Genomic DNA, 72,089 nt, shown 5'->3' with positions numbered 1-72,089 from the left:
TAGATAATTTATTATTATGCACGTATTAGCTTAAGTTTTGAATTGATTATTTTTTATTCATTGCAAATGAGATGTATAGATATCTGAGAATAAAAAAGGAAACAGTAATTATATTTCTTAGTCGTTGTAGTACAAATGAAGTTTGTGAGTATCTTCTCTGTAAAACTCTCATGAGGCTATAACTCGTCCATTAGGGAATTCCTAGTGGTTTAACGCCTTATTGCATATGGTCAATGCAATCGCACTCGGCGAAACGAGATTAGTTAGAACTCCATTTTTTACTTAATTTAATTTCTCATCTTTGCTTGAGGACAAGCAAAATATTGTTTGGGGGTGGTTTGATAAGAGCCCAAAACTGTAGTTTTAACCCTTTAATAATATTACATATAGACCAATTATGTTTATAATAAATAAGAGTTAGCACTATTTACGTACTTTTGTGTATTCCAGGTCTTGGAGTCAATTATGTGAAGAAATATATCACTTTTGCAAGAGAAAGGAGCAAAGGTTGGTTGCTAAGAAGTTCTATGGTTAAAGCCCAAGTTTCAAGGAGAAAAAACCTTTTTAAAGCTCAGTCAAAGCTGAAAAGTCAAAGTCAACGCGGGCAGAAATAGAGCATAAAAGTCAACAGAACTTCTACAGGCTGTATCTTTGGACTCAGACCTCATAATTGGGCCTATTGTATGTCAAAACGACCGGCTCAGAAAGAGATTTCTAATGATCCAAACTATGATCCAATCAGAGGAGTAAAAGTAGATGAAAAGACTATTGCAGTAATTTCTAGCATAGAAACCCTTTTTGGACTTAAGTAATTTGGTTTTGGGCTTGATTTAGTGGCCCAAAACATAGCTCCAAAGCCCATGCACGAAATTATAAACCTAGCCCTCTCCTATATAAAGAGGACTAAGGCAAAACTCTAAAGATCTATCTCCCATTAATTAGAATAATTTAGAACACTCATATCTCTTAGCTTTTACTTTTTCTCTTTAGTTTAAACCTAATTTATGTTTTATTAGCCTAGCCACCATTAATACAATTCAAGTTATTTTTAATCAAGTGGTATTTCAATTATGTCTTCTTCTTCTTATTATTTATTCAATGATAGTCTAATTATCCATAGCTAAACCTCCATTAGAGGGGTTTGATTGAAGCTTTGATGAAGACTTAATGTGTTAGTATAAAATAGTTGTATTTAAGAGCTTCAAATCTAGAGAGTAGTTCATTCACCATGAGAATGGATTTCAACTTCCTCTCATGCTAATTATTAGTTGGTTAGAGATGCTATGAATAATTAGGGACAAAAAGACCTAACATTTATGTTGAACCTTGTGTGAAAATATAAAGATTAGGGTTGCAACAAACTCTATACTAGCATGTTAGGGATTAATCAAGGTGGATTTCAAATCTCCCTAATTCCTTCTTCATATTCACATCTTATTATTTAATTGCCATAGTTCAATTTTGAATACATTAAATCATAGTTTTCACAATATTAGGTATATTTAAAATCATTACTCTCGTATTGTTTAATTACTAATCATTAAGTAAATTAGTTATTTTCTAAGCAACTAGGAGTGGAACGAATTCTTACTCTAGTTTTATTACATGATAATTGAGAGTAGAAATTTTATATAAAATAGTATAAATTATCGTTTACTTTTTCCTAGCATAATTAGTTAAGTAGGACTACAAGTTTATTTTTCAATTATCAATGGTCATACATTAGTCAGAATTCATAACGTTCATTTTCATGGCCTCATTTTCCCAGGACATATGGTGATGGTCTAGCACGGATAGACGAAGCAGCACTTGGAAGATGACCAGAAACCACCATTCCCTTAGCAAGCATGACCATGAACGTGGGAACTGCGATGTTGTTTGTACTTCTAAACATCATTGGAGATTGACATTTTTCTACTGCCAATGGCATTACATGTGTAGTCTTCAATGCTCTTGCTCAAGGTCATACACTCTTTGATATCACAAACTGAGTTATCACTAATTTGAAAATATCTCAATTTTCGGCATGAATATTTACTTTTACCTATAACCGCATGCCTAATTATGAGGACACATTTCCCACAGTTTTCGGCCACTTTCAACAACTGGGTTAAAGTAGATTCTATGTGCCCTGCGAATAGGATAATTTGTTCATTAAGATTTCGGGCATGGCGGCAGTCGTCACGGTACCTGAGGTATGTCCGTTGTTTCCTTGACGACGAAAAGATGTTGACACATTTGAACAAATTAGGGGCACCACAATGGAGCACCATTTGGCAAACCATTATATATTGGCGCGATGCTAAGGAAATGCATTTCACTCGAGTGGATGCGAGGAAGCCAGTAGCTAATGGTTGGTAAAATTTGAGTAGTACAATGTGTATATATATGTAACTGTATATAGTTGGGGTTGCTGTGATATTGTTTTTCCTTTTTTGTATAATATATTTGTTATAAAACCTTTATGTTGCAGATGTCCAGTCCTAATTTTGCTCACGGTTCTCAGGTAATTTCTTTCTGCATCTCTTGATACTTCAAGGACTAAGCATCATTCTGTTTGGAGGTGGTTAGAACCTCTAGCAAAAATTAGGCAACTCATAGTCGCCCCACTGAACAATTATACCTGTATATTTTACCACTAGTCGCCCCACTGAACCTTTCATCAAACCTTTCACTTTCACCAAATATTCATTACCCATCTACCCTGAATAAAATAACTCACCTAAATAATGAGTATAAGAAATAGAATGAAATGTGGAAAAATAAAGGGAAAGACTTGTCCCAATTCAAAATCAGTTAATTGCTTCAGGAAAAATAATAAAAAAATTAAAAAAAATAGAAATATGTTTCTAAAAATTTGAAAGAAAAATCAAACTCCCAAAAATCAAATCAAAAGGAGTCCAAAAGCTTAACAGTTCCAAGTATATATGGAAACCCCTGTGAGAAGCAGGAAAAGAAAATAAGGATTTCTTTAGTGTAAATATCTTGAAGACCTTATTCTCTCATACTTGCCGTTTTTTATTTTCCATTCTATTTTCTTCTACACTACCACCTAAGCCACATAATACCTAATAAAGACCTCTAGCTCAATTAGGAGTAGGATGGTGTGATAATAAGTAGTAGATGTGATTGATCGACCTCGGCTCCTCTGACTGTCATTGAGTTGTGAAGATATGTGGTTCACTGCACACTGGAGTTAGCAAAACCTGAGTGGAAAAATTACTAGCGAATTTGTGTTTCGACACATACCTGTGAGAACCTATTTAGGGAAGGTTTCCAAAGGATCCAGAAACGGTCGTGCTTGTACATTTCAATGTAAAATTCACTATATGCATATTCATATGTAGATGTTTTAATTATTATATGCATATTAACTTGAGTTTTAAAGGAATTAATCTCCGTTCCCCGCTAATGAGATGTATAGATATCTGAGATTTATTATGGGAACAAGCCTTTGTTACTGAGTCGTTGTAGTATAAGTGAAGTTTGTAAGTACCTTCTCTGGAAAACTCCCACGAGGCTATAACTCGTCCACTAGGGAATTCCTAGTGGTTTAAGGCCTTGTTGCATACGGTCAATGCAACCGCTCTTTGCGAAACCAGAATTAGCTTAGGACTACACATTTTTGGCCACTTATCTGTTTTAATGTCTCTTCTTTGCTTGAGGACAAGCAAAGTGCTGTTTGCGGGTGGTGTGATAAGCACCCAAAAATATAATATAAAACCCCATAGTGACATAACATTTTGATTAATTATGTGTTTAATAATCATGAAATAATCGTATTTTCGTGCTTTTGCAGGTTGGAGCAATCAACGTACAAATGAGGATAAAAGCCAGTATTTAAGCACGGAATAGGGTGTCTACATGAAGTATTCTAATTTATCCCACACGAAGCCAAATGAAGCCCAACTAAAGCCCATGTAATCAAACAGGACCGTTCCAAGTCAGAACAAGATCAAAGTACTAAAAAAGCATCAAATTTATGAATCATATATCTGCTAGACCTGGACTCCAATAGCATCAATTAAACCATCAAAATGATCAATGCGTCGAGCTCTACACATAAGCGGAATTTTGTAAAAAGTCAACTTTTGGACCCACCACTGGTTGAGGCATGAGAGACCCACTATACAGACCCACGGAATTTGGTGACCAAGCTCACACGTAAAGCTTCCACACAATTCAAGTTGCATTGAAATGAATCAAAGACTTTTGTGCATAACTTGGCACAAAAGTCATCAAATGTAATGAGGTGGCTTGAAAGTCTTGTTAATTAGGGCACAAAGTCTGTGGCTTGATTAGGTGGAAAAGGATTAGGTGGCATGATTAGGTAAATACAAATCAAATTTTGGTGCAAATTCTTGACAGGTGGATACAAATTATGTGGGAAGAAAAAGAAAGTCTTGATTCCACATTTAATAGTGTAGTGGAGCGTTGGAATTTACGTGGATGCAAAGAAAAATAGCACTCTCATTTCCTATAAAAAGGAGGCTTGATGGGCAAGACATAACTTTTGCTCCGTAGTTAAATTTTAGTTTGGAGTTTAAAAGTTTCCACCTTTTTATTTTTGTTTTGGTTTTTGTTAAGTTAATTAAATAATATGTTTTCAAGTCTAAGTTATTAATAAAAGTTATTTCTAACTTGAGTATTGCAATATTAAGTAATTAGTAGAATTTTCTTTTCTTATGTTTCTTATGTTTAGTTTAATCAAAGTTGAGTAACTTGCAAATTAAGTCACTTTAGAAAATAGTTTTAAAATATTTGTAAAATCATACTCACAAAATCTCCTCTTAGAGAAATCTTCACTTGGTTGTTAATTAGACTTCTAGCCTTTTGGTTTGGAACGAAACCCTCACTCCAATTAAATTACAACGTGAACGTGAGTGAGGTCTTTGAAAAAATGTACTCGAGTGTGTATTGAGATTCAATTCTTAAAACGTACAAAAGTGCATCTGTCAATGCCAAACTAGTATAATATAATACATCCACAATCCAGTACCTATTAAATTCCAAAATCCAAAAGACTTTTAATACCAAAAACAAGTCAGACTATGTCAATCTATGACTCTATCATCCAAAGACTTATAATACCAAAAAAAAAGTCATACTATATCAATCTATGATCGAACATTGAGTCTTTGACAACTGCAACATCTTTCTTTGAATATGTGCACATTGATCTTTGTCTTTGCCTTCTAAGGTGTCGACATGTAAGCAAAACTCCAATCACTAGAACAAAAAAAAAAAAAAAATTGTACTATGTACATAAGGCTCCATCACCTTAACATAAATAAATAAGATGGTTGGTGCAACTGTGCAAAACCACTTCACAAACTTAACCCCCATCCATCATTTAAGATGATTGTGAGCAAAAAAATAATAAATGAACAAGTATAAATTGAAATAAATCAAATTGCTAACCTTAAATTGTTAGTTGTTTTGAGTTAAAGAGATAAGAGTTCAAGAGAAGATGAAAGAGAATAAGATGGAGCCATGGTGGCTGTTGGAGTGTTGGGTGTTAGGGTTTAAAGTGTTTAGTTGTTTAAATACATTGGGCAAATGGGCAAATGGGTACGGGATAATGGGTCACTGCTTCATGGGTTGTGGGATACTGGAATATGAATTATATACTAGGATACTAGGTAGGGATGGGACTATGGGCTTGTAACATGAGTAGCTCACGAGCTACTCAAGCTCGAGCTCGACTCGAGTAGCTCACGAGCTACTCGAGTTACTCGCCATTTAGAACGAGCTCTAAATTAAGCTCAAGCTTTACTCATACTTTTGTGCAAACAAGTTTGAGTCAAGCTTTGGACGAGCCAATCGAGCTAGAGTTACTCGCAAGCAGCTCATCTTGATGATCGACCAGCCCTACATGGGAACTACTCTGTGGTGGCAAGAGACTTCCGTGGGAACCTCTCTGTGGCGGAAACTTCATGATGTGGGAATCCATAAGCTTTGATGGGTGGAGGCAAAAGACTTCTGTGGGAATCCAGAAGCTTTGATGGTTACTTCAATACGTTGTGATATGTCGTGGGGAGTTCAAATCAACTCACCCAAACCATTAAAAAAATCAATCAATCAACCTACCCCACGGCAAGCAATTCCCGCTAAATGGTAATTATGGTGGCGCGACAACAAGTTCCCACGAAGTAGCATTAATCATGAGCACGGTTTTTTTTTAAAAAAAAAACTACTACGAGGCGTTAATACTATAATTTCCTTTAATTTTTTTAAATTTGGAAAGAGACCATTCCATTTTTTCTTTCTTTTTTTTTTCTCGATAATGAGTGTATTCCATTCTCCAAAGGAACCGAAATTTCAACAGAGTTTTCTATGTATTTTCAACATTAAATTATAAAACTTGTCATACATGTAAAATCAAATATTACATTTTCCATATCAAGAACAAATTTCAGCAAAGTTTCATCTGTATTTTTAACATTAAATCATAAAACCTGTCATACGTACAAACAAGTTTCACAAATATTTGAAGAGCCCAAGTTTTGTACACCATTACATATTCCAACACTCATCAAAACTATTTCTTTCTACTACCTTGACTTTGACTTCGACCTCTCCCTAGCCCTTTAGTTGAACCTAGACCTGGATCCGTAGTCTTTATTTTCTTCACATTCACAGGACGGCCATCATCCGAAACAACCGCAGCACAACCTTCATTCTCAAGACCACCAACTGTAGATGCAGAAGAACCATCAACCGGATCTTTAGATGCAGAAGACACAAAAGAACTATCAACCGGATCTTTGGATGCAGAAGACACAGAAGAATCATCAACCAAAAGTATTTAGTAAGCTTCAGTTATTTGCACAATAGCCCAAGCACTTCAATGGGCACTTCCCCCATCCATCACAGTCTTCAAAATGCTCTTTGCTTTTGATATACGAGAAATCTACAATTTCATCAATTCATATACTTTAGGAAAAAAAAATCACGACAAAAATTAGAACTAAAAGTCATGAGAAAAATCTGAAGACATGATCAATAAAAAAAAAGACACAAACTAAAAGTCTAGGCCAAGCATTTATTTCTCAAAACACAAAAAGGTAAAAGTTGTCCGTAAGCCAACTTCCAAAAAAAAGACATGAAACTTTATTTAAATTCAAATTTATCTCTATAACTCACAATTGCGTGGGGACAAATTATATTAGAATCTAGACTTGAAATATTACAGTTCCTATTTAGATTTCCAAAGTAGATTCCCACTCAAATAATCTTCATAACACAATTGACGACATAATCTAAAATTTTCTGGTCAACCACCCTGAATGAAAAATAGACATATCTTTCTCAATATAGCTTGGAAAGAGACAAATCCAATTGGGTCTGAAACTAGACTCACAGAACTACAACTTACATTAAGACCTTGAAAGTCAATGTTTATCCAGCAAACCACAAACGTTGACTGGACCTGCTAGGCAGTCAGGAAAAACACTACTTCACCACTCTGAACTAAAATAGTCATAACTTTCTCTCTGTAGCTTAAGATCAGAGCACACCAAAATGGATAAGAAACTACACTCGAAACTCTATAGCTTCTATTCAGACCAATACGGCAGATTCCGAAGAACAGATTCAGAGATGTCGACTAAACACAAAACATGGACAGGAAAATCCTAGTTAACATACATGTACTAAAACAGTTGCATTTTTTCCTATATATATTGGATTGAAACAAATCCAATTGGGTATTAAAGTTGAGTAAGAACTCTACAACTTCTATTTGAACCTCAAACCTGGTTCCTACTTATAAATCCACACAAGCCAATGCAACAGGCCACAGAATGAGAGACAAACAAAACTAACTCATTTTATTCATCATAACATCAACTCCTATATCATAACATCAAACTCTAGAAACCCAAGTTCCTAAATTTTTAAGAACTTTTTATTAACCCCTATTCAATTTTAGCAAATAAAACAAAAGAATCCACTCATCTGAATCGAGTTTCGTCAAAACCGATTTGGCAAGCAAGCAAGAATAATATATACCCAAACTAACATGGTCAATTACTACTTGATTGCATTCACTTGTTAAGCAAACACGAAAAAAAAAGTAACGAAAAAGAAATATGCTCCACCAGACATACCCCAAGCATAATCTTTCACTTTTTCCAAATTTAACAAAAACTTCATGTATGCCACAAATTTTTTATCACCAGACTTATTTGGGAAGAGTACACATCCAAGCAAATATAATAAATAACCCTTCACACAATTATCAACTATTTTGCTATCTTTACTATTTTCGTTTCCCACCAACCTAGAATGAATTAAGCCAATCTAATTCTTCATCTATCTCGACTTCTGTTACAGCTGGAGATAACCCTTACACTAGTAATTATTTAGCATCTGCCTTTTTAATATTGATTTTCCCATGCTAACATCTTCGTTGTGTGTTGGCGAGTTTTCAATATTCCGCGCTCCTACAAAACACGTATTTTCTCATTACAACGAACACAAACTAGTTATATATTATAAAACAAATACCTTAATATTGCATAAGTAACACACCTTTCCCAACCAAACAAGGAAAGATACATGCTTGTAATTCCACCTCAAAACAGAATCTCTACCATCTGTTGTTGTCGTTGGGGCTCTAAGGAATGAACCCTCCTTGGCTTTGTCCTTCTTTTTTTTCAAAGAAAGTATAAAAGCTTTGTCAGAGTATTCTTGACCCCCTTCTTGAGAGTCTATGGAATTGCTTTCTTCCAAAATTTCTTTCTCAGAAATAGAAACACTTAGACTTTCTTCTTCAATAACATTCTTACATACCCCACTTTCTTCGATTGTGGTATTTACGGAAAGAAGCAGTTTAAGGTTGTTTGTCGGCTCTTGACAATTTTGCAGCACTAAGTTGTACTTGTGAAACCGTTGCACCTCTAGTTTTAGGAGGCATCACTACAAAAATCATACAATTAATTATAGTTTATTCTTTAACAAATTTGAAATGATAAGCAGTATAAACAACACATCATCACAATTATTTAAAATGAAATAAAAAAAATTAAAACATTCAATATATATTTAGCAAAAAAATGAAACAACATCCATTTAGTTTCAATAAAACCAAACTAAAAAAAAAATACAAAAAATACATCATTTTAGGCATTTCATCAAACATCTAGCACACTTTATCCAACTTATATTTCATACAACCAAAACCAACTTCATTTCAATTCAAAATAATCAACAAATTCATCTACAGAATCTCTCAAAGTTCTCTTACGCATTTAATAAAAAAAAACAATGCACTTTACAATCATTTAAATCAACATTAAACCAAGAATAGCTAACATTTTAAAAATTCAAACCTCATTGTCAAATAACAATAGAAATTTTTATGAAATTGGTGATATTGTTGATAATGTAAATCTATAACTGAACTTTAAACTAAAAATAAACCATTAAAGTTTTTTCAAATATACAAGTTAGTCTTTTCAAATTTATCCAATTTAATTTACAATAAACCATAAGAACATGCAATTACCTAGCTTAATTTACATAACAAATTGCGAAGAATAAAAGTCGAAATTGAAAAAAAAAAATTGAATGAATGACAAGAGGAATATATTAATACCGAAATGTGTTAATTGAAATTAAAAGAGAAGTTGAAAGGTGCAAATTGAGAGGAGCGAGAGAGAGCGCTGATAAAAGGTAAAAACGATAGTTTTACCTACACATAAGCTACGAGACTCAAACGCAAGTAAAACTAAAGCTATTTTCTTGCTTATGTTATCAAAGTTTTCTACTCTCGATGTTATTGCAATATAGTTGAAATAGAAGATTTGTTCCACTCCTAGTTCTTTAGAATTATAAGTTAACTATGATTATCAATCTATCAAGGTCAATGAGAGTAACGGCAGAAATATACTACGATGGGAAACTACGAATCAATATGCGAATAACGAAATGACAGAATTCAAATACTAACTTGACAATAGAGAATGAATTAGGGGAATTCGATTCCACCTTGATTCGACTTAATCAACTAACAAAGAAATATCATAATCCAAATTTCAATGCTTTCACATAACAAACTGGTATTTCTAATCCCTAATTATTCATGTCAATCTCTACCAAATAATAACTAGCATGTGAAGCAATCAAACCCATTCTCATGGTGAACTAATTACTTTCTAGAATTGAATAGATTATCACGGCGATTTCTAAGCTAACAAAATCAAGTTTTCATCAAGGCTTCCTCAAACCCCTCTAATGGAGGTTTTAGCCTTGAGTCATTAAACTATCATTTCTATATGAATTTAAGTAAGACATGATATAAAGATTGTAAATTTACTATATTGATCTAATAAATAATTCAAAACTAAATTAACAACTAAGAAATGATTAATAACTAAATAATCAAAATTAGATCTAAGTGATTTAATAATTAAAACTAGATTATAAGTAACAAACTAACTTTATTGATCTAATGAAATAAAAGAGTATTGATTCAACAACTTAATTAAAAACAAGTAAATAAAACTAATTAATAGAGTCTAAGCTAATTTATTTTCTAATCTAGGTCTAGCTTCTTAGTCCCTCCTTTCCTCCTTTCAAGAAGAGAAAGAGATCCCCAATTTCGTGCATAGGCCTGGAGCTATGTTTTAGGCCGGAAAATCGAGCCCAAAACCCAATTTCTTCAGTCCACATAGGTCTTTTTAGCTGGATTTGACTTCAACAGACTTTTCGCCCACTTATGCTCCTCTGATTAGGTCAAGGTTTAGACCATTAGAAATCTCTTTCCAAGACGGTCATTTTGACATAAGGTAGGCCCAATTCCAAGGTCTGAGTCCAGAGATACGGTCTTCGAAAGTTCTACTAACTTTTGTGCGCTGTTTCTGCCCGCGTTGACTTTGACTTTGACTTTTTAGCTTTGACCAAGCTTTAAAAAGGCTTTTTCTCCTTGAATCTTGGACTTTAATCACAGAACTTCTTAGCAACCAACCCTTGCTCCTTTATCTGGCAAAAGTGATACATTTCTGCACATAATTGACTCCAATGCTTGAAATATATAAAAGCACATAATCAGCATTAACTCTTATTTATTACTCACATAATTGGTCTAAAAGTATTAAAACTACAATTTTGGGCTCTTATCAAGCGCCAAAGTTTTATTATTTGAAGAAGAAGTACCCGCAAGTTTCTTTTTTTTTAGTTCATTTTTTATTCGTTTTTGTTTTGTCTCGGGTCGATCAAAAGTTTCAAAAAATGGGGCGGAGTGTTTTGGATGGTGAAGTGTATGGAAAATGTCTCATTAAAAGGAGGGTGCCAGTACCACAGATTTAGACAAATGGGTGCTAACTCCATTTTCTGGGGTGGGTGTTTGAAAACTACGAGTGTCTGTGCACGTGTTCCCAACTTGGGTGACATTGCGCTTTAGTCCATCAGCTTCAGTTAGGCCCAATTTGGGTGCAATTGGGCTTCCGTCCGTTGGTTTTTATTGGGCCCAATTTCAGGCTTTAGAACTACAATTTCGCATCCCTGTCTTGTGAATTTCAGACTTTTTCGTATTTTGTGTTTTTGTAACCAGATGAGATGTTCTGTAACGACGTAGTCAAGTTAGGTTCATGTGCGGTTGTTTTTCTTTTGGTAGGTTGTGGTTGCAGTGAAGAGCGAATTTGTGGATCTTTTGGCAGGTTGTGGTTGCAGTGAAGAGCGAATTTGTGGATCTTTTGGCAGGTTGTGGTTGCAGTGGAAGCGAATTTGTGGACAGGCACCTAATTTCTATCCACAGAACGCCAGAGCTGATTGGTCCATCAGCAAACTTAACTAGTAGCCCTTTTTCTCGTTCACTATTTACAAAAAAAAAATTTATGTCCACCTAAAGCTAACTTGCGTATATACTTGTCTTAATTATTTGTAAAACTCGTTATAATTATTAATAAAAAAACTTTCTCATTATAATAAAAAAAAAATGCAAAAGAAAAGTTGAAAAAAGAGTATGAACACTATTGTTCATCTTCTTCGCATGCCTTCTTCATATCTACATACAAAAACGTTTTTCTAAAACGATAGAATCAAGTTACAAGATTAAGTTGTCAATTGAAAAGATTACAAAATTTGTTTTTATTTTTGTCAATTGGAAAAGATTAAAACTGAAATTTTGAAGGAGTTTTGAATGGGTTGTTGATTTACCATGAAAGAAGCTTTCTTGGATGATTAAATCTTGAAATGGGGTTGTCAAATTGTTCTTAATTTCTCCACGACTCAACCACCATAGTTCAATTCCTCTTCTCCGAATTAGTTTTGTGATTTGGTATCTTATGGAAAATGGAGTCTTTGCTTTCTATTTCTTTAAGTATCTTAATCTCCCACCAATAGAAGATCAAACTTGTGGATCTCGTAATACTCATTTTATGGCGGAAGATTATTGTTGTTGCTAGTTTGTGATAATTCTGGTCGAAAAAATAATGGAGAAGATGAACTGTGTATTATCTTTTTTAGTTTTTTATTTTTTCCTTTTCTATTTTTTCTTAATTATAAAATTTTAAAAGAAAATGGGCTGATGTGGTTAAGTTTGCTGATGTGGACCAATCAGCTCTTGCTGTCCTGTGCATGTCCACAAATTCGCTCTGGTTGCGATGTTGCCATCTTACATTCTTACAATCATAATAGTCCATTAAACGGAAATCTGATTTGCACAGGAGGTTATGGATTCAATAACCCAAGTTGCAGGGTTTTAGTCTTCGCAGGGTTTATTTATTTTTCCCATGGAACAAATGCACTCAACTCGAACAATTATCCAAGAGTACCAAGTGGTATTCCGTGGGATATCTCAGAGACTTTGTATTGTCTTGGCTCTGAGCTACGACATTTTTGAGCTACAAATAAGCCTCGTTAATATCATTCCCTATCAAATGGATGCTAGCTAACTATACTGGCGATTATGTTTGGGTTATCTCAATTAGTATAGTACATCATAATTAACATGGACATTTAAATTGGACCAGCCTTTTTCCTACCACTAAATACCCTTGATAAAATATTCAAACAAATTATTCAATGCCTTTAAGAAGGATTATTTCGTTATTTCAAAATGTACTACCATTTATACCCTTAAGATTACATAGTACCTTAAGGACGTATGTGTAAATTCAAGTCGGAAATCAACTACACGCCCACTATTCAATTGTTCGCGACTTAGCCTTCACATTAATTTCCAATTTATTACCATTTATACCGAATTTAATTGCTAGGAAACCAACGTCTTTCTCTCTGTCAAATCTCCCCGCATTCACTCTCAACATTTGCAACACCATTAAAACATTGAACCCTCTCTTCATTTGGTCAAGATCATTCTTTTCCAAGACTTTCTTTACTATTAGAATAAAATATCTCGCTAACAGTTGTGCTGCTTTGCCGAAAACTGAAAAGTCTCGAAATTAACCAACAAAGTTTTATTTCCATTTTTATCTCATCGTTGCAATCATCAGTTTTCTTCTTCTTTTCACAACATCTTAATACTGTTTCAACACCAACAACAACTATTCCTCCTGCTACGTACTGGCGTTCATGAATTGCTCGAGTGTTCTGTTTGTACCAATTCCATATTCATCAGGTTAGTGTTAATGACTTTTGAGTTTTTCACAAATTTGGTTTTTGCATATTTTGGTCAGTGGGTGTCTTCATTCTTCGAATTTGTTTAAGTATGTATGGGATTTTACTGAATTCCTTGATATCCAAAGGTTGGTTCGTTCTTTATGTGCACATTAATCGTATGATAGAGAATGAAATTTCTTTAACACCGAGAGAAATTCCTTAGAAGCTCTTTTACTTGGATTTGTGTAAAGCAATTGTGTTATGGAATACCAAGGGTAGTAACAATAATCAGTCCTTATCATATAGACACAAAAGTCCTTGATGTTCAGTCCTTTTTTCTTCATGGGAGGCACTCAAAATGCCCCAAAACCTGGATACCTTTCTGTACCAGAGGACATACCAAGGCCTCCTTATGTTGGCTCAAGTTTGTTGCAGAACTTGCTAGAGAACATCAATTTCATGATTCTGAGAGCATCATTCGCATGAAGGCTGCTTGTGAGCTTGTTGCTCGTGTCTTGGACTATGCAGGAACTTTAGTGAAGGTGAGAATAAATTATACTATTTTTGTACTTCTTCATTATATACTTCCCATGGGTCTGATCAGAAGAAACGCGTGTTTCAATTTTGTAACTTGAATCCTTTGATTTAGTTAATTGAATAATCTTTTATTTTAGTTATTAAGTTATCTTCATAAGGGCCGATGCTTTATAAATAACTATCCATATATTACTGTTTCAATTCAGCTATAACTATTACACATTTACACATTCACAAAAGTGAACTGCTCGATTATTTCAAGTATCTTATTGTTGGAGAAGAAATAGGTAGTCATTTTTCCTTTTGAGTTTACAATTATAAAATTACTGGCACTAATTGTTACAGATTTAAAGGGAAATCCATGCAATGCTCTTCCCAGATAGTAGGACGTAGGTTATAAGAAAACTGTTATAAGACTTTCACTCGGAAGTCCTATCCATATTAAAGGTTGAGTTCTGTCTATCCCAAAGTTCCCACTAAATTAACTAGAAAACTAGGAATTTCTTAGTTCGAAGAGTAATTGCTTAAACTTTTTTAAAATAGAACCGCCATAGAAAGTAGGCAAGCTAGCATCTAGGGAACCACATAAAGGAGTTGTATAAGCTGTTTCAGTCACAAACTGAGGAGGGGAGCGGCAATGGAATCTCTGACAGACAGGTTCATCTATTTTTTCGATGTATTTCTGATACACTTTGATATTGGTCCTAAATAGTTGTTCCTAATGCAATCAGGTAGGATAATTCCCAAGGTGGTTTCTACACGTAGTCATTTAACATAAGTCCATGTAAAGGTGGTTTAAATTACACTCCAAGTGGAATAAGTTCAGTCATATGTTTAAATTTGTCCGTTAATTTGATCACCCATAGATGTTTCATATTATCTATTATCATACAGAGTTCATTATAAATACTACTTTTATTACTTTATTTATCAATATCATAAGTAAATCTGCAATTTCCAGAAATCTCCATTATGTACATGTTTGTTGAACTTAGATTTTCATCTCATTCTAATGGTGAAATAGTGAAAGTATTATAGTAACGTCCATTGTGTTTGCTCTGTTTCTTCTTTGTATCAGCCATCCGTGACAACGGATGAAATTGATAAAGCAGTTCACAAAATGGTCATTGATGCTGGTGCGTATCCCTCACCTCTAGGTTATGGGGGATTTCCAAAAAGTGTATGCACTTCTATAAATGAATGCATGTGTCACGGAATACTGGCACAATTGACTGTGATCAATTTACTCATTTTTAACATTTTAGTCAGTTCCTACTTCCTAGGGCAGTCTCCTCTGTGAAGTTTGTGTGGGTAAACCGGTGTGACTAAGTGAATTGTACCTGCTAACAGAATTTTACGTACACATGTGAATCTGTGATTAAGGATATGCTTAGTGGAAACTTTTTTGTGAGCCAGATCATTTCTACGCTCAACCACTTTCCGAACCGCATCAAAAGCCACACGCTGTCCATTCCAACTTCCAAAGCAAAACCCTCTTGCAAGTCGAATTTTCAGGTCTTATCTCAATAACCCCCTATTAATTAACTAATTGTACTACTACTCTTTTATTAATGTTTTTAATGTGTTTTATTAGATGGGTCAGGTCACCGGTTGAGTTGAGTTGTGTTGTGAAAACATTGTTACCATTTCATACTGCTACTACTTCTACATTGTTGACTTCTATGCTTTTTGTTTCTCAACCTGATCTCGGTTGGCTTCCAGAAGGTACCTAAATGTAATGCTTTTCATAATCATTACTGTATCACAATTTAATTATGTGTATGTAAATCACGTTAGTCATACATAACATAATTAAATATACACCCCAAGTGCTCCACTTGCCCCCATTATGAAATATACAAGGACTTCTAGCTACTCACCTGGTGCAGTGTAGCTGGAACCAATGTTGTTAAAGGCGGAAGCGAGGTAGGCAAAAATATTTAGTGAAAAATAGTTGTAGGTCGTTGTCAAAGGCGTTGCCAAGGTGACCCAAGGTGTTAGTTGAGAAGCCTAACACGTTGCACCCTTTGCTGATAACATAGGCTAGAACTAAGATTGTGATGTTATACTTGATCTTTCTCATAAGTAATGAGGATGTCAGTGTTAGCTATGCTTATACAGTAACTGAATATTTATTGTATAGCATTAAATATTGCATATGAAAAGAAGTGAAGAACACTTACCTCTTGACCATGAGGAATGATCACTCCCAAATAATTTTCTTAGTTAAATATGTGGTAGTGTTGTGGATCCTTCTTCTATTCTCTCTATTTTGCAAGAATACGAAGACCTTACATCGTCAGAAGTCATCCTTGTAATGGAAAAGGAACCAAACAGTACTACTATAACACTATTCCTTTTTTTTTGTGCAAGTGTTGGACATAACAGAATCATAAACCATTAATCCTCACAAAGCCCAATTGTGAAACTTCCCCACAATTGATACCCTGTCTCCAAGTGTATATTAATGTGTAAGCGTATACTATTTCTCAGATATAGTTCATGTTTGAAATCCTATCAGGGTTGGATTAGCATGAGTTTTCCGTCTCCAGCCAGTGATTGAAGGAGAGCAAATGAGTTTTACTCATGGGTTTATAAGCATTGACTTGGTTTAAAACCGTTTTGATTCCAGAGCTCAAGTAATTGATGAAGACTTTGTTGTTTGTTATCTTTATTTTAGTTTTACCAAAGTGATTATGACTTTGGGAACCATTCACCGTTTGTCATTTTCTTTTATATGTTGATATCTACATTCGTTGGATTTCTATGGAGCAGGTTAGATTGTAGCTTTGATTATTCATATATTTGTTAAATCCTTATTTTCATATCTGTTTTGATCTCAATACTATGAGCCTTTTTATAAAAGTGTTTCATAAGATTGCATTGCATCTCAATGCCTTCCATTTACAGGGTCATATGAGTCTTCCAGAATAAATACTACTCCGTATATAGTGATCAAGGGATGGGTTAACGTTCGATGGTGTGATTTATTTGCAAGGCTGGCAAAAGCATTGTAGGTAAATGAAAGGCATATAATCTTCATATTTTTAAACACAAAACACTGTAAATGCACATGATATTCAATTAAGGACGTATGTGTAAATTCAAGTGGGAAATCAACTACATGACACTATTCAATTGTTCGTGACTTAGCCTTCACATTAATTCCCATATTATTACTATTTATACCGAAATTAAATGCAAGGAAACCAGTCGTCTCTCTCTTCTTCTTCTCTTCTTCTTATGCACCCATTTCTCTCTCCCAAATCTCCCCTAATTTGCTCTCTCTTAAAAAAACTAAAACTGAAAGCCAAAAAAAAAAAAAAAAAAAAAAAAAAACAATTATCCCTTATTGTCTCTCTACTGCCGATTATTATTAGAAGTGAAGCAAAAAAAAAAAAAAACAACAACTCGGTTTCAAAAGATAATATATTTCGTTGAGCACTCAAAGTATCTGCTCGATTCCATATTTTTCCTTTTTTTCCTCCATTTTTGTTTAAGTAGGTTGCAATTTTTTATTTTTATTTTTAATTTGGTTCAGACTCTTCAGCTGGAAGGCAACTAGCTGTCAAATAAAAGGTTTAATATGTTGCATATTTCCTACCACAAGGTATTACTTTTATACCGCCAACGATAATGAGCAAAATTAAATGAATGCTAAACCATATGCACAGGTTGTTGGAAGCCTAATGTATGCAATATTGTGTACTCACTACAACAGAAAAGACATTTAAAATCACTCCATAAGTGATATCAAAAATATACGACGTCACTTTTGCAAGTGATGTAACTGGTGGCGACGTGAAAAGTCAGGGTTTTCCACATCACTTTTTAAACGATGTCCACAAGTGATGTTACTTCACATCACTTTTTAATTGATGTCCACAAGTGATGTTATAACTTTGCATCACTTTTTAATCGATGTCCACAAGTGATGTTATAACGTTACATCACTTTTTAATAGATGTCCACAAGTGATGTTATAACGTTTAACATCACTTTTTAAGTGAAATCAATAAGGCCGATTAACATCACTTAGGAAGTGACGTCTCATTCAGATTCTAAATTACTTGTAAAGTGATGTAAAATAACTCTATACATCACTTTAAAAGTGATGTCTCATTTATCAAAATAATTAAAAAATAATAATTAAAATAAAATAAAATTGCCAATATCATCCCAATATAATACCATTTTCCTAGTCATTTATCATCAAATAAAGATGAAACGTATCTTAAAATCACATTCATCACACAAATATCATCTCCAATTACAAATATTACACTAAATACAAAAAATTGTAACGAGCCAACATATACCAACAAAATCTAATCTGCAGTACCGAACTGAGCCAAAGAGAACACAATCACCCAACCAAGAACCTATCACAGCCTGACTTGATGCAATCAATTTAATCCAAGAACCTATCACAGCCTAACAAACCACTCTGTTTTCTTTTTTCTACACTACGAAACATTGTACTAGAAAATCAATGCAGACTTGTACTCATGCAAGAATAGTTTGACAATGTCTGGATCTTCATGATAAGCAAGATAGGCTATACAAGGAACAAAACCAGGTAGTCAGATAATGTACTTGATAACATAACAAGTTTTCCTGCATCCATCTTACACAAACAAAACCCTTGGAGATTCACCAAGAGAAATATTCTTCAAAGCATGTCTGGAGATATTAGCATGGTCAAAGATGTAAGGCTCAATACTCCTATTATTTTCAACCTAGAATATATGATGCGTTAAATGAAGCGAGGAAGACCAAATGAATAGAGAATAAGAACAATAAAAGTAAATACTATTTTGATTTAACATATATTTATATTTGAAGATGTCATACTGTGCTAAGAAATTCAACTTTCATTTCCGAAGCGAGAAGTTTCCTGATGAAAGAGCTGACAGCATGAACAACATCAGGATTTGCAACCTTCATCATGTCCATGATCTTTCCATCTCTAGGAAGAGTAAGCACCTTTGCGATGAATTCCTAAAAATTATCAAGGAGTAGTTAGAACTAATGAGTAACAGTCCTGCATTGTAACTTATTCCAGCTTGTAAGACTGACAAAGATGTACTTTGTATTGATGAGAAATCAATATGGATCTACCTATTTTACCAGTAACCTTCTATGCAAGAGAGGGCGAACCAGTGCTGTCACGTCGAACAGTCCTGCACGCCCAGCTTGGTTAAGTTTTCTTGAGAGGAGAGTAGAGCGCCAAGGCTGACAATGAAGTAACCAAAGATGTAGAAAGTGCCTTAACATTGAAAGTGACTTCGTTAGGACTCTAAATATACTAACACAACTTCACACAATAGGCTCTCAATGCCCCCATCAAGTAAAAATGTATCATACCAGTCCTCGTATGCCAAGGCGTAACCACGGACACAAAAAGCCAATCCAAGAAGGCATTCAGAGAGATAGCACCAATGTTGATCAGAAAAGGTTGTTTCCCATCTCCTAAAGCATAAAACACCATGACTAACAACTCTCGGACGATGTAGAATGGGGAGCCAATATCATCTATTTTATACACAAAAAGTTTCATGATGTAGAAATTTTTAGTGGATTTAGTTCATTCATCTATTTGGCAAGAATCAACTTGAAACAATTCAGTTTATGAAGAATAAACTACCCAGAGAAACAGGTATACGGTGCCTCAGTCATTGGTATGCAACTATACAATTGTTAGAGTTCTAAGAGGAAGGCCCAGTCCGCCTCAAGGGAGATGTTCGACAATGCTAGTAAATATATATATGGGTTTGACAAAAACTCTATTAAATCTCAAGTAATCGTTACAGCTCTGACTTTATCCAAGCTGGAGTTAGATAGAAGACTTTTGAGTCCATGTAAAAATTATGGGTTCAAAACCAGTGATTTGTTTTGCTGAAAGTTAGCGACTAAGTTAAGCATAAGCTTCCCGCCAAAGACTTGTCCCGCCTCCCAACTATATAACACATATATACCCATCACAATGTGCTTTGTTTTAACATATTATGTATTTCCGACAATATCAAGAAAAGGGTAATAGACAAGACATACCGATTAAATTCATCCGAATCATGCGCAAGTAGAAAAAGCGTGTCACTTTGAGTGAGATCGAATCAAGACAAATAGGTGCACTCAGTAGTCCCTTAAGATAGATGGAATTGGTCTCTCAAATATATTTGGAAATATGAACTCGTCTTCCTTCTACTTTGCATTATAAAGAAAAGTTTGATTAATGAAAAAAAATCAAAAACTCTTATTTGGTCTACGAAAATCAGCAGTGGGGACATGGGGCTAGGTTAAATAGAGGGAAGATCAAAGCTTTTGAGAAGGGCTTACCCTCCATCTAGATGTTCCTTGAAAATTTGGTCAAATGCCCGACAAAGTTCCAGGATAGTATATAAACGAGCCTGCAAGGTAAAGTTGTAGCAAATTTGGTTATGAACTTGAACTCTCATAGATATAGCTAGATCTAAGAACTCAAAACTCTATTATACAGATAGCTAGATCAGTGAACACAAAAGTCACTACAAGACAAACATGAGATAACATTGTTCATACCCCTGCGTCAAGAGCAATAGGCCTGCCAAGGTGGTCCATCTCAAATTCAAGTTCATCAATGGTTTTGTTAATCAAGGATGTGATATTTGGTATGCGTGCCCTAATAACTGCCTCCAAGTACTGCAAAACATAAAAGTACAAAAATGAGTTTCCATATTCATGATACCATCCAAGTGTATCATATCCTTTCTACGCAGAACCATATAATCGATAAAGGGAAACAAAACTTATTAGTATCTTACCTTTGACAGAAGTTTTGCGAGATATTCTGAACCCATTTTACTTGCTAAGTGTCCGTAATCAGGACTACTTACAAAGTATTCGCCTCCTAATCCTACGTCGCAAACAATCATGTCCACATTTCTATTGATATCGACCTGAGAACGATTCACAACTCCTACCCAAAGATGTTGCAGCCTATATGCTCTTCCTTCAAGAACCTTTTTGGTTTCACCAATAAAACAAACAAATACATATGTTTCTGAGTCAATCCAACAAAGTAGAAGCACCCCAAGCAAGGTAATAGGAGAGGAGCAAAATAAGCTAAAAACAAATATGAATACAGCAAGTGTTGTATCTTTAATCCAAGATATATTAAAATCCAAGAGATAAAGAAATTATTCTTCACCAAGAATGCTTTAACAAATATGAAGTGTTGGGAGAAACTTCACCAAGAACTTCAACAAAATAAAAGTCTTTGGTGGAGAAAGAATTTTAGTGAAAAATTCAAAATATGACCAAAAGAGTTCTACTTTGTGCAATGACGGTTATGGATCGCTCACAATGAAAAGGATCTTAATACTTACATCAACATTTGTTCCCTTGTCCATCAAATCTATCTTTGTCAACACAAAGAAAAGTCCTTTCACCAACAGAGAGAGTATATATTCACAATTTCAAAAATAGTACATTGACATTGTGGTAAAGATTATAGCAACACCATTCACAAGAAAACAAAGAACTTACATGTCATAACTGAACAAAGAACAATATTAAAGATATCCGTGTCATACTCAAGACCAAACACCCTGTCCAATGGTGAAATGTAGCACAAGAAGCTTTAAAAATGTCTTTGAAAAGTATTTTTGAGAAAATAGATAAAAGTTAATATAGGATCAAGAAGTCTTGACATCTTCATCCCATCTCATCACGCTTTGAGTGAATACATGGCATGACCTGCTTTTGGCGAGATCTTGTGCAGTGTCCGGATCCTCGTGGAAACCTTCCGACCTCGAAAGGTGAGTGACAAATGTTTCATCTATGCTTTCCAAATTTTCCAAAGAACTAACGCAAAACAAGTAGCAAGGTTTCTTGAATGGGTCCTCCCAGAGAACATAATGTCTACCACCCTTCAAATGTAATGAGACAACAATTAAAGTGAAAAAACTAACATGAAGATGATTTAGTTCCAGTTCAAATCCATATTCCGTAAGAAGTTAAAAATACCTCAAGTTCTCCTTGTTCAATTAGGTTCCCATTTGATAACAGAACTGGATACAGAGAATACAAACTTCTCCATCTCATTGCCACATTGAGTATGACTAAATTTTGGGAGGCTTAAAACTCTTCTAATTGATAAGTCCTTAAATGTATTCAAATAGATTCTAGAAGTCTAGGCAGCTTGTTCTCATTCAGTAAAGCAACCAACCTATTTCCTCTACTACAACATCAAGACATGTTGTATTCAAGAACAGTCAGAATCGATAGATTATTGCAAAAGGAACCATGCTACCTGCTTATGGAAGAAAAGGTACCATCGATACTATGGCTATGCAGATCAATGATTAGGCTTGAACAAGAAAATCATTAATTAAGCTTTTATTTCGTGTCAAGTATCATTCAAACAATTGAGTTCAACATTCACAAGAATGAAACAATTTCATGTATCAGCCAACATAAAATGAGTTGTGTCTTTGATTCATGGTGTAGATGGTTTATTAAAGAAGACAGCCTCCAAGATAATAAACCCATATGTAACTCTTAAGTAGTCAACTCTATATCTATATACTATACCTGGACAGAACTTTTATTTAACATTTTCTGAAGTTAATAAAGTGACAACTAAATTTTTATGATGAACATATATGAAAGTTAATGGTGTTGAACCCTTTTCTCTTTTTCCTATGCCTATTGTTTGTTTTCGTTGTTTCCTTTTCTTTTTCTTTTCCTTTTAAATTGGGTTTGCCTACTGTTCTTGTAGGTGAAGATATTTGTCCACCTTTCCAAACTGGATCATTCCTATCTGCAAGCTATAGCTACAAACTTAAATATGTATACACATATTAAGTTGCAAGGGCAGATTTAGTTGCAGGGGCAGATTTAGAACGAGGATAAAAATAAATGTAAAGAGCTCACTTACCATGTCAACCACAGCTTTACTAGAAAGAAATTCAAGCACCCCATCACTGGCAATTACGAAAAATGGATTATTTGGATTGAGCTCCAAGACAACTATTTCAGGGGTAGCAACAACCCCGATAGACTCCGCAACAAAATCCCTTAAACTTCTAGTAAAAGCTGTGCCAGGATACATCCCATTTTGCACCCATAATCTTGGAGGATCACCGTCATCGCTTTCTATTTATCAGCTTTAATTCGACAACTATATGTTGCCATGATATCAGGGCGATCCTAACAAGATAAATTGCATACCTTGATATATTTAGAATAGATCAACAATACTAGCAATCGGAACCATAGAATTAGTTTGAATGATAGAAGAAACCTGATAAAATGTGATTTTCCTCGAAACTCTCTCATTTCACATTCCAAATAAAAGTTCCCAGAGGACGACGACTTATAAAGCCCCTGTGACAAAACAAAACATGCACACTCAAGGTTCAGGAAAATCCATGTTCATACTTTTTGAAAGCCTCGACTCCCAAGCAAAGTTTTGTACATCCTGACAACTTCAGCTCCCTATTAAGCACAAATACAAATGAACAATCAAATAATGCAAACCGTAATTATCAAACTAATTCCTAAAAATTATCAAGTAATAGTTAGAACTAATGAGTAACAGTATTTGGTTCTGACATAAAAGGAAATACAAAAAAAAGGTGAACTAAATACCGTGTTACAGCAGTAGATCATCTGCTTCACTCCCAAACTTTGATATATTTTAAAAAGAATTTTAATTGCAATACCCTATACTCTTCCCTTTACCCTCCTCCTTTATCCGGGCTTGGGACCGGCATTGTAAAGCTAGCGACAACTTTACAAAGGCGGAGTTAAAAAGTGTTGGCCTGCAAGAAGCAATAGAGAACAATCAGTATGGATATATGAATAATGATCAGTTCTAAAGCCTGCAAACGTATCAATAACAAAGCTAAGAATAACAAAGAAAATAGATACATATAGCACCAAGTGGAAGAATTTAAACCATTCACCATTCATTGAGTCCAATTCCAACTAACACAAGTGCCCAAACAAGTATAATTAAAAGGTCTTCAAAATTTAAGTGTTTTCAAACAACAAAAGACTAGCTCTTAAAATTGAGTGCACATCACAACTTAATTAAGGAATTGGTTGGCCAAGCCACAAAACTAGAGACAGCATCTTCTATCGTCTTCAAAGTGTTATTCCCCCTAACAAGTAGTGCATCCTTTTGAATTGCAACTTCAACAGAAACCTTTGAATCACCCGGGCCTAAAGGCTTAGTATGCACTGTAGCTGCTGGATCATCAGTATACCACAATCCTTCTGCCACGACATCTTCAGGAACAAGTCTAAACAACTTGCACTTCCCAACTTTGGATTTAGTACCCTGTATGAAAACAAAAAGATATACATACATGACTCTAGAAATTCACATGTTAAATGAAATAGCATTTAGCAAGGATAACATACAGAAATCAGATTTTGATTGATTTGGGCAGATGGACTTTGATGGTCACGTTGAGCCTAATGAGTAGGTCTTTGCGTAGATACAACTTTGGATTTAGCCCCACCCTGTACGAAAACATGAAAGGGAAAATAAAAAAAAGCAATGAAAATTTCAAATTTAATGAAATAGGATTTAACATGGAAAGCTTACTGAATTTTGATTGCTTGGGGCAGATGGACTTTGGTGGTCACCTCGACCCTCAAGAGATCTTTCAGTAGACACATCTTTCGATTTAGTCCATCCCTATACGAAAACATATAAGGAAACAATAATATAAATGTAAATCTAGGAATTTGAAATTTAAAAAAAAAATAGAATCCAACATTGTATACATACAAAATTCAGATTGTGATTGCTTTGGGAAGATGGACTTTGAGGGTTCATTGCCACCTCGAGAAGGGTTGAATGGGCGAATGGTTTGGCTGAAAATAATTTTGATGTTAGTAAATCAAAACAAAAGTATATATGGAATCCCCAAACAAATTGGAATACCTCTTCACTATTCAATAGTTTGGCAACAAGTTTCTTGACAGAAGACATTTCTTCCAATACATCATCATATTTCTCCTGCAATTTACTCATCCTCCCATTGGATTGTTGGATACCATACAAAGTAGATGGAGTAACTCCATATCCCACTCCACGCGCATGCCCATTAGGATCAGGACCTAAAACTTGTGAGAGGGCATCTCCTCTTCCACATTCTATATCACAGTCTATTTCATCCAACTTATCCTATAACAGCAACAACAACAACAACAACAACAAGAATAAAAAATATAACTAGAGTCGCATGGAAATCGAATAAGCATGCCTTTTATCTTAGAAAATATTTTATGAACAGTGAACGACATACTATTTTCAAATTTACTGGTTCTCCATTTTTCCTCTTGTGGCCTGCAACCCATACAGTACCTCTTGTAACAGGCTTGCCAATCTTACCCTTTTTACGCCTCTACAAAACAAGTAAATAAAACATTTCGCACATATATATTAAGTACTCTTAAGGGGAAAAATCTTCACAAGTCAAAAATAGATCATTCAATTACCAACTCATCTTCCAATCTTGCATAACCTTTACGACTACAAGTATGGGGCATCTTGTGGTGTTGAACTACCTTCTTCCCATTTTCCCTTAGTTTCTACAAAAAAAATAATATATGAGTCTTGATATGCAAAATGGATTTTATAACCCATACAATGTATGATGAATACCTTGTATCCTTCGCGTGAACAATTTGCAACAAATGCTTTCCAATCAGGTAGCTTTACATCAGTTGGGCAATGTGCAATTCTAGCTTGGTCAGTATCATATCCATCATAAATTACTGATCTCAATTTTGTTTTGAACCCACGCCAGAGCTTCCCAATAGACTTAAAAGTCTGTTTTCTAGCACGTTCTGGTGCTACAAAATGTTGCTGTAAAAAGATGCATAAACAAATATTACTATATTTCTTTAATAATATATAACTTGCCATGTAAATAAAGAAATTTACCTTTATAACAGTCCACATTTTGTCCTTAATCTCAGGTGTTACTTTATGCCAAGTAGGATAGCCAATTGGAGCGCGATCCCTTGCTACTTTGCCCAAGTAACTCTTTGTATAAGTTCAATTAGGACCTATAGGTAGACCTTTTTCATTAAAGTCAAGCACAAGTTTTTTTTTTTGCTTTTGGATCCAATTGATTCAGTTTTGTCGGCCCCCTGGTGTTGGTTGGCTGAGGATCATTCGAACCTTCTGATGCATTACCTTCTCCTTCGTAGTCATTTTCATAGTGGTTTTCCAACCATTCGTCATCTTCCATTTCCAGGTCATGATTTCCAATTTGTTGCTCACTTGGTAGCTTTTCCATATCCTGATTTTTATTTGGTTGATCCCTTGGCAACCTTTCCACTTCTTGAACTTTCTTACCATAAACTTTATTTGGACTTTTGGAACCTTGTACATGACAAAATAAATTGGTTTAATATACTTACAACCACACCTTAATGACACAATCACAACCAAGCATAATTATTTTTCTAAGTGGAAATTAACAATATACACAAACCTGAATGTACACGCCCACTTTTCTTAGATGCTTCTACAAGTGCTCTTTTTAAACTTTTGAACCTTAGCTCTTGCCGCTTTTGGTACTAGAAAATCAAAACAAAATGTAAGAAAACAAAATTAAAATACTACAAATACAAAGACGAATAAAAAAAATTGGGAGAGAATCAAAATATCTTACCGGGGTTAGTTCTCTAGTCTTTTCCTTTGCCATTCTTCACATGCATTGAAAAGATTAGAAAATACGTATAGCAAAAAACAAAACAATCATATACATGGCACTTAGGTAAAATAAAGTACATAATTTGATCATGACCATAACACAACATGCCTTGCACCATTATAAGAAGCACTCACAAAACATAATAAAGTCAATAACTAAATAGACAAAACCAAAAACCACATAATAATCAGTCTAAATGGACAAAATGAAAACAAACAGACCCAATTACACTCTATTTCTTTTTTTTTGTAGCACCCAAGTTCCCTCACAATCTTGACGCTTATAGACTTCGCCTTCTACATCACCTTCGATGTCATTAACTAGCTCCACACTTGCAAAAGGTGGTAGTGCAGGCACATTGCTAAGGTCCTCCTCCGTACTACATTCAAAATCACGGAATCCATAAGAAGGTGCTTTCAAAACCACAAACCAACTGCTGTCATGTGATTCTCGTGAGTAGAAAACTGGTTCAACTTGGGATGCAAGGATAAAAGGGTCTTGCTTGTGTGTTAAACTTTGATGCAGATTAACTAACGTGAATCCCTCTTCTACTTTGATCCCACTTCCTACGTTTGCCCAATCACAATTAAATAATGGGTACTGAAAAACACCATAATCTAGCAAAATTATCTGTTTTATCACACCATAATATGTCACATCTTCCTCGATTTGTCTGGTGTCTTTAGCACTTGCCCTACACAAGCTACTAGCTGACAATGACACTCCAGAGTTTTGAGTTCCTTTTTCTCCATCCTTTATGTGGAAGCGGTAGCCATTTATCAAATAACCTTTATAGCTCCAAGCATCGCAACAAGGTCCATCCGAGAGCCAATCCAACATAGCAGATACATGTTTGGTTTTTTTCTCATTTTCAATCTAAAGACAAACAAAAATTGAAAGTCAAAATCTTACATCGATTAAAACTTCTATAAATTTAGATAACAAAACCTGCTTCTTCACCTCAAGCTTAAACCACTCATTGAACGTTTCAGCACGCTTTGCTCCTAAAGCACCTTCATTTGTTCCTAAGTGAGGTTCCTTGCGGATGAGCATTTTTTTGTGTCTTCTGTTTAAAAAGGTGTTCATTATATATATATAAGTTGTCACATTAAACATATTAACTTACTCAATGCACAGCTAAACTTCCTCGAAATTGAACAAAATGCAACGATGTGCTGCTTCAATCATGTCTCTTGTTAATGTAATAATTGTCCCCTTCAATAGTGGCTTACCTTCAAGAATACTGGATTTTGTGCTCATCATTATAGTCTTCATTTCTACTTGGTTGGTCATTATTAATATCAACTCGCTTCATATGCTCGGAAAAAAATGTTACACTCTCTTCAGCCAAGTTACATTCCGCCATGCACCCCTCGGGACTTGCATGATTCCTTACACTTGCTTTCAAATCTTTCATATACCTATACTCGATAAATAATCAAATGTTTAGAATGCAACACTTTACAAACTAAAAGGTGTATCTTTTAGCTAAAATATATTGTAGTAATAACAGGGAAATAAAAAAAAAAAAAAAATACCTTTCAAAGGGATACATCCAACGAAATTGCACCAGTCCTCCAAGGCACACCTCCCGCACAAGATGAAGCGTCAAGTGTACCATAATGTAAAAGAAAGATGGAGGAAAATATCTTTCTAGTAAGCACATTGTCACTACAACTTCATCCTCCATTTGTTCCATTTTTTCCTTATCAATAGTCCTTTGATATAGTTCATTAAAGAATGAACAGAGTCGGAAAATTGCATTCCTAGGCCCTTTTGGTAAGAGATTCCGCAAGGCCAAAGGCAACAGTTGTTGCATTAATACATGGTAATCATGAGACTTCAAGTCATATATAGCATAGTCAGACAAGGAAACACGGTATGATATATTGGAACTATACCCATCAGGCAACTTCAGCGCTTTCAACCTTTCACAAAAAATTTGCTTCTCACTCTTTAACAAGGTGCATTGTGATGCAGGAAGTAAAGTTCTACTCCCATTATGTATAGGGTGTAAGTCAGGTCTTAATCCCATTTCTTCCAAGTCTTTCCTAGATTTAAGGTTATCCTTTGATTTTTTTTTCAGATTCAACAAAGTTCCTAGCAAACTTTCACAAATGTTTTTCTCTATATGCATAACATCTAGATTATGAGTTAACAAAAGAAATCTCCAGTATGGCAAATCAAAAAATATAGATTGTTTCTTCCACAATTTTGCACCTCCAGTTTTTGTTTTTTGCTTACCTTGTATGCCCTTTCCACGTTTTCTTTTTTTCTTTCCTATAGGTTTTCCCCAATCATCTCTCAGATTCTTTTCCGAATATTTCGCCCAATCATTTTCTATAGATTTTACCTAAGTAAAAATCTCATCAGACTTCAAAGGAACTGGCTTAGCCCCGTGTTCTTGCTTCCCATTAAACCAACTTTTCTTCAAACGATATGAATGATCATCTGGAAGGAACCTACGACTTCCCATGTAAGAGAATCTCCTGCTATGCTTTAGCCAATCTGCACATGTATTAACGCCACACCTAGGACATGCTAATCTACCCTTCGTTGCACATCCAGCTAGGTTTCCAAATGCTGGAAAATCATTAATGGTCTACATTAAAATAGACATTAATGTGAAGGTGGATTTTCGGTATGCGTCATACGTTTCCACACCATCTGTCCACAAAAGTAGCAGGTCATCAATCAGTGGCTTTAAATAAACATCTATGTCATTACCTGGCTAGCTAGGACCGGGGATTATCAATGTCAACATCAAATACTTCTTTCGCATGCACATCCAAGGAGGTAAGTTATATATTGCCAAAATGACTGGCCAACAACTATACCTCGAGCTAAGAGTGCGATGAGGATTGACACCGTCAGCAGACAACGCCAGTCGAAGATTTCATGCTTCATCACCAAAAGAGGGCCAACTTCTATCAATATGTTTCCATGCAGGACTATCAACCGGATGATGCATGTTTCCATCCGTACTCTCATTGGATGCATGCCATGTCAACTGTTTTGCCATTTTGACAGATTGAAACATCCTCTTGAACCTTGGAATAATAGGAAAGTACCTCAAAACCTTTGCTGGAACCTTCTCATGTACTTTTTTTGTATGAGGATCAGTTTTCCATCGTGTAGTCTTGCACCTTCGACAGCTCACATCATTTTTAAAATCACCAGTGTATAACATGCAATCATTTACACATGCGTCGATTTGCTTATAATCCAAGTCAAACTTCCTTAAAAGCGCCCTTTTCTTGCTGAATTATTTGACTTTGGAATAACATTACCCTCCGGAAACATATCCTTCAACGCCTCTAAAACTCTGTAAAACCTCTATTAGACAAACCATGTTTAGCTTTTATGCTATATAGCGTAACAACTGCTTCCAACTTCGTATACTTGCTACAACCTTCATACAATGGCCTTTCAGACTCCTCAACTGCCTTTTGGAATTTGGCTTCTTTTTTTGGATGATCACCAGAAAACTCTTCTTTCTTATTACTCTCATTTGTCACTTTAAGCATCTCATAAGTCTCAGTGAGGTTAAAGTCTGTAGTTTCAACTCTTTCATCTACTACATGCACTTGCACTTCTTCTCCATGCAAAACAAAAGGATCATAAGTCATATCAATACCCTCAATGATCAAATGGTCTTTTACAATGTCGGGACTCAAATGGTTAAAGTTTTTGCAACTAATGCACAAACATCTAATGCTTGTTTTATCCATCAAAGGAGCCAAAGCGAATTCGATGAATTCATCAACAGCATCTTCGTACTCATCACTAGCTCTGGAAAATTTCAGTATAGTCAATGATATATGTACATAGTAATAAGCACTTGTTTCAAATAAAGTAATATAAGTGTAAACTATTTAACCTGTTTAAAGTTCTCCAAGTCTTGTCCATAACGTCGCTTATATTGAACCTACTATATCGAAAAGTAGCACCTTGGGCGGTTTTAATGGCAAAAAATTGTGCCTCGACAATTTCTTATTATTGTAGAGTTGTTCAGAACTTATATACATATACAATTCATACATAGAGGCAGGTCGGAAATATGACCAGCCAGAAACTCACCATGCAGACTACTAAATAATATCGATAGACCTCATCTAATTAAGGGAATACTTCAATAATAGACCGCAAACCCAAACCATGAGTTATTTTGTAACTTGTAAAACTAGACTCCATGACTACCATCTAGACAGCAAGTATCACCATTGCAGTATCATCATGCCCAATTCCACACAAAAAAAACAACTTTCTCTCTACAAAACCATCCCAGAAACTTATCCATAAACAAGTGTAATCCAAAAGATTGTAGCCAAACAATCCCAAACAATCAATCTTAAAGATGAACTAAACACAGCAAATCACAATAATTCAATAAACATATCGAGAAATCTTAAAGAGGCCATGCCGATTCACAAGTAGAAAAACACCCAATTGAAAAACACTAAAAATTTATCACACCACCAGACAAACACAAATATATTGAATAAAAAGATCGGGAAATCGAGTATGGAGAGGGGGCGAGAAAAAAGAATGAACCTGTTTGCGTTCTTCCTTCACTCACGTGTAAGATCTACTAAAAAAGATGATTCTTTTTTTGAAGAAATCGTGAAAACAAAGTATAAATTAGTTAATGTATATGAGAATAAAATCAAGAGAAGAGGAAGAAAGGAAGAAGAAACAAACCTGCTTCGCAATAATTTTCAGCCGACTTTCTAGCTTTTCCTATACCAGTTTGTCGTAAGTATAACTTATACCAAGTTCTCTCAGCGGGAAACCAAAATTTTCCGTATCAAATTCGCGGTTTTTTATTTCTAATTTTCATTTAAGGCTAGTCGAGCAAACCAATGGCTGTTTAATTTCTATTTCTAATTTTTTGATGATCTTTCGATTCTAACTGGGGAAACCAAAATATATTTAGTAGAAAAAATCGCGGGCTTTTATTTTTTATTTCTCGTTTAAGGGCGAACCAATCACGCGCCTGTTTTATTTCTATTTAACCTAATTTATTTTTATATGGTTTTTTCTAACTAATTAACTTAATAATTAATAGGTATATTAATAATAACACTTCTGGAAGTGATTTCCAAAACTTGGCAAAGTCACTTTTAAAGTGATGTTGAATACATAGATATTACATCACTTTATAAGTGACACGCTGAGTGACAACACTTTTAAAATGATGTTGAATACATAGATATGACATCACTTTTTAAGTGACATGGCGAGTGACGTAAAAAAATGTTACTATATCACTATCACGACATCACTTATTAAAATGATGTTGTACAACTCTACTACATCAGTCTTTCAAATAAGTGATGTTAAAAAAAAATTGTGATAATTATTACATCACATACTGAGAAAAATGATGTCATAGTTTTCATATGACATCACTTAGCTAAAAGTGATCTAAATTAGTGATGTCATATGTCATATTTGTTGTTGTGACTATACCAGATTTATCTAATTAGCTTGGTTTTCATATGTTCCATACTTAATTTATATTCTTAAATCTTAGTTTAATGGAAGGCTAGCCACTTAAGAAAGTTAAGAGTACTCCATGCATTTTTGTTAACTATCATGGAGTACATGCAAATGCAAGTTGAACTCATCATTTAGTGGTTCCTTCACAACCAATTATTTTTTGGTTGTAACTAACTGCCTAATTTTTTTTTTATTCCTGTACTTCGTTTTTGTGGATTCCAGTTTTTTTGTAACTACTACTGGCGAATGGTTGTCCGATCCTAATGCATTAATCATTACATCTATTGAATGCTTGGTTCAATTCTATTAATTTTGTGACTAATTTTTCCAGTTCAAATCTAATGCGGTTGATATCTAAATGATAACTAGGGATCTAAAATGACACGAGTTCTGTCATTTTTATATTTGCATTGTTGAGCAAATAAGGTTTGTGTTACTTGTGGCCCTACGGGAACTCAATATAAAAACATGTTTGTCAGTTAAAGAAAAAAAAATAACGCATAAGGTTTGTGTGTTAATAAGGATTTCTGCATTGTAGCTTAAAGTTGTCTTTCCTGTAATAACTGTTGTTTATGTATTGTGCAGTATGTGCAGCCTACTCACCAGTGCATGTTGGGGCATCTAAGGTCTAGAGCATTGGAGAATTTTAAGGACTAGAAAATTCATTTAACAAAGGAGAACCATTTGCTGCATCAATTCGTGTGTCTACCCAGTCTTGCATGTCTGGATTTGATAAAGGAGTTGTAGGTGGGCTTAACTCAAATCTACAGTTATCCAATTTGTTAACTTATAATGGTCATCCTTGGGCTATAGACAGTTGACAAACTTCTTTACAACCATGAGTTGTGATGTCCAACTGAAAAAGTTTCCCTTGAAGTATTAAATTATGTTTGTTGTGTTACCGATATACATGCTTAATACCCAGCTCCAACTATGTGTGTTTTGATTTCCAGATGCTGCCATACAACAGGCCAACTGGGATCCTACAAAAGTCAAAGAAAAACTTCGACATGATATAGAAGCACATGCAGCATCTGTCTGTAGTGAGGAATTGTCAGAGTTGAAAGCCAAGTATTAGGTGTTGTACCTAAGATTTCATTTTTGTAATCGCTCCAATTAAAGCATGTTGAACCCGTAGTCCTTGATACACCTGCTATTTTGAACTAAAAATTCATCAATGATGCTTTTATGATTTGTAGAAACAACTCAGTGAAGCACTCATTGAACTCGTGGAATCCCTATTAGATGTTTCTGGTCAAGACAGTTGGGCATCAATTAGAAGATTACTTCGATGTGAAATTGAGTCTGCTCTTGCAAAGTTCTCAACTTCCCTCTCTGGTTTTGAGTTGGACCAAGCGACTTATAATGGAATGGTTCTGGATCTACGGCAATTAGCGAGAAGTATTGTGGAGAAAAAAGCAAAAGAAGAAGATGGGAAGGTGCTGATCCGAATGAAGGATAGGTACATATTTTCATCCTGTAAACTTTGTATCTGCTTCATTTTTCCTTTATTTTGTTTTTAACCATCTTTTTTTACGTTTAGGTTTTCAACAGTGTTCAGTCATGACAATGATTCAATGCCAAGGGTTTGGACTAGGAAGGAAGACATTAGGAAAATAACAAAAGATGCATGTGCTGCGGTATTACTATTTTGAATACTATTTTATACCTTTAGGCACAGGATTTTGAGTTTCATAATCATCTGCATGTGGTTTTGCTGTAACGGTCGCCAAATTCTTATTAATGTGTTGCAGTCCTTGAAGATTTTGTTTGTAATGGCTGCATTACGCTTGGAAGACAAATCCGATAAGATTGAGAATGTACTATTTTCTTCTCTAATGGATAGAAATGTTTCTGTTCCTGGGTCTCAACAGAGCAGTGTAGGAATCTCTGCAGATCCACTAGCCTCAAACACATAGGAAGAGGTATGATATTCTTTCCTTCTATGTTTTCGTCTTTAGGTAATAGTTCATGAGTATTGTGTTAAAGAAAAGTTTTCTTAGGTCTCCCCAAAGGATGTGCTGATTACACCAGTTCAATGCAAGTCTTTGTGGAGGCAGTTCAAGACTAAAACTGAATATATAGTGACTCAAGCTATTTCCTCACAAGTATGTTACTTCTTTCATCCAATAGTTTTGTTGTTTGGTTGTATTGAAGCCATATCATATCATCAGAGGTGTAATAACGTTAAGGAGAGGGGACATCACACGTGCTGTTAATATTTCTCGAGTTCTACTGCTATTTGTTTCTGACGGGTAACTCGCTTCAGTCTATTTTGTCTATAGCACATGGAGTCTTGATTGTTTTCAAGGCAATAGTCAAATTGGATATTAGACAAAGCAATTAATTAGAGCAAATCAATATTTCTCTCTATTTGGTTTTCTATAAGGTCCAATTCCTAACTCACCAATGAACTTTCAAAGATCAAATAGGTATGATAAGTAGCCATACCTATTTGTTGCTGACTTGCTAGATTCGACATATTTGATCTTTGCTAGATTCCAAACTGCAGCCTTTCGGAAGCAGGTCTTTTTCTTGCTCTACCTTTTTTTTGAATTGTGTTTTAAGCCTATCCTGGTAGTTGATTTTGTTTTCTTTGTGATGTTCAATCGTTGGAATTGAGTGAGCAGAACTGTACGCGTTAGCCCAATATCGCAACAAATAGGTTCGACATCTTTTGGAATTATTCTATGAATATGATTGAAGTGTGCTAAATGCAGGTTCTGTTACATTTTTTTGTTATCTAAGATCATTTGCACACATTACTGCTACACGCTACAGTATCATGAATAACAACATCAAACAGCGCTGAAGAGTTGGTTTCAAATCAATAGCCTATTATAAGTAAAAGATGTTGATGCCTATGAGAATAGGCGGGTGTTGTAGAATGGATGGCCTATTATTTGTGATGCTTAGACAACTGGTTCCTTAGTATTCCATATGTCTCAATTTTCCATACGCTTAGTATTTAATTGAGTTGTTTATCAATGTAAAGAAGTGTTTTGGTCCTCTAATGCCTATCAAGTGTATGCATGTGTTTGTACAAAAAAATTGAGCACTTCATTTCAAATTTCCTGTTTGCTATGATATTTGTCACACCCCGAATTTCGACAGAATTCGGAAAAAACATTATTTGTCCCCGACTCTTCGATTTCCGAGGTGTGACGCACTCTCCATTCCCAAAAACCCATAAACAGTTTAATATGCGGATAATTAAAACCAATAAAATTTTTAACTTAAACAACAGTCCTATTCATTTCAAAAATAATTTACAAATGAAAATGCAAATAACATTATCTCAACTGAAAATCTATATCACCTCAAAGGAAAACAAGACACATCCCGAGATGCAACGCTAACGCAAACCACAAGCCGCAACCAATCTTCTTCAACATTAAACTCCGCAAAAACTTATCAACTATGTTCATTGAATGAACACCCCGATAAACAAACAAGCAAATCGGGTTGACATTATAAACAATCTTTGGTGTGAGTAGCTCTAAAATATAACATATAATTATACATATATATACACAATCCCTACTACGGGTTAGTTCCTCCACCGAGGCCTTTAACTTTCAACAACAAATACAACATCCTTAAGAATAATAATTAAAGGCGGTAGTTCCTCCAATTTGAAGCCTTTAACTTCCCACTAACCACACAACAAACTATACACATAATAAATAAGGCATGTAGTTCCTCCATCGAGGCCTTTTAGTTCAACTAAACAAATAACCAACCAAACATATTATATACATTCATCTATTTAAAGATACATCATTAACCAAGATATTACCATAATTATATTATTTCGGACTTTCTTTTCGTGTCCCTAAAAATCACGTCGTATCTATGTCTTACCTAGTTTCACCCTACCACAATCGCAACCCAACGCCGAACATGTACATCCACATGCCTCCCTTACATAATGAGCCACTCGATGCGTAACCACCACCGGCGGGATGCCGCGACACCGTAAATCCTCACACGCGAAGCCAAATCTATGTAAGCACGCCACTATTCGGCATAAAATATTATGCATCATCGTTCTATTTTGCGAAACGGAATAATCAAGCCACTATTCGGCTTCGCGGGAGGGCCATTCGGCTTTTATGAAACGCCGGAAGGTCACCGGCCAGAAGACCATTCAGATTAATCAAAACGCCGGAAAGGGCCAATCACATGAGTTGTTGGTAGTCGGGTTCTGATTTTCGTTACGTAATTTATTCGGTGTACATTTAATGACTCATAAACATTTCTACTATATTACGATGCGGTCAATTACCTTATTGCGACTAAGTCATAATATCTAAAACATCTCAATTATATCTCATAGTCGGCTTTCGTTCATTCTTTCACGTGCGATATATTATTAGACTACACCACACTCCCGGTGGGCAAATATTCACCAATACTATATTAAGATCTCTCACATATAAAATAATGGAGTGTATATACATTTCTCCAAGATATTGCATTAATATAAATATCCCAAAGATATTATATCATGTCACAATCTTCAACGTATCACATACATTTTATTATAACGTATTAGGAATATAATATCTCCTAACATCTCAATATCATCACGTGTCAAAATACACAACATCATCATCAAATCTTTCTTAGATAATGACCACCAAATTATCTGAAGCTTCCACAATTTTTTTATTACTATATGTGTCCATATAATATCTGAAATAAAAACGAAGACAATTAAACAAAATGTCACGGTCCCACAATCAAAGCCCAATATGTATATGCTTTACACACTACTCACGTCAAATCTAAATTAGATAATGTCAAACCACGTTATATAATATCCGACAACGTTTTATTATTATATTTATCCATATAATCAAATATGTGAAAAACTAGAAAAGTCAACATTCCACAGTCAAAGTCAACGGTCAAAGGTCAACACCTCATGGTCAAGGTCAAACTCAACATGTCATGGTCAAAGTCAAACTGTCATCGTCAAAGTCAAAGGTGAAAGTCAACCGTTCATGGTCAAAGGTCATAGTCAACCGTCAAAAGTCAACGGTCGATGGTCAAAGTCAAACTGTCCTAATCAAAATCAAACTGTCCAAGTCAAAGTCAAATTGTCCAAGTCAAAGTCAAACCGTTTTAGGTGTTCGACAGGGTTCATTGGTCATAACCATGGGTCAAGTGGCTAAGGGCAAAGGTCGTGACTCATGACTTTCGTGACTGCGGTCGCCTGGTTCGGACCCCTTGGTAGCCCAAAACCCGAACCGAAAGTCCGAACATTTAAAGACCCGAATTAGATTTATTTTAAGTCTATGACCTGGGTACAAAGAATATTAAAACGGGCCCAAAACTTATATTGAACTCGCCCAAACGGTTAAGTGGATTCGCCCAAAAACTTTAATATAAAACTGGTCCACAAACTAAACAAATAGAAAATGGCCCAACCACTTAAAATAGAATTTCGGCCCACATAAAATTAGAGCTTATGGCCCAACCAAACAACCAAACCAATAGCTAATAGGGTCCGGCCCAACTAATCAAACAAGCCCAAGAGAAACAAAACAAGGTCGGCCCATATAGCAAAACCAACCAAGCCCAAGAGAGACCGACCCAGGCCCAAGCCCAGCCGGTCATCTCCTACCTCCAGCCACCACCAAAATCGACCACCACCCGATTCCAATCGGCCACCCAATCCAACCTAGCGGTTTGACTCCAAATCACAAACCCTATAACTTTAACAAACACAAAAATCCCAAATCATTCAATTCCTATACTCCTCAATCTAGATCTAAAATCTCGGCTGCCATTAAAGCTTGTTTTCAAGCTTCCAGCCGCCCCCTCACTCTACTACACTCTCCCATCATCATCAAACCCAAACACAATACAAAATAATTCAAACCATACAAAAACCCAACACCACCACAGTTTCGCAGTAAAGGCAGTAACGCCATTGGCGCCGGTTCAAGCTTTCTCCAAGCTCCAACAGCACCTCCGTCCAGCCCCGACATCACTCAACCAATACACCACAACAGCCCATTCAAATACCTAAACAAAAAACCCCAACAACAAGGTTTACTCTAAACTATGCGATTTCTGGTCGCCATTATCACAGTTGTTCAAGCTTCCACCACACTCCCCAGTAAACCAACAATCTCAATATGTATCCCAACCACCGTATGAAACATTGTAAAGGTTCAGAAAAATAAAAGAGATAGTATACAGGACGATTCTTGGCTCGCGCCGCCACCATTGTCGCTCTGTCGAGCTTTCGACAGTTTAAGCTATAACCGACTTTACTAAAAAAAACAGAACAAATACTAATACAAAAAAAACAGAACAAATCATGGACGAGAATGAACAGGAAAAATCACAGAAAACATTGTTTTCTCGCAAAACTGTTATGCTCCCGTAAAACTAAAATACTCACAATAACAGTTTATATGGACAGTAAATTCATAAATTCAAAACCGGCGAAAATCATAGTTCTAATAGTGGTGAGAGTTAACTCTACTCACCTGTATAAACAGAAACACCACGAATCCCTCGTAGTCCGAACCGTCGCGTTCCAACGCTCGAGCCTCCATTTTTAATTATTTTATTATTCTCTGAACCCTATTTTCTAGAAAAATGTGTTTATATCTTTGGGTCCCAAACCTTCTTAAACACCAACTCTTCCCAAAACCGTTTCCACGATCCCGTCCAATCCGGCCAATTTTGAAAATAATTAATTAAATTAATTAATAAATAATTAGAAAAATACGTATTTAAAAATACGGGCGTTACAATATTTCCTTTAGCCTTGCAACTGATAACGACAGTTTACGTGCGTTCACCCTTTTTCTATGTTTATAGTGATGAGCGTTGGCTATAAATTCAAGCCATTATACGTGTTATGTTTATTTATTTTTTTCCCTATTCGTCATATTATCTATCTACTCTATAGGGATTTGATAATCATAGTTCATGTGATGACTGTGCTGACAGATATTGTTTCTTCATCTTATTGTTTTCTAATTGTCTTGAATTGTCTGTTACGGACACCTTATTCATTCATCATTTTTCAATCATTTTCGAATTGTGTTTGATTGTGTCTAGTTTATGATTTCAGTCACCAATTAGTTTGTATATAGACAATCCAGTGTTAGATTGCACATCCTCATTTTAGAGGATGGAAAAAAAAATAGTCTAACTTAGAAAAGCATATGTTAGTATATAATTATAGAGAAGGGACCTATTTCTATACTCAAATATGTTAGTATAGAATTCGTTTTTTTAACTTTCGATGCTGAGAGTAGTACTTATAACTGGAGGTTCTTCCTGGTTTATACATTATAACATTGCTTCATTGTATTGCCCTCACCCGCCCCCTCAAAGTGTGGTGATAGAAGCAACAAAGAAGGATTCCTACTACATGAACAATTGAAGCTTTTGGCCCTTTTTGTCACTCTATGATTCAAACCAATAAATTCAGTCTCCCTCTGCCATTTCAATTCCTTATAAGGCCTCAGAAATTCACATGTTAATATCAAAAGCCATGTCAAAGTTTATGATATAATTCCTTTTCTTCAAAAAAGCCTACCCCCAATCAATTCCATAATGCACTGTGCTTTTAAATGTGTTCTATTTTAAATGTGTTCTATATGTAACGGTCATCAAACAAACTTTAAAGAAGTTTACCAAAAAAAAAACTTTAAAGAAGTCCCTATGCATATATTATACTAACCAATACTTACATCCCCCAAATTCACATACTTTACTAACCTTCATTTATATATATATTTCGTAATAATTTTTTTTGTCAACCACGTGCATAGCACGTGCATCTTGCTAGTTGTAATAATGACACTTGTTCCGGCAGAACATCATTAGGGAAGGCCAGGCGTATAAACTACGGGTTATACATACTATATTCTTACTGTCACAACATTTTTCATGTAACAATCTCACACGTTTCAAACAGACAGTTCCAAAGTATAAATACTCGCTCTACATGCATCATGGATGGAACTAAGCAATACAAGTGCAAATCTACGAATTAGTTGCGGATCGTACCAAAACATTCTATTACATCACCTTTAAATTGGCCACAAAAACGCCCCGTAGACTTGGTGCTATACTACATTAGGACTGCATCTCTAAAATCAGTTCAATCAGGCCACTGGTAGAACAGACTGCTTGCACCCCTGGTTGAACTGTGAACCACCACCTTTGTCATCCACAACCAAACCTTGTGTACCAAAGCAGAAATACTGGTTCATCAATCGCTTATTGATAGAAGTTGCTTTGTGGGTCATGTCTTGTGTTCCAGCGTCACAGGATTGATAAGAACAAGAAGGCCCTGCACTATCATCAAAAGTAAGCACGCCCTTTAGTTTATCCACAGAGGTAGGTGAAGTCATAGAGGATACGACTGAGAAAGAACTGGAACGTGATCGGCTTCGAGTGGGTAAGTGTGGCAAGGACTGAATGACACCATGCATAAGCCCTGAAGCAAACTTCTTCTTAGCGGATGGACTAGGAAGATTGCTCCTGACAGCAAGAGCTCTTTTGTTATTTGGAAGTGATGATGCCTTTGAGAATCTCTGCCGAAGTGGAGTTGGAGTTTCCTCTAAATCACTCGATCTCTTATATGAACCCTCTGAATCTCCATCTCCCAACTTCTTTATGCCATTAGATTTCTTCTCTTTCTGCCGTGGCCATCGAAGGAGAATTTTCAAACGCCTTGCAGCGTTGTTCATAGAACTTGGCATTTTACTACTAGAGGAGGCATATTTGCTATTTATGGAGTCAGAGTGACTCATGTCGCTCGAGCATGAACTCAACCTGGCACTTCCTTGATCACCACATGCTTCTGATGTCTCGATACCAGTATACAAGAATATTTCTGAGTCAGGGATCCTGAAGGAAGTCCCAGGACTGCTTCCAATCCCCTGCATTTTAAGATGAGAAACAAGAGCACTCCTCACCATATATTCTTGACAATTGGAGATTCCTCCAGCTGAAATGATTTGTTTAATCAGAATTTCTGATGAGGCAGATCGTGGCCGCTGGCGGAGGAGATCAAGTGGTGTAAGGCCATTAATATCACGGATGTTCAGATCAATAGATGGAACGGTCATGAGGAGCTCCACCAGATTAGAGAGAATATTACCGAGAACTGCCATATGAAGAGCAGTTCTGCCTTCATTGTTCCCAACATTGATGACATTTTGCATGTTCACAATCTTTCCACAGAGCAACTGCTTCATGAGCTCAATTTGTCGATCCAACCTGCGGAAGCCAGATGTTCTGAAACCAGCCACAGCCATATGGAGGAAAGTGTCCCCTGAACTGTTTGTTAGAGCAGTGGATGAGGGTAAAGCAACAATTAGTGCTTCTACCACAGATAAATGGCCTCGATAAGCAGACACATGCAAAGCTGTGTTCCCTTGACTATCAGTCGAGGTGATGATATCTGACGATGCCACAAGATCTTTGACTACCTGTGTGATTGAAGAAGACTGGTAAGTGAATAAGTAGAACCTAGATAGACAATTATTTCGCAAACCCCATTTTCAGCCAATATGAAGGTGATCAGATGATTCAGCTCATTGTAGTCAATTCATGTATACTCATCAAATACCATGTTGAATATCAATTTGCCAACCGAATTACAAAATCTATCAGAAAAGAACTAAATTGTAATTCCACAAAACAAAAGAGACTGCTATTCTGAGTATTTTCTACAACTAAAAATGCACCTAATTATCTTAAAGCAATGTATAACTATTGAAGTTGCTTTGTGATTAATTTGGTATTAAATCTGACTTTATTATGGACAGAAATCATAGAGCCAACGGAGCATTGAGTGAAGGTCATGAGAGGATAATATGTATTGAAATTCAAAATGGCTTCAATATCTTGACAGGTCTGAAAAGAAAGGTAAGGGCACATCTTTGGCTACATTTATATCAGATTCTACACAAATAACTGAATACATATGCTACCACATACTAATTGTCTAACTCATCATACTAGCTGAACATAAAGGATGCAACCACTGCTCGATAGAGGATAAGAGTTTCTGTCTCATAAATTATTGAAAACAGAGTCATGTCTGGTCTACATCTAATAGTAATGGTATACATTATTAATTTCATGTAACAATCACTTTGAAAATAATTACATTTTTGAATTAGGTTCACACCACCATTATGATTCACCGTTGTTAGTTCAATCAGAAATCAGTATCTAAACACACTATCACTCAACTACATCCACTTAATCTTAATTCATCCAGCAAATAGTTTTCATAAGCATGAATAGGAAATTATATGCTACTTATACTTGAATCAAATCTGAAATCTCAATACATCAAAATAATTCCATATTTCCAGAGTGATCAATAATTCCCATTGTTGCTGATTAATTGTCGGCATAAATCACCAAATATTGCGATGTCTTATAAAACCTTTCGGTCCGCAGGTACCAAACCTTTTTTTTATTTTTATCTTTGATAAGTACCAATCTTTGTGGTATAAATTCCATCGGTGGAAGATTCTGTGCGACTTCAGTCTCAACAAGTACTAACATCCCATTGTACAAAACAAAATTGACTATCGGTTTTGAGGACTTTAACTTCAAACACTATAATTTAAGAAACTCCCTTGCTACAAGAATATGTGCCTTAAAGCCTCAGTATTTCCAATTTGGCAATTTCAATTGGAAGAGCTCAACATCTATTAAGTTCCCATGAGGAAGTTGAATTGAGGGTGTTTTCAGCACAATACATTTCATGGATTTATCCAATGTGAAACTTCAAGCATAAGCACTCAGATAAGCATACTGAACCAAGTAAGACCATTCACCTTTTTTTTTATCAACAAGACGTGCTAGCGATGCAACAACTAATGTACATGTTGAACTATCAAATATTCAGTTTCCAAAACTTATTTATTAGAAATGTCAATATCTCATTAACTGAGCTATTACAAAGTTATGACATATAACCGCAGTATTACCTTAGCCAAGATGTCTAGGATTGGCTTAAACCTTATGAGATCTGTGCCTCTGTTCAATTCTATTTATCAGATATAACCCTCAGACGCAAAGCTAAACAGGAGCATGATTGACTCCTATAACCAAATCTAGAGTGTGTTTCATTAGTTGCAGGATTATTCTCTAGATAACCAAATCTTCAAGCAGTTATTTTGTTTTTTAACAAAAATCAAACTCTGTACTAGGAACATCAAGAATATAAGGAAAAAATGAACAAAAAAAGGTGGAAGAAATGTACCTCAACTTGTCCTCTTCCAGAAGCTGCATGCAAGATAGTAGAGCCTTGGGCATCTCTATATACCGCAATATCAGAACAATCCCCAAGAAGTTCCTTCAGCATTTCCAGATTCCCACCTCTTGTGGCGGCATGAACTGCTCTGTTCAGCATTTCCCACCTAAAAACAGGTGGTGTCTCCCTTGGTTGCTCCTCCAATACACCTGCACTACTCAATAGACACCTAGGTGACACCGAGAAATCATATAACAGCCTAAAAACTTCAGAATTCTTGCTCCTCGCTGCAGCATAAAATATATCTGTGACACCATACTCTCCCTCACCAAACACAAGAAGAGGATCCTTCCTGAGCAATTCTTGCACAAAGTCCAGATCACCAGCTGAGGCGGCAGTGTACATGAGCCATCCACCATAACCAGCTCGGATCAAAGAGTTGCATCTTTTTTTAGTTTCACATTCAAGTAAAAGCTTCCGTGCAACCTGAGAACGACAATTGGCTACATCCTTGAAGTGAGCTTCGTCATCCCACACAGTTTCAAGGCGGCGAATGCGCCGAAGGGAGGTAAGCTTAATAAGGAGGTTGGCATCAAGATGGAGGAGCTCCCTAACCAAGTCATAGTGTCCATTGGCAGCTGCCCAATCAATGGGTGAGGCATACCACCATTGGTCACCGGTGCTTTCCCACCGCAGAGGGAAGTATGAAGGCGGCGGCATTGGGTCTCAAAATTCAGAACAAACAACACTCCAAATGGAAAACTAAGGAAGACCCATTTCAGATAACATCAAGAAAAGATGAACTACAATTCAAGCAGCCAACTGAAAACAGTAATCACATGGAAATTAATGTACACCAAAGCAAGAGTGGTACTAAACAATACAATAAATACCAATAGTAGTTACATCACCCACTAAGCACTGACATGCAACATGACACTATTATATGTGATTATGAAGTAGACCCAGTAGAGCTAAGGTTAGTAACAGAATTCCCATGAAGGAAGTGTAGAGGAAATAATAAAAGCCATTTTGAGAGCTCAAACATAACATAACCACAGACAATGAAAGCAAACTCTATAAAGAAAAAGCTGGTACTTACCAGAGAGAGAAAGAGAGTAAGGTGGACTGTGGAAGTGTGGAGTAGAGGAAAGGATAATGATGGTAATATTTTGAGGCTGGGCAACTGTTTGAGGGAGTTGGAGTAATTATAGTTGGAAAGAAAGTGGAGGGTGTCAGAGTGTGAGACAGCGAGAGTTTCATTATCTGGAATAGAATACAAGTTTATTTTCATTTTTCTATTTTAGAAAATAGATTTAGATTTTTTTTTTTTTTTTTTTTTTTTTTTTTTTTTTTTTTGATTTAGTGTAATCAGTAATAAACATAATTATGGTTATGCACTTGGCTATAAGAAATAAGGTAGGGGTGCAAGTGAATATCCAAATATTCGAATCCAATTCGTATTCGAAAAATCATATATTATCTAACAATTTCATATTTGGATTCAGATAATTTTTTATGTCCGAATTGGTTTCGGATATGGACATATCCACATCCAATAATATTCGATTTAAAAAACTAATAGTTATTATATATAATTAATTTATTATTTATTTAGTTTATAAAATATTATATAAAATCATAAACTAATAATAAAACTATAATAACAAAAAAATAATAAAAAATGAATTATTCAAAACAAGTAAAATTTTAATTAATATTAATTTTCAGATAAGATATTATCTAAAATCGGATTCAGATAGAATTTTTAATATCTGTCGGATTTGAATACCAGTATAAATTTTCGGATTCAAATTTGGGTACAAGCATATCCGAATCCGAACATATACGTTTGCACCCATAGGATAAGGGAAGCAAAAAGGAGAGCCACCATTATTTGATTGGTGTTGAAAAGAGAACAATTTGTATATTATGAAATTAAGGAAACTAGGAAAGTGACTTCCATCTCATCTAATAATAAGAGCAAGTCCAGTCCAATGGGGAGTTGCTAAAAGGTGTCGCCTAAGTTTTTTTTGACAATATTAGCTAGTCAAGTCAAATTTGCCATGTGAAAACTGAAAAATTGTTCCAATCGAAGTTTTAAAATGTAAGTGTCAAATTGATACAAACGACAGAAAGTGTGTCATCCATCCAATATGTTCTAAACTTAAGTTGAAAATTAAAGCACAGACGACAGAAAGTGTGTCGTCCGTCGAAATTTAACATATAGACGGCAAAAATTATGTTGTCCGTCTCTCGGAACATGATTATGATAGCTGCTACACAATGCCACAGATTTGGCTAGTGTGATAAGTAGATTTATCACACCATCCAAATTTAAGACTCTTCTAACATCCCCATTGGAATGACATTTTGGTGTTTGGGTGTTATATGGTCTTTAGCTCCATTGGAAACTGCTTCAAGAAAGAAATCCAATGGATATAATAATTTCTTAAAAAAGGTGTCACATGGGCCTTTTAGCAGGCCCAACCATATTTAGCAGCCCAAAATAAAAAAATCGTTTCAATCACACTTTTTAGTAGCTGTTAAATTCGGAATACAGACAGCAGAAGCTCTATGCTCTGATGTCTGAATGTTAAATTGCAACAGACGACAGAATCTATGCTCTCCGTATATGGCAATTACTAAAACGCACACTCCACTCCTCTAACTCCTCCACTCCTCTACCACTCAAACAAATTATCACTCCTCCACTCAAACAAATCCCTCCCTCTCTCACTCACTCGGTCTCCTCACTCAAAAGTAACATTAAAATGACAATTTTTATTCTTGAATTGTTAATTGTTTATTGAATGCTTGAATGTTAGAATGTTAGAATGTTGAATGTTGAATTGGAATTGATGTTAGAATGTTAGAATGTTGAATTGGAATTTATGTTAGAATGTTAGAATGTTGAATGTTGAATTGGAATTGATGTTAGAATGTTGAATTGGAATTGATGTTGGAATTGATGTTAGAATGTTAGTTTGAAATGGTTTGAAATTATACTTGATTGGAATTGATGTTAGAATGTTAGAAGTGTTGTTTGAATTGAAGTTAAGAGGATATTGTTGATTGAATTGCAGGTGACACGCAAAATGAGTAACAAAAGTAAACTATTTTTCAGTCGAAAATCAGTTACTATATTGACAAATAAGTCGACGTCAACACTAAACGCCGATGAGGATGAAAATGAAGTCTATCATTTGCAAAACCCTCCAGTAATTGAATTTTCGGACCCAGTCGATCCACTAATACATGCTACATTGGCTAGAAACCTGGAAACTCACATCTCTCATCGTGTAAATATGGTAAGCATTTGATTGTTAAATTTGGTTTCTTTAACATCATAATTTGTATTTTCTTTAATTTTAATAAAGTGTTTTGAATAAATGTTTAGGGAGGAGGGGGGAGGGGAGAGATAAAATTGCGGTGTTGTTGGGCATCCGTGAACAATTGGTGGAAGACAAGAAATGAAATTTTACAATCTCCGTTTGGGTCATTATTTCAATGTGGTTATCAAAACACCAACTGTGGTTTGATATACGCTTTGATCGAGCGGTGGTGGGACACAACTCACACTTTCCACTTTCCACTTTCCACTTTCCACTTTCCACAAGGCAAGATAGACATCACTCCAATGGATGTTACTATGCTCATGGGAATGAGCGTAGGAAAGGAAAATGTCATTACGTTTGGAGAAGGTCGGTTCGCAACTTTTGATTATGCACAGCAAAAATGGCCGAATATAAGGCCGGAGCATTGGGCTAAAGGGGGTATCAAACCCTCCTTTTTTGTGAATGAGTTCATGGAGAAGAATAAAGAGAGTGATGAAGGTTGGTGCCCGACGGGTACAGATCGGGAGAGATATTTGAGAGTATTCTATTTTTACTTAATCACGCAGTGTTTCTTCCCCATGGGTGATAGCTCACTGAGATTAGGTTGGATAGAGTGTTTGGTTTGGTTAGATTACATGCATCAGTATGATTGGGGTGGTGCTATGTTTGGAGCTTTGATTTACGCACTGGATCAAGCGTGCTGAGTCACAGCTAATGTTACAGATGGTCAATGTGGTGGCTTCACCCCTCTTTTACAAGTAAGTTTTAAATTTTTAGTATTATAACTTTATGATAGTATTATAATTTTTAAATTACGTACAAATTTGATTTTGATATTTGTTTTTATGATAGTATTGGTGGCATGAGTACGTACCTACCATGACTCCTCTTCTGAGACTGAATATGGACCGTGATATCGTCCCACGGATTAGAGCATGGATGAATGACTTTAAAGATCGCCGAACTGGTCAAGGACACCACAACATTCACTTAGATCGTAACCAACCCAAGACTAGGTTGGCATTGGCGATACAGTGGACACCATGGTTTCATACTCGATATATGGAAAATGTTGATGATGTGGAGAGAGATACCATAGATGATGTTTGGTTACGTGAGGCGATTCACCATGTACATCGTTCATATAATCTTATAATGCGCCTAATCGTCTTTGAGTTTGGAGGTATCATCGTGTGGTACCTGGGCGATAGGTGTTGGCACCAAATCGTTAGGACACCTTTCATCCCACCCTCCTCCTCGAGAATATGTACCCATTGGGAAGAGCTAGTCAGTGGAGATCATATTTTAGAATGCATGAATACTTGTGACCACAAGCTTCTCTATATTTAGATATGAATGGTGACTACGATAGTTACTGGGATCGCGTCTTAAGGGGTCCTATATTGCCTGCTAACATGTACGTACATAGCTGCTAACATGGACTTTGTAGGACATAAGGCTATTAGAAGTGATTTGCGTATCCCACACCCTGCTGAGCCTTACTCTTCATCTCAAGGTCCTTACGAGTCTTTTGTTCCAGCTCATTCCGATCTAGATAACCCATGGAGCTATGACATAGTTACATCTCAGGGAATGCATGTCGTCATACCTATACCTCATGTTGATCAAAGTTATCTTCCGAATCTTTTCCCGGATTTAATTTTAACACTCTAGATGAGGTTAGTATTTGGTTTATATTTTGAAACTTGAATTATATTTGGTTTATAGTGATGATTTTTCTTAAAGTTATTGATTTTTTTGTAGGCTACACTTAGAGCAATATGCCGAGTCGCAGCTAATGATGCATGGGATGTGCGATTCGGTTATGACTGCGACCGACGAATACTATCATTATTTGGTGGCCGAGCGAGAAGAGAAACAAAAGTCACATGATAGAGTCGCAGAGTTAGAAGCGCAGATTCTAGAAATGACATTGCGAGAATCATGGCACGGGAGTGAATAAAAAAAGAGGCAACCTGGCTAGGGTTCGAGTCGAAATTAGTTTATTTTTATTTTTTTTTTTTATGTTTGTATTGATTCATATTTGTATGGATTATGTTTAATGAATGAATTGAATTGAATTATGTTTGTTTAATGAATGAATTTTGGTTAGTTGAATGGATGTGTGGATTGTTGAGTTGTGGAATGAATGATAATGGATTGTGAAGTGAGTGGAATGGATATGAATTTGTATATGGAATAAAATAAATGGAGTTGCGTCTACCAGGTATAGACGGCGGAGTTTCTGTCGTCCCGTCCATTTAATTAAAATGAGAGACAGATGGCATAGTTTCTGCCGTCAGTATATAAATAACCAACAGACGGCAGAAACTATGTCGTCCGTCTCCCGGAACTTATTATGGCAGCTACTAGCGAAGGTCTTAACTTTGGCTGGGTTTTTTACTTCTTCCAAATTTAAGACCCTTTAGCAGCTCCATTAGAATGACATTTTTGTGGTTGGGATGCTATATTTGCCTTTAACAACCCATATAGCCTCCATTGGACTTGCTCTAAGTAACACACCAGCTAATAAGTATAGTACGCTTGTAAATTGCAGGTGCATTTCATTTTCAATTGATATTCTTTGTTGAACCTTCTGTATTTTTAATGCTCGAAGTCTTTTTTTTTTTCGCTAACGTTGCTTGAAGTCGTGAATAACATTCTTTGTAAACTTTTAGCTTTGTAGTTAGTAATCCTGCTTAAGAAACACAGATGTCTCATAACATAATATTTCCCGACGACTTCTATTTTGGGAGTGCAAGTAGTTTTGTCGAATTGTCTGTCCAAGACATAAAAAACATCGTTGACTTGTCGACTTTTGATATAATCAATTGAAATCGACTTTTGTTTATGAGTGGATTATACAAAATTAATATATGATCGTTGTTTTGTGGAAAAGTTAAAATGAATACACTGGATAACTCATCAAGGGAAAAAACATGTATCCACGTTTACTTAATAATTTTGGCTCAAGTTCTTGTCTTCAATCTTGATTAACCACAACTGCACATGGTTGTCTTCTTTACAATGTGAGCCTGCATAATTCCAATCTTGTAAGATAACATAGTTTAGAAGGAGAGGAAGATCCCAAATCACAATAGTTGAATTGCGCACGTGAGCTCAAAGACTCCACTCTAGAGCAGGAAACGGGTCTGATATGCCCTATCCAAATCCAAATTTTCAAATTTTTTGCAAATATTTCATCCAATCCGAATTTAAATACGGTTAGAGAAATGTATCGGAATCCGACATGTTAGGGTCTGGTCGGGTTCAATTCCCTGCTCTATTCCTATGACTCAAACTCTGTGTCATGTGCAGCTTATTAATAAAGACATATATGCAAAGGGATCTACTAAAGAACTACATCTAATTTATAAAGATTTTTTTTGGGGAAGGGGTAATTTATAAAGATTTGATATAATTATATCTGTGTTGCGAAATTAGATGCTTAAAAATAAAAGTTAAGCAGGGAATGTCACGTGTGGTTTCTGGGAACTAGTAAGGTTCATTTCACTGTCAAATTGGATCGCGTATTTAGATACCACCCTATATAGCATATGAAAATTTATCTTCGGAAAGAAGACGGAAGAATTTGAATGTCAAGTATCATATGCATAATTGCATGTTACAGATTATTGCCTTTACAGTATCCAACTATCCATCGATATCAAACATTGAAACCTAACTCGATGGCATCAGTAACGTGCACATTGGCCTATTTTGATCTTTAGTACTAACAGAGTCACAGAGTGCACGCTATGAAGGTGACAGATAAAAGTGTCTCGAAGAAACACAGTTGCACACTTGCACCCAACACATTTGTATTTGACTCCACAATTAAACTTGCCGAATGAAAAAAAAAATGTAGTGATTCATTTTATTTAACGAACAGATAGGATATGCATGAATTTGTTAACTTGATCCCAACTCTTCATGGTGCAATTTTTTCCACGTACATTGGTCTTGTGAGTTTATTAATCTGTCTCATCAAAATGCAAAACTTTGATTTCTAAAAAAGCAATGTAATAGACTATAGACTAATAGATGATACCACAGAAAAACCAATCCATTAAGATGTAAAAAGGGATCCCATGTGAGTGCCAGCTTTAGCTTTTCGGTGGAACTATAAATCACAGACGGCTGTAAAGAAAGTGGGGCTGGATCATGGAAAGATATAGTCTCTTTAAAATGTATGTAATGTCGGGTTCAGTTATTATTGCCACTAAAGCGCCTTTTTCTTACTTTAATGCGCATTATGAAGGGAAGCATGTCTTCTCCCCTGTGCCATTATATATAGTTAGTCTATTCTTCACATGGACTAGTTGTTGTATACCTTGTCATCGCGAGACCATTTGAGAGAATGCAAACCACTCGCACTGTAGATAGCCTAATTCTAAAACTTTAGGCAGCCCAGCCAATTTCTAGCATATATAAGAAGCAATTCTTCAGTGCAGTTGCTTCAGCATTGTCATGGGTTTATGTCCTCGAATCTCAGTAGGTGTAGACTGTAGTTACTCCGCAAAAGAGAGATTATGCAGACAAGGAATGAGCAGAATCAGGAGATGATGCACTAAATTTCCAGATTAAATAAAAAAGGATAACAGTAGCAACTTAGAGAGTACGAACGGTTTGCCAAACTATTCCACCCTTCTTTTCTAAACACGAAGTATAAAATTTGGTTTTTCTTCAACAGCATGTCATCATACTTTCAGCCAAATGTAGGCATGTAGCCAAATGAAATAAAAGTGAATTAACTTAAGTAAGATAAACCTCTTACGTGCTAACGATCAGTTCTTTGCCTTAACAGAGTTGTTATCCTTGATCCTTGCACGATTGTCTAGCTTAACAAAACGTTTGAGTTGTTCAAACGGAAGGCTCTCCATGTTCTTCCGTCGTAGTTCACTCAATGCAGGGTGCTTATCCAGTAGGCGCCAGAGCCAATCAGGGTATTCAGAATCTGCAAGGATTTTGGGGTCTGTGCCATCCTTGAGAGTATTGGCACCTATTGTTGTAGTAGACTTCACTTCTTTGGCAAGAGTGGAATCTTTTGGAGCAACACCAGCTGCACCTCCTTTCGAACCCTTCTTTGCTTTACCACCACCTGCTGCAAATGTTCTGCGAGCCAACACGATAATTGGTTCCTTGACAAAGATCAAGCTTCTCAAGGATCTCCTGCAGCTCATTGCCATGTCTTTTTTTGTGCAGAATCAACTGTAAACTAACACCATTTCAAAAAAACTTGGAATTAGGAGATGAGCAACTATTTCCAAACAGAAATCTTAGAGTAGTAGATATTTATAATTTCAGAGTGCATATCAGCAAAATATGTATCTTCAGCTTTTCTCACAATTTGACTACTATGGATGACTATGTTTAATAAGTATAACAATGAGAAAGTATGTTTCACCACAAAGATGATTGTATGAGCGGATGTAGAATTTCAGGCTGCAAAGATACGACATACATGATACATTATTATGATCTAATGTCAACTTTCTAGTTTCTAAACCAGAAAACCCATGGGAAACTGGTTAAGTGAACGTACAGAACCGCACGTAAAAACAGTAGAAAATATCATAGTTGGTTTTATATGATATACTGCCATGAACCATGCATGATGCATGGTTCTGTTCTTATCTTGCCATTATAATTCAGTGATGTGGTGCTTTCTCAAGCTATTTCACTTGAAATTAAAGAATTCGCTAGATGCATAAACCCTAAATTCAATAAAATTTACTTATCAAAAAAAGAAAAAGTAAAGCTGTTACAAACATCGCAATATCAAAGTTTCTAAAGATTATATAATTCAATTTGAAGGAGTAAGATGTATGCTAAACAAGATCTGTGGACCACTGTGAGAGCAGCAAAATTATTAAAATCCTAAAAACATAAGCAGAGCATACAGAACAGGCTCTTGCCACATCATTATATTCAAAATTCATATTTTAGCCATAGTTATTTTGCACAAATGAATGTCAAACAACAACAATAAGGGGAAAAAAAACTCAAGCTACTGGATCAGCAACAAAAATCTACTCCTATTCCAAAATAACAGCACTTGCACCAGTTCAGCACTGACATACTAAGTGACTGTATATCTGTTTTTGATGATAAGCAATTTACTATCGTATATATTATAATGCAGACATTACAGGAAGGTTTCCACACTCCTGTATAAACTGGAACTTCCATACACGCTTGCAGCAGAAGGACAAATGATTATTTACCTTAAGCATAGCTTCATTAAAACATAGGTTTGCTCCAAACCTACACATCCACTATATCTCTTTATGTGAAGTCTTCATTTGCTTCATCAGATCTTCAATCCTATCTGAAACATCAGTCATGCTTTTCTGCTTGACTTCATCCAAAAGCAAACGACATGTTTGGTACCGAGGTCTTATTTCTTGACGTATCATTTCCTCAAGGACATTATAAGCCCTTTCGCATTTGTTAGCTCTACAAAGCCCATGAAGTAAAAGTGTATAGGTTGAAAGATCAAGACTGAGATGATGCTTTTTTAACATGTCATCCAATAAACTACTAAGACTACTATCTATTTTTCCAGTTCTTAAGCATAGTTTAAGCAATGGATTGTATGTTTTAAGATCAGGCTTACACAATGTTGACTTCTCCATCTCTTGGAGTACGAATAGTGCACTTTGCTCCTGAGAGTGGTGGCAATACATAGCAATCATAGTATTGTAGGTAGAAGTATTTGGGATGATGCCACTCATGGGCATTTCCACCTCAAAGATATGAGCAGCCTCACACAGCCGACCAGCTCTCCCTAATACGTGGATCAACGCATTATAAAAGAGTGTATCAGGTTTACATTTATCTGATTTCATTCTCTCATATACTTGCAAGGCTTCTTCGTATTCATCACACTTAGCCAGTGAGTACATGAGAGTGGTATAAGTGACAACATTTGGGCTGCACCCTTGTGCCCTCATCTCATCAAGCAGCTCATAAACCTTTCGAAAGTTGAATTGGTTGCAATAGGCTTGGACAATCGTTGAGTAGGTAATGATGCAAGGGGTACATCCATGTCCCTTCATCTCTTGAAGAGTCCAATTTGCCTCATCAATCCTATTGTATTTGCACCAACCATGTATGAAAATGTTAAAGGTGTGGGCATTCGGAGAAATGTACCGCTTTAACTCCAAAAAGACATCACGAGCAAGGTGAACTCTCTTCTCTTTGCAAAGGGTGTCTAGCAACAAGTTCATGGTTTCAGTGTTCTTTTCCAATCCAAATGTTCCCAAGTCATCAAAGATCTTAATGGCATCTTCCCACTTCCCTGCACCACAAAGCCGTCTCATGACCTTGGCAATAATCTCGAGTGTGACTCTATTCCCTTCACACATTTCATCTAGTAGCAACAACATTCTAGATATTTTCTTAGCCTTACCCAAAATATCCACCGTTTTAGCATATGCTTGTGGGGTATGCTTATATCCAACTCGTGTTCCTGCCCACTTGAAAACACCTAAAGCAGACTTCCAATCATCCTCAAACCTAAAGAGCAATGTATCAACAAGTCCACTAGACAGCTGAATACTACAACAGAATTGGTCACGCAAGAGGGCTTGCATAACCTCTTCCTCATTATTCCCCACACGAACTTTAGAAGCTAAAACTTCAACATAAGGTACTGTCGTCAAATAACGAGGACCTAATCTACACACAAAAGGCTTCTCTAAGGAAAATGCGAGGAAATGGACACGGGTATTCTTCTTCAGGTAGTTCCTTGTTGAGATTATGATCAAGGGGTTCATTTATCCTGCATCCCCCAATGTAATTTATCAGTCTTTGTTTTTTTAACAAATTTTCCACTACAATAAAATACCAAGTGATCTATAATTTAGGCGCATGTAATGTATATATCACGTCAAGATCATCAGGAAACAGCAAATAACGTAAAAGTTGAGAGATTGGAAATGGTACCTGTTTACGGAATTGGACTTGGGCTACTCCACTGCCTGTTTTGAGAAAGGGTTTTGAGGGGGATTAGGGATTTAGGGTCTTTTGCACGTGCTAGCCACGTTTTTTCCACAAAAAACTTTGGAATTTGAGTGACCCGTCATCGATATATCAGCGAAACTCACCTTTCAACGAAAATATCGCTGACTTTTCAGAAAATGAAAAGGATTTGGGTGTGTTTGGAAGTTTTTATTTGGAATTGGAATTGAAAATATAATTCCAATACTTACAATTTCAAGTAGTTAAAATTTCTCAAATTGGAATTTCTATAGTTGGATGCACAAAGGAATTCGTTTTCAAACTCCACATAATCTCAAATCAGTTGTTTGGCCATCAAAATTTCCAAACCAAAGTTGAAATATTAAAAAATAATAATGTACTCTAAACCAATAGGTCTATGGACCAAATTTATTATAAACTTTATTTTGAATGTTTAAACCTCTTCTTAACGGTAGTATTCTAAACATTGAGATGCATCATCAACCATTCATTATTAAAATCATCTGGAAGCCCATAAAAAGCGTGTTCCTTATTATTATCAGCTACAAGCAAATCAACAACACAGAGTGTTAGAGAACGATCAAAATCCGGAACTTTATTAACTTCCTGGCATAACTTGTTCACATCAACAGTGGGAAGACGTGCACGTGAGTTAGTGTCTACTATAAACTTCAATGTATCAGTCATGGAAGTCACAATTGTGGCAATGGCATCACCTGCGCAAACTTTTTTATTTGTGGATTGTTTCTCATCCGAACCTCATTTCAATTGCTTGTCACTTCCTTCATTTTCTCCATTAATGTCCTCATGGCCATGATTCTCATTGTTGCCATTGTTTTCAACTTTTTTTTCCTGTTTTATCAAGTTCTCCTCCAGTGTTAGCGCCAACTTCTTTTGCATTATTCTTCCCAACAATAATTGCTAACAACTCATCCTAGTTTGTGAGAGGCTTATACTTGAACTCTTTGGCATCGGAATGTGACTGCAAATTATTTAACCAATATTTAAGAAGAAATACCTTAAAAAATACATGAAAATACAAATTTTATATTACTAAAAAAATTACCTTAACATAACTTGAAAAGCATGGATAAGAATTGTAGAACTGTGCACAAAAATAAATAATCAGGGATGGGAGAGGTAAATAAAAAATAGCGAGAGAGAGTGAGAGAGTGCACACCGGCCTTGGACGAGTTGCAGAGAAAAAGAGGCAAGTTTTCGGCGGTATTGGTAGAAAGAGTGAGATGTACGAGAGGTTTTAAAGAAGTAGAAAATATATTTTGCCCGATAATTTTTCACTCTCCAGGAATTGTGGAATATGAAAATCATAAGTTTATGCCCCCATAGAAACTTGCGATTCCTTGATTTTGGGGTTTTGGTGTTTCCATTCTAGTGCCCAAAAAGGTTGCCAAACGAGGTAACTCCTAATTCTAGCTCAGAAATACATTATGAATTCTCCACTTAAATATAGTATTCCAAACACATCCTTTGTGCAGTTTAAGCATTCGACAGCAAATCGCTCCAAGACCTTATAGCGATTAATCCTATAAATCAGGGATTAATCGGAAACTAATCAGGGATTCCTAAGGGTAACCCATAGCTAGGGGTGCAAACGGATAGGTTCGGATGCGGATATGCCTGTATCCGAATCCGAATCCGAATCCGAAAATTTATACCGATATCTGAATCCGAATCCGACGGATATTAAAAAATTTATCCGAATCCGATTTCGGATATCCAAAACGGATATCGGATAATATCCGATCCGAAAATTAAAATTAATTAAAATTTTATTTGCTTTAAATAATTCATTTTACCACTATAAAAAATAGTATAAATATATATATTTGTCATTTATTATTATTATTTTGTTATTATAGTTTTATATTATTAGTTTATGATTTTATATAATATTTTATACAATAAAAAATTAATTAATTAATTATATATAATAACTATTAATTTTTTAAATCGGATCGGATATTATCGGATGTGGATATGGCAGTATTCGAATCCGTATCCGACATAAAAAAAATATCCGAATCCGAATCCGAATCCAAAATTTTCAGATAATATCCAATTTTTCGAATACGAATTCGAATCGGATTCGAATATTTGGATATCCACTTGCACCCCTACCCATAGCACATATGCCCACACATAAAACAAAAGAAACAAGTTGAATAGTATAGCCAAAGTAAGCCTCGGAACAACATAGGTTTTTCAATTGTGGGTTTTATACTGTGCGTGGGTTTTTTGTTGTACTTAATACATAGAGTATTCAAACAAAGTTAAAATTAATACACAGTCAACAACAAATGTGTCAGTGTCTACAATAACACGTTACACCTCATAAAAAGCGTTATTTCCAACTCATGTTTGTGTTGTAGTGCTCAAACAGAGAACGTCTTTCAACTTTGCAAGTTCACCAAGAGTTCGAGTCTAAGAGTAATAGGTTGGATGTTGGGGATGTTGGGGAAAAGGATACCAATCGATCCCCACTAAGATAGCTTGCACTTGGACAATCTACTACTCCAATAAAAAATCTAATCTTTCACTACAACCAACAACCACAACCTAAACTATGGATATAACTATCACAAACAAACAATATAAATATAAAGCAATTAAAACATACCACAACACAAAGATGTAATGTGGTTCGACCAATAATGTCTACTTCCACAAGAGCTAAACCTTTTATAATTATGGGAAGGAAGATTACAATCACTCCTCTTAAGTCTCTCCACCTTACTAGATCACTCCTATCTCCTTACAAGCTTTTATCTTTGCAAGGGTTTTTTCTCAAATTTGATTGCTCTCAAAATTAGGTTTCTATTCAAAACTTAGTTTTCCAAAACCTAACTTCTATTTTTATAGTAATCTAAAATTTTGGCGTATATGCGAAATTTCGTGCTTACTGTAGAAAAATTAGAACCCGACATCTTCAGGCATGAGCGTGGGTGCGCTCTTAGCAAGGCCATTCTAAGCGCGTGCACGCCCTCTTATTTTTCCATCCCAAAACTCCAGTAGACATGTTTCATGAGAGGTTGAAAAAAAAACTATCTTCTTTTTCACAGCAAGGGTGCAAGCGCGCCTTGGTCACAACCAATCTGAGCGCGTGCGCGCTCAGACCTCCACATGAACAATACCTGTTTTTCTCTTTCTTCCTCATGTGAAGGATAACTCCAACAATCTGCCCCTCCTGAACAGTGCGGGGGGATACCTCCATGCATTCCGAAATCAACAGGAGGAGTGTGATACCATTCCGGTAGCATAACAAACATCAAACTTACCTTTCGATAAGACTTTGGTCATCATATCCGACCCGTTCTTGTCGGTATGGATCTTCTCAATACACAAATGCTTGACTTCAAGAACTTCTCTAATCCAATGATAACACACATGTATGTGCTTGGATCTAGAATAAAAACTCAGATTCTTGTTCAAATGGATGGCGCTCTAACTGTTACATAGAACTACAAACTATTTTTGCTTTAGCCCTAGTTCATCGAAGAACCTTTTCATCCATAACATCTCTTTGCAACACTCAGTGGCTGCAATATACTCGGCTTCTGTAATGGAAAGGGCAACACACTTTTGTAACTTAGATTGTCAAGAAACTACTCCTCCTGCAAAAGTAAACAGATAACCGGAAGTGGACTTCATAGAGTCAACATCACCTGCCATGTCTGTATCTGTGTAGCCTTCAAGCAAGGTCTTACTTCCACCAAAACACAAACACGCCTTGGAAGTTCTCTTGAGATATCTCAATATCCACTTAACACCTTCCCAATGCTCTTTACCCAGATTTGACAGAAAATGACTTACAATACCAACGGAGAAAGCAATATCCGATTTTGTACACACCATTGCATACATCAAGTTGCCCACTATGGATGCATAAGGAATCTTTTCCATTTGACTTTGCTCATGCTCACCCTTTGGACACATATCTTTGGTCATGAACGGGCCAAGCCATAACCGACCAAGCCGGCGCTTTGATCCATGTTGAATCTCTTCAACACCTTCTCAATGTAGCTTTCTTGAAAAAGTCATAACTTCCCACTCTTTCTATCACGAGTGATCCGCATACAAAGTATCTGCTTTGTTTGACCTAAATCCTTCATCTCAAAGGACTTACTCAAGTCTTTCTTCAGCTTGGATATTTTGTTGATGTTCTGGCCAACTATCAACATATTATCCACATACAACAAGAGCACTATGAAATCCCCATCTGGAAATTTATGAACAAACACACAATGATCGGAAGCAGACTTCTTGTATCTATGTTTCACCATAAAGGACTCAAACCTCATGTACCACTGTCTCGGTACTTGCTTCAACCCATACAAACTTTTTCTTAGCTTGCATACCAGGTGCTCCTTGCCTTTGACCTCAAACCCCTTTGGCTAGTCCATGTATACATCTTTCTCAAGGTCTCTATGAAGAAAAGTTATCTTGACATCTAGTTGCTTAACCTCTAGGTTTATCCTTGCGGTCAAACCCAATATTACCCTGATAGAAGTCATCTTAACTACAGGAGAGAAAATTTCATCAAAGTCAATACATTTCCTTTGACTGAATCCCTTCACAACAAGGTAAGCTTTGTGCCTTGGGCTTGGATTATTCTCCTATTCTCTTCATGCTTGACTTTGAAGATCCACTTATTCTTGAGAACTTTTCTTCCTTTCGATTTTTCAACTAAGTCATAAGTGTGATTCTTATGCAAAGAACTCATCTCATCTTGCATGACATTCAACCACTTCTCTTTGTCTATACCTTCAAGAGCCTCTTGATAGTACATATGTTCTCCACCATCAGATAGTAAAACATATGTATGTGGTGGATACCTGGTTGAAGCTTGTCTTTCTCTCTCTGACCTCCTTACCCCATCTTTTTGTGGCTTAGGAGGATGCACTTCTGCTTGCTCAGGTGGTGGTTCATGCACTTCATCTGCATTTTCTATATCAATAGGTTTTATCCCATCATGAGCAATAGGATCATCATCATGAGCTTCAAACCCATGGTTCTCTGCATTCTCAATACCTTCTGCACGTTCCACTATAGGAACTTCTCGTTTTATATCAACAAGATCATCAATGAAAACTTCTAGCTTCTCACCATTCTCAAAGTCTATTATGGTTTGGTCTTCCAAGAATACAACATCTCGACTTCGGATTACTTTCTTGTTGATTGGATCATAAAGTTTGTAGTATAGCCAAACTTTTCATCCCCATAACCCAGAAAAATGTACTGTTTGGCTTTGTCATCAAGCTTGGATCTCTTATCCTAGGGAATATGAACAAATGTCTTGCACCCAAATACCCTCAAGTATCCATAATCAACATCTTTGCTTGACCATACTCTCTCTGGATAATCACTATTCAGAGGCTTCGAAGGCGATAGGTTGATCACATGTACGGCTGTGCGCATTGCTTTTACCCAGTAACTTCTTGATAACTTAGAATGAGACAACATGCATCTCATTCTCTCTACAATGGTACAGTTCATCCTCTCGGCTATACCATTCTATTGCGGTCTAGGTGAGCAGTGTAAACCATTGATTTCACCCCAACTCCCTTCAGTTCCCACAAACTTAGAAATTGCCACATGAGTGTGTCATTGTAAAGCTGTAAGTTTTAACCTTACCTGAGTATAAATAAGCTCCATCAGAGGAAAATGATAGAGATTTTACTTCAAATGGGTGCCAGTACCAAGTTGTGCAGGAGTCAGCATCATCACCTTCCCTCACCCCCAGGCCTTTTTTCTTCATTCTTTAGCACTCTTCCCTTCTTTGTTACTCCACTTCAAGAAAATTCTCTGTTTCCAAAATCTCTCCAAATCAAAATTCTCCCAGTTACATCCCCTGCAGTTAAAATTCTCTCCTTTGGATGGAAAGCAAGAACTGAAAAGCTCTTTGTGTGATGCAACTTCATCTTCTTCACATCATACTTGGAGTCCTTCGCTAGGATTTTCCATAGGTGAACCTTGTGCTTGTTTCGGATACCAAAATATTCCCCAGAGGCACTGATGGTGATAAACTCAGGGTATCGAGTCTACCAAAAAAAAATAGATGTGTTCAACAATCATACCAAAATCTCATACTCCGCATACGTTATAAAATTAACAACAAATAAAGCTATGTAGTTGATAACAATCTTCAATTGTTATTTTAACAAATGATCTTCATGGAGAAGACAAAACTCTACTATAAAATATTGGGAGGACATAGCATTGTACTTTCAAATTCAATCCAGTAATGCTCATATCTGACATAATTTTTCCAAATAAGTTTTTATAATGCTTCAATTCCTTTCTATATAACAACTTAAACCTCTCAGTAAGAGAACTGAAAATTCATTGGTACTAAGAAAATCTACTTTTTTTTTTCATTGTTTAACTAAATTAGTTCTTATAATGAAGTAGTGCTTATTTACAGATTACAACTATATGTTTAGTCAAAATCCATATAAAGTAAACTTAATCACCAAAAACATATAAAGTATGGACAAGAGTCATCTGAAAGTACCTCTACCAATACTCCGCCAACTAGAGAAGACTTCGATAAGTTGCACTTCCAGATTTGTCCAAGCAAACTTTTACTCCCATCATCAGGTTTATTGACTGATATCTTTGACAGAAACAAAAGCAAACAGATCGGAGGGTTTCCCCTTGCTCTCAATTGGTGTAGCAATTATATTTGGAATCACCTGAAAATCAAGACAAAGTTCAAGATTATTGCCACTTGACCCAACTTACCAAATAGATTAAGTATTAGCAAAAAAAAAATCATAATGCCAGTTTATAAACAAAATTCAGATTCATAACCTAAGCAAAGGGGTCGCTTCTAAAGAAAATTTGAGTTATTTAGAAAACTAAACTATTTAACAACGTTGAAAAGGCATCATAACATGCACTAAGAAATCAGTATCAAACTTCACATGGACACACAAGACACGTACAAACATACATATATTGGGTGCATCTGAGAAAAAGGTATACACTACCAATTGAATGACAATATATGTTGTTGCCCCTAAGATATATCAAACACACCAATTAACCAAATTGAGCACTTATAGTAACATACATACAATACAAAACAATGATCCATATTACAAAGCTGGAACCATTTTAATTAATTTCAACTCCAATCTAGTAGGATGCAATTGTAGTATATTGTAACATAAAACAACGAGCCAAGCCGAGTGCCTGCGAGACGAGTACCAATTTTTTTTTGTTATTTTCTTCTTTGATACTTGAATCTCTAATTCAGTTCTCAAGTAAGGGGTTCTAAGTCCATCCAAGCTGATAACATGCTTAATGGTTGGATTAATTATAACATTGAGGGACCGATGAATAAAACTGAACGACATATGATTAAATTCTAACAAAGGCAGAGTTGAAAAATAAGTTGGTAGTTGAAAAATAAGTTGGTAAAAAATACTAATTGCCAAGCCAACACAATGCTACCAAAAACAGAAAAAAGGAATTGAACTCAAATAAATCTCGCCACTACCTTTGTTCATCAAAACCTGTATCTATCTCTCATATTATCTGAGCTCAACAATTGTAGTTTAAGTTTCTATTTGAAATCCAATAAATGTTTTCAAATCAGATTTCGCTTTCCAAACCCTAAATACTCGAGAAATTAGGTTTATAATAACTAGGGTTCTCGAAAAACCAAAGCTTCAACATTAATTCAATTAAATATGACAAGTGAAACCCCAATTAGCGAAAATATCAAAAAGATGGTATATGTAGAATTACCTTACAGAAGAACACAAAAGAAATAATTTTTTACCTTTGAATATCGAAATAAAAAGAGGCGCATCCATCCTCCACCCACAAATCCCAACGATTTAATAATAACTCCGATTCATCCGGCCAGTCACAAAATGGGAGTGGCAGATCTTCTCGTTGGTTTTGAAGTGTTGAATACGAGCAATTTCGAGCTGTCTTTCTAAAGTTTTCTTGTGTTTTAGATAATATGTGATAAGGTGGACCTTTGCTGTCACACCCCGAATTTCGACAGAATTCGGAAAAACATTATTTGTTCCCCGACTCTTCGATCTCCGAAAAAGCCCATAAACAGTTTAAAAATATCACGGATAATTAAAACCAATAAAAATTTTAACTTAAACAAAGTCCTCTTCATTATAAAACAATTTACAAATGAAAATGCAAATAATATTATCTCAACCGAAAATCTATATCACCTCGAGGAAAACAAAACACAACCTCGAGATCTGATGCTAACGCAAACCACAAGCAAAGAACCAATCTTCTTCATCACTAAACCTGTCAAGACTTATCAACTATGTTCATTTAATGAACACACCGATAAACAAAACATGCAAAATCGGTTCAAGATTATAAACAATCTTTGGTGTGAGTAGCCCTAAAAACAACATATACTTATACAAATATAAACACCATCCATAAGGCAGTTAGTTCCTCTACCGAGGCGCCTTAACTTTCAACGACAAATACAACATCCTAAAGAATAATAATTAAGGTAGGTAGTTCCTCCACTGAGGCACCTTAACTTCCCACTAACCACACAACAAACTATACACATGATAAATAAGGCATGTAGTTCCTCCATCGAGGCGCCTTAGGTTCAACTAAACAAATAACCAACCAAACATATTATATACGTACCTCATTTCATGCTCAATCACAGAGTGGGTCGTCTCTGCCCAAGTAATTAGTTTGACCCACCCTTCTGCAAAACTATATATAATCATCTATCTACAGATACATCATTAACAAATATATTACCATAATTATATTAATTCAAGCTTTCTTTGCGTGTCCCTAAAATCACGTCGTATCTATGTCTTACCTAGTTTTTACCACAATCGCAAACCAACCCGAACATGTACATCCACATGCCTCCCTTACATAATGAGCCACTCCGTCGTAACCACCCCGCGGGATGCCGCGACACCGTAAATCCTCACACGGAAGCCAAATCTATGTAAGCATCGCCACTATTCGCATAAAAATATTAGCATCATCGTTCTATTTTGAACGGAATAATCAAGTCACTATTCGGCTAAAAGAGGGCCGCCGAAGGCCATTTCACAATCGAAATGCTAGAAGGGTCAGAAACCGATTCAGATTAATCAAGCGCCGTTTTTCCAATCACATGAGTTGTGGTAGTCGGGTTCTAGGATTTTCGTTATGTAATTTATTCAGTGTCATACATTAATGACTCATAAACATTTCTACTATATCACGTGCGTGGTCAATTACCTTATTGCACTAAGCCATAATATCTAGAAACATCTCAATTATATCTCATAGTCACTTTCGTTCTTTCACGTGCCAATATATTATTGCACTACACCACACTCCCCCGGGCAAATATTCACCGATACTATATTAGCATCTCACATATAAAATAATGGAGTGTATATACATTTCTCCAAGATATTGCATTAATATAACTATCCCAAAGATATTATATCATGTCACAATGCTTCAACGTGATCGCATACATTTTATTATAACGTATTAGGAATATAATATCTCCTAACATCTCAATATCGTCACGTGTCAAAAATACACAACATCAAGGTCAAATCTTTCTTAGATAATGACCACCAAATTATACCGAAACTTCCATGACATTTTATTACTATATGTGTCCATATAATATACACATAAAAACGTAGCACAAATAAAAGTCCACGATCCATAATCAAAGCCCAATATATATATGCTTTTACTTTTACCCACTACTCACGTCAAATCTAAATTAGATAATGACAAACCCAAATTATATAATATTCGACAACGTTTTATTATTACATTTATCCATATAGTCAAATATGTGAAAAACTGGAAAAGTCAACGGTCAAAGCCAAAGTCAACACATCATGGTCAAAGTCAAAGTCAAAGTCAACACATCATGGTCAAAGTCAACCCATCATGGTCAAAATCAAAGTCAACCCATCATGGTCAAAGTCAACACATCATAGTCAAAGCCAAAGTCAACACATCATGGTCAAAGCCAAAGTCAACCCATCATGGTCAAAATCAAAGTCCAATGTCAACGGTCAAAAGTCAACCCATCATGGTCAAAATCAAAGTCAACCCATCATGGTCAAAGTCAACACATCATGGTCAAAATCAAAGTCAACCCATCATGGTCAAAGTCAACACATCATAGTCAACGTCAAAATCAACACGTCATGGTCGAAGTCAAACTGTTATGGTCAAAGTCAAACCGTCGTTTCGAAGGTGTTCGACTTTGGTCATAGCCATGGTTCATGGCTAAGGTCAAAGATGATAAATTTCATGGGCTCATGGCTAAGGAAATGGTTCGGACCCAACTGGCCGAGCCCAAACCCCAAGCCTTAGAACCCGAAAGTCTAAACATCCACTTATTTATTTTACCTGACCCAATTGGATCTATTTTAAGTCCTATGGACTGGTCCCAAGCAATATTAGAAAACTGGCCCAAAACAGTTAAGGGGTTCGGTCTAAAAATACAAATGAAACGGGCCATAGACTAATATTAGAACTGGTCCCAAAACTTAAGTTAAACAATTAAACCGTCCAAAGATCAAATTAAACGGGCCCATAGATTAATATTAGAACCCGCCCAACAAAACAACCAAAATAGCCCAAAATCGAAAACCGCCCCAAGGCCCAACAATAACATGTAGAAAATAGAGTCGTCAGGAGCACCGGATCGCGTTCTCTCTTCTCCCTCCAACAGATCCGGACCACCACCAGACCACCCAAAACCGCTGCCACCATTCTTCACTTCATCAAACCGAAAATGAAGAGAAGGAAAAACCACATAACATTTACAAAACCAAAACACCATTCACTAAATCGATATCCCATTCTCAAAACTAGATCGCAAGATTTGTTTTTCATCGCCATTAATGCCGCCATTAATGGCTTCCTCGATTCACTCAACCGCCTCACACACCTTAATCCAACCAAAACACATCATCACCACATCACCACAAAACACCACAACCAATCAAACCAAAACAGCCCAACCACCGGTTCGTCCACCGCCATTAACACCTCCAACCGAAGCTTTGGCGGCGCTCGACCACCACTCCTAACGGTTGGGTTTTCATCCCCAACAAAACCCAACACTATACCCCAGGCGAAGTTCAATAGAAAAACAGCACATGCAACGCCATTGAAGCTCACTCATCGAAGCCTCGACGCTTTTACCAATTTTAACTAAGTTCGACGGTTTAAAACAAATCGAAATCACTAGAGTTATACCAACTCGACAACCACGACGTCGAATCGAAACAAATATAATGAACAATAAACGAAAATATTAAAATAAAGATCTGATATGCGAAAACTATAAATCCGGTGAAATAGCCAAATAGCTACTCACCAAGAACATACTCCTACGAATTTCTCCGAGTCCGAAATTGCCGACTCCACCCCCGAAATCCAAATTTCATCTCCCTCCATTTTAATATTCTATTATTCTTCCTAACCCTATTTTATAGAAAAAAAAGTGTTTATATACTTGGGTCCTAAACCCCAAGCCCAAAACACCGACTTCGGGCCCAAAACCAGGCCCATATCCCGAAGTCCGTCCGATCCAATTTAATTTTGATAATAAAATAATTTAATTAATTAATAAATAGAAAAATACGTATTTAAAAAATACGGGCATTACATTTGCCTACAGATTTTGACAGCATAACAAGATCTAAAGTCGTTCACGCATGTGTCCCATGGTTGAAACTGTAGCAACATCCACGGCTAAAAGTGTCGCTTAATAGTGGCTACGAGTTCCAAAATAGTGCTACAGACCTTTAGGCAGTAGCGACGGCCAACATCTATTGGATATTTAGCTAGGGTAATTATCCGTGTGTAAAAATACTAGGCTTCCGTGGCAAAAAGCCTATTTTCTTGTAGTGCCCCTCGTGGGACTGTATTTTCATAAGACCACATAAATCTGTGTGTTAGCTCAAGGACATTCTCCTTTCTGTGAGAAGAGAATCTTTAAAAAGACACCCTGTGTTGCTTTCCAACCAAACAATGAGTATATTTAAATAAATGTGTACCTTTTATGTTTGGCAATACCTTTTGCTTGGCAAGAACTTCCATGCATTTTTCTCCCATATGACACAGTCTCTTATGTCATAGTTCGGAGGAAGCTTCTTCTTGTGCCGCATTCAACTCTGCTTTACACAAACTAGATTGTGTTTTGTAAAGTGAGCAAGTTTTCTTCTCTTTGGCTACTACAATGGAACCTTTGCTTAGTTTCCATACCCCGTTACCAAACGAGTTTTGAAAGCTATCATCATCTAACTTCCTAGTGGAAATTAGGCTTAGCCGAATGTCAGGGACATGTCTTATATCCTTGAGTGTCAAGATGTAGCCGACATTGGTTTCTACATGAACATCCCCAATGTCTATAATCTTTGAGACACCACTGTTATCCATCTTTACCTCACCAAATTCACCACAGCTGTAGGTAGTGAAGAAACTCATGTGCAGTGTGAGGTGATAGGATGCTCCTGTATCTATCACCCACTCTGTATCCTGACATGAGGTACTAACACAGCACTCACCATAATCTGACACAATTTGACACTAGACCATCATCTATTAGTGCGATAGTATCTCTGTCTGTGCTTTCATTCCTCTTTACCATATCTTCATGTACACAGTTATTTTTCTCATCCCTCTTCAGTGCTCTACACTCATATCTGAAGTGACCATTGGTGGCACAATACTAACATTGTCTCTCTACCTTAGGAGTTATAGCTTCACCCTTAGATTTGCTTATGTCATCACCTCTTGAATGAGATGGTTTTCTGCACTTACCTCTCCCCCGCTTATTTGTGACAAGGATCTCTGAGTGAAAGGAGCTGCTTCATGAACCCCTTATTGTCTCCTCTTTCAACAATGCCCCGGTAGCCATCTCCATGGAAATGATTCCATCCTTAGCGGCTCCGCCAAGAGAAACTACTAAAGTCTCCTAATTGTCGGGTAGAGAGTTTAATAGTAACAAAGCCTCAACTTTATCACCCATATCAATCTTCATCAAATGCAACTGATTGATGGTGTTTTGTACTTCATTAAGATACTCGGACATTGAAGAACCTTCTTTGTACTTCGTGTTAGCAAATTTCTTAATGAGTAGCACTTTGTTGCCAGCCGACTTCCTCTCATAGAGGTCTTTGAGTTTCTTCCACAAGCCAAAAGCGATAGTCTCTTGGGATATATGGTGGAAAACACTGTCGTCAATCCACTGTCGAATGTACCCAATTGCTTTTCTGTCAAGATTGCTCCACTCAGCCACGACTATTGCATCTGGTTTTAGCTCCTCCATTCTCAATGGGTTGTGCCAAGTCTTTGCATTAAAGCAAGTTTTCTATCTTGGCTTTCCAAATAGTGTAATTAGCTCTATTCAGACTAGTCATGCGAGTGTTTATAGAATGGTCCATCTTAACAAAGTATTTCAACTCAAACCTCCTCTCAAGAATTTTATTAAACACCTTTTGGGCAAGATTTGGATAACAACCTTGTTGAACTTAATCCAACCTAGCTCTTATGCCACTTGTTGGAGAAAACGATACCAATCGATCCCCACTAAGATAGCTTGCACTTGGCCAATCTAATACTCTAATAAAAAAATCTAATCATTCACTAGCTACAACTAACAACCACAACCTAAACTATGGATATAACTATCACAAACAAACAATAGAAATATAAAGAAAGTAAGACATACCACAACACAAAGATGTACCGTGGTTCGGCCAATGATGCCTACTTCCACAAGAACTAATCTTTTTATAAGTATGGGAAGGAAGATTACAATCACTCCTCTCTCCTTACAAGCTTTTTTCTTTGCAAAGGGTTTTCTCTCAATTTTGATTGCTCTCAAAATTGAGTTTCTATTCAAAACTTATTTTTCCAAAACCTAACTTTTGTTTTTATAGTAATCTGAAATTTTGGCACGTCTGCGAAATTTTGTGCTTACTGTAGAAAAATTAGAACCCGACATCTTCAGGCATGAACGCGGGCGTGCTCTTGGCAAGGCCAATCTGAGCGCGCGCGCCCTCATATTTTTCTATCCCAAAACTCCAGTAGACATGTTTCGTGAGAGGCTGAAAAAAAACTATCTTCTTTTTCATGGTAAGGGCGCGTGCGCGCCTTGGTCACGACTAATCTGAGCACATGCGCAGTCAGACCTCTTCATACGAACAATACATGTTTTTCTCTTTCTTCCTCATGTGAGGGATGACTCCAACATTGGACGCTCTGCCTTCGTAGAAACTTTAGGACCACCAAGTTCAAGACTCTTGTTAATTAACCTTGCAAGTTGCGATTTCTCGCCTTGCTCAAGCTCGTTCTAATACCTCTCATCTACCTAATCTTTGTCACCAAGATCGTCCCTCCTTCGTGTAGTGTATGTAGCTAATCAAATACAAGTTTTGTTTTGATTCTTCCTCTGGATGCCCATTGCAATTTTGTAACCAAGCTACTAAGCGGTGCTTTTCGATACCAATTTCTCAAAAATCGGACCAAATCGCCAGACTTTTTGCTGCTGCTTACTCCTGTAATTTTTTGATGAATCGGATCGGCGAATTAGCGCATAACGCTTACTCACAGATTATTCAACACTTAAACTGCCCAGGGATTTGCTTAGATATTGACATATCAACGATATAGAATTGCACTAGAGTGGCTACTTGGCTGAATTGATGTGCGACTCGAAATAAAGATACGCAAAGATACCAATGCAATGGTCAGTGGAAGAGACTTGACCAAGGAATTGTGAGGTACTAAAGTCTATTATCTATGTGTGTTACTAAAGGGTAAAGGCAAAGCCCACCAATAGGAGATTTCATATGGAATTATACAAATCCATAAAGTCTAAAAGAATTACAAATATTTACATACATTAGCATTGTGGTCTTGCATCATGTGTGGTTCAAATTCTAGTCGCAATGCAATAATTGTGATTCGATTACCTGCACACAACAATTTAAATGTTGTAAACAAGTAAAAGACCGCAAATTAAAGGAAAATGGAACAATTTTTTACAAAACATTAGCTCCTGAGTTTCATCTTTCAATAATAATGTCTTCTAAAACACAATAAAAGTCCCAGGGAAAGAACAAATCATCAACAATCAGTGTCTATTGCAGAATATCAATTTAAGGTTCATTAAGCTAAAGATTATTATCTATACTAGCTTCCAAACCCGTCCTACGAACGTGTGTCGTTATAAAAGTATTAACATGCAGCTATGCATAACTATGAAATATGAATATTATATTTACCATTCATCCAAATTTCTTGCAATGTGAAAATCCCACTTTCAATAAAAAGAAATAACCTACTCTGATAAAACCCTTTGACTTTTTTTTTGTTGTTTAATTAATAATATAAGTTTGATTAAAGTTTTGGGAGAATGCCCAAAGAGGCAAAGATCACATTGACGCTAATTGAATAACAAAACATTGATAAACACCATTTTAAATGTAAAACTATACTTGTCAAGACATTCCCATTATATATGATACAACTATGTTTTGAGATTAGGTCGATGCATTTGCATCCACTTTCTGAATTTTTGTTAATTATTCCTTGAGGTAAGTTCTCGATGTATTTATATCATGTTGCCAATTTCTAGTTAATTATTCTTTGGGGATAGTTTGATCAATTTGCATTTAGTTTATGATTTTCCACTAAATATTTTTTTAGGTTAGTTCGTTCCATTTGCATCAAGTTTTCATTTCCCCATTAATTATATTCTTTGAGGTTAGAACAAACCTTCAATCATGAAGAACAATTCCTTTAAAATAAATATTCAATAATAACCCTCTAACGATGAACAATGAAGGCTTAGTTACAAAAAAAAATAAAGGCTTAACTACCTTTATATAATAACCAATGTTTCTAATTCTATTTATAAACTAAAATTGAAACCTTACTAATTAACTTAAATCTAGAACAAATAAGAAATTATACTAATTCAATATATAAGACTACTAATAATATAATTAGAAATTTCTATGCCCATGCATCATACTCCCCGACTTAAAAGAAACTCGTCCTCGAGTTTGGTTGCATGTAGACTTGCGAATATTCAGCAAAACTCTTGTACTTTATCATGCATCATAGTTTAATGTAGTTGCGTCTAGTTTCCAATTTCCCGTTAATTATGTTTTGAAGTTAGTTCAATGCACTTATTGCATCAAGTATTTTCTGATTTCCGATTAATTATTCTTTGAGGTTAGTCCAATGTATCTGCATCCAGTTTTGATTTCCTATTAATTATTTTTTGAGGTTAGTACGATGCATTTACACCCAGTTTCTGATTTCTCGTTAATTATTCTTTGAGGTTAGTTCCATGCAGTTGCGTCCAATTTCTAATTTCTCGTTAATTATGCTTTGAAGTTAGTTTGATGCATTTGCTACCAGTTGTTTCTGATTTCCTGTTAATTATTTTTTTAGGTTAGATCGGTGCATTCATATCCAGTATCCAATTTCTCGTTAGTTTTTTTCTTTATAGTTAGTTTAATGTATTTGCATCCAATTTTCCGATTTCCCGTTAATTATATTTTGAAGTTAGTTAAATGCAGTTACAACCAATTTTCAATTTATCGTTAATCATTCTTTTAGGCTACTTTTATGCATTTGCATTCAGTTTGTGATTTCTAGTTAATTATTCTTTGAGATTAGATTGATGCATTCACATCCTGTTTATGATTTCCCGTTAGTTATTATTTGATGTCAGTTCAATGCATTTGCATCCCATTTCTGATTTCCCGTTAATTACTTTTAGATGTTAGTTGGATTCATTAGCAAGGTAGTGGAACTGGGATGGAAGCATATATGGGTGGAGTCGGATTCTACTGCAGCAATGAAGTCATTTAATAACAACCAAATGCATTGGTGAGTGTAAGCAGCATGGAAAAAAGTCGAGCATCTAGCCGATTGGATTCTAATCACCATCACATGGCGAGAGGTAAACTTTGGAGCAGACATTTGCTCTAAAACTATTGATACCTTGGCAATTTAAATGGGAAAACAAATGGTGGGTCAGTACTCCTAATTTTCTACACAGGATAGAAAACAATAATATGACCTACATACTATTGATTTGTAAATTAGCTATCTGTCGAAATGAAGACATGATACCTATATTAACTTTTA

At 35.9% G+C, this 72,089-nt stretch overlaps 4 protein-coding genes, 2 long non-coding RNA genes and 2 pseudogenes across 15 annotated transcripts; 3 read left to right on the top strand and 5 right to left on the bottom strand.

Annotated features, from left to right (window-relative positions):
• The first annotated feature begins 13,261 nt into the window (after positions 1-13,261).
• On the top strand, positions 13,262-16,791 carry LOC147493883 (methionine aminopeptidase 1B, chloroplastic-like; annotated as a pseudogene). Its single transcript, XR_015198796.1, has 4 exons — positions 13,262-14,108; positions 15,182-15,618; positions 15,707-15,828; positions 16,625-16,791. The product of XR_015198796.1 is annotated as a methionine aminopeptidase 1B, chloroplastic-like (transcript).
• Positions 16,792-20,241: 3,450 nt separating this feature from the next.
• Positions 20,242-20,983, bottom strand: LOC147493882 (phragmoplastin DRP1E-like). Its single transcript, XM_086565126.1, has 4 exons — positions 20,907-20,983; positions 20,665-20,784; positions 20,443-20,513; positions 20,242-20,307 (listed from the first exon to the last, which is right to left on the bottom strand). Exons 1-4 carry the CDS (start codon positions 20,940-20,942, stop codon positions 20,250-20,252), a joined length of 285 nt encoding a protein of 94 aa, XP_086421252.1. The 5' UTR covers positions 20,943-20,983; the 3' UTR covers positions 20,242-20,249.
• Positions 20,984-24,085: 3,102 nt separating this feature from the next.
• On the bottom strand, positions 24,086-24,934 carry LOC147493881 (uncharacterized). The gene is made up of 3 exons (XR_015197580.1): positions 24,701-24,934; positions 24,514-24,615; positions 24,086-24,430 (listed from the first exon to the last, which is right to left on the bottom strand). It is a non-coding gene; the product is annotated as an uncharacterized LOC147493881 (long non-coding RNA).
• Positions 24,935-25,367: 433 nt separating this feature from the next.
• Positions 25,368-26,476, bottom strand: LOC147493880 (uncharacterized). Its single transcript, XM_086567968.1, has 5 exons — positions 26,303-26,476; positions 26,048-26,147; positions 25,766-25,969; positions 25,600-25,692; positions 25,368-25,505 (listed from the first exon to the last, which is right to left on the bottom strand). Exons 2-5 carry the CDS (start codon positions 26,063-26,065, stop codon positions 25,368-25,370), a joined length of 453 nt encoding a protein of 150 aa, XP_086424094.1. The 5' UTR covers positions 26,066-26,147; positions 26,303-26,476.
• Positions 26,477-33,046: 6,570 nt separating this feature from the next.
• LOC147493879 (protein ROOT HAIR DEFECTIVE 3 homolog 2-like) lies at positions 33,047-34,684 on the top strand (annotated as a pseudogene). Its single transcript, XR_015199514.1, has 6 exons — positions 33,047-33,074; positions 33,281-33,393; positions 33,527-33,789; positions 33,871-33,967; positions 34,082-34,252; positions 34,331-34,684. The product of XR_015199514.1 is annotated as a protein ROOT HAIR DEFECTIVE 3 homolog 2-like (transcript).
• A 5,543-nt stretch (positions 34,685-40,227) lies between these two features.
• Positions 40,228-44,857, bottom strand: LOC147493877 (Ankyrin repeat family protein). 3 transcript variants are annotated; one of them, XM_086565600.1, is made up of 3 exons: positions 44,687-44,857; positions 43,594-44,406; positions 40,228-41,800 (listed from the first exon to the last, which is right to left on the bottom strand). In XM_086565600.1, exons 2-3 carry the CDS (start codon positions 44,302-44,304, stop codon positions 40,469-40,471), a joined length of 2,043 nt encoding a protein of 680 aa, XP_086421726.1. In that variant the 5' UTR covers positions 44,305-44,406; positions 44,687-44,857; the 3' UTR covers positions 40,228-40,468. The 3 variants fall into 3 exon arrangements, with proteins under 3 accessions (XP_086421726.1, XP_086421727.1, XP_086421725.1); XM_086565601.1 differs by having other exon boundaries at positions 43,594-44,346; positions 44,687-44,833; XM_086565599.1 differs by having other exon boundaries at positions 43,594-44,785.
• On the top strand, positions 41,688-43,554 carry LOC147493878 (uncharacterized). Its single transcript, XR_015198438.1, has 2 exons — positions 41,688-41,821; positions 42,140-43,554. It is a non-coding gene; the product is annotated as an uncharacterized LOC147493878 (long non-coding RNA).
• Positions 44,858-50,970: 6,113 nt separating the features above from the next.
• LOC147493876 (pentatricopeptide repeat-containing protein At3g04130, mitochondrial-like) lies at positions 50,971-55,006 on the bottom strand. 6 transcript variants are annotated; one of them, XM_086566454.1, is made up of 3 exons: positions 54,873-55,006; positions 51,700-52,140; positions 50,971-51,427 (listed from the first exon to the last, which is right to left on the bottom strand). In XM_086566454.1, the coding sequence occupies exon 2, from the start codon at positions 52,109-52,111 to the stop codon at positions 51,710-51,712; it is 402 nt and encodes a 133-aa protein (XP_086422580.1). In that variant the 5' UTR covers positions 52,112-52,140; positions 54,873-55,006; the 3' UTR covers positions 50,971-51,427; positions 51,700-51,709. The 6 variants fall into 6 exon arrangements, with proteins under 6 accessions (XP_086422580.1, XP_086422577.1, XP_086422578.1 ...); XM_086566451.1 differs by lacking the exon at positions 50,971-51,427 and adding an exon at positions 53,150-54,708 and having other exon boundaries at positions 51,486-52,140; positions 54,873-54,974; XM_086566452.1 differs by lacking the exon at positions 50,971-51,427 and adding an exon at positions 53,150-54,708 and having other exon boundaries at positions 51,486-52,133; positions 54,873-54,974.
• Positions 55,007-72,089: the final 17,083 nt, after the last annotated feature.

The sequence above is a fragment of the Coptis chinensis genome, chromosome 6 (genome assembly GCF_015680905.1).
Source record: "Coptis chinensis isolate HL-2020 chromosome 6, ASM1568090v1, whole genome shotgun sequence".
Lineage (NCBI taxonomy): Eukaryota > Viridiplantae > Streptophyta > Magnoliopsida > Ranunculales > Ranunculaceae > Coptis > Coptis chinensis.
This window is presented reverse-complemented; position numbering and strand designations above follow the sequence as displayed.

Coding starts and splice junctions, on each gene's coding strand:
- LOC147493882 (XM_086565126.1), bottom strand. CDS start 20,942: ATGGGTTCAGAATATCTCGCAAAACTTCTGTCAAAG. Junction 20,785..20,906: donor TCGCAAAACTTCTGTCAAAG/GTAAGATACTAA, acceptor TATGTTTTGCAG/TACTTGGAGGCAGTTATTAG. Junction 20,514..20,664: donor CTATTGCTCTTGACGCAGGG/GTATGAACAATG, acceptor TTTACCTTGCAG/GCTCGTTTATATACTATCCT.
- LOC147493880 (XM_086567968.1), bottom strand. Junction 25,693..25,765: donor GTTCACGCGAAGGATACAAG/GTATTCATCATA, acceptor TTTTTTTTGTAG/AAACTAAGGGAAAATGGGAA. Junction 25,506..25,599: donor CAAGATTGGAAGATGAGTTG/GTAATTGAATGA, acceptor CTTGTTTTGTAG/AGGCGTAAAAAGGGTAAGAT.
- LOC147493877 (XM_086565600.1), bottom strand. CDS start 44,304: ATGCCGCCGCCTTCATACTTCCCTCTGCGGTGGGAAAGCACCGGTGAC. Junction 41,801..43,593: donor CTGGAAGAGGACAAGTTGAG/GTACATTTCTTC, acceptor TCAATCACACAG/GTAGTCAAAGATCTTGTGGC.
- LOC147493876 (XM_086566451.1), bottom strand. CDS start 54,703: ATGAACCCCTTGATCATAATCTCAACAAGGAACTACCTGAAGAAGAAT.